General features: G+C 36.0%; 1 long non-coding RNA gene across 3 annotated transcripts, besides 1 other annotated feature; it reads left to right on the plus strand.

The window, feature by feature from the left end:
* Positions 7,003 to 7,585: an enhancer, noted in NCBI's record as "H3K27ac-H3K4me1 hESC enhancer chr3:145645870-145646452 (GRCh37/hg19 assembly coordinates)". NCBI's record gives its function as "activates a minimal SCP1, AML or CMV promoter by ChIP-STARR-seq in primed H9 embryonic stem cells {active_cell/tissue: H9 hESC(primed)}" and the evidence as "EXISTENCE:reporter gene assay evidence [ECO:0000049][PMID:30033119]".
* On the plus strand, positions 18,761 to 43,045 carry LOC107986138 (uncharacterized). Of its 3 annotated transcripts, XR_007096277.1 has the most exons (5): positions 18,761 to 19,074; positions 36,315 to 36,432; positions 40,237 to 40,273; positions 40,968 to 41,102; positions 42,441 to 43,045. It is a non-coding gene; the product is annotated as an uncharacterized LOC107986138 (long non-coding RNA). The 3 variants fall into 3 exon arrangements; XR_007096278.1 differs by lacking the exon at positions 40,968 to 41,102; XR_007096276.1 differs by lacking the exons at positions 40,968 to 41,102; positions 42,441 to 43,045 and having other exon boundaries at positions 40,237 to 40,680.
* The last annotated feature ends 29,044 nt before the right edge of the window (positions 43,046 to 72,089 follow it).

Below are 72,089 nucleotides of genomic sequence, written 5' to 3' on the forward strand. Positions count from 1 at the left end.
AAATTAATGAATCCAGGAGCTGGTTTTTTGAAAGGATCAACAAAATTGATAGACCACTAGCAAGACTAATAAAGAAGAAAAGAGAGAGGAATTAAATAGACGCAATAAAAAATGATAAAGGGGATATCACCACCGATCCCACAGAAATACAAACTACCATCAGAGAATACTACAAACACCTCTACGCAAATAAACTAGAAAATCTAGAAGAAATGGATAAATTCCTGGACACATACACCCTCCCAAGACTAAACCAGGAAGAAGTTGAATCTCTGATTAGACTAATAACAGGATCTGAAATAGTGTCAATAATCAGTAGCTTATCCACCAAAAAGAGTCCAGGACCAGATGGATTCACAGCCGAATTCTACCAGAGGTACAAGGAGGAACTGGTACCATTCCTTCTGAAACTATTCCAATCAATAGAAAAAGAGGGAATCCTCCCTAACTCATTTTATGAGGCCAGCATCATCCTGATACCAAAGCCGGGCAGAGACACAACCAAAAAACAGAATTTTAGACCAATATCCTTGATGAACATTGATGCAAAAATCCTCAATAAAATACTGGCAAACCAAATCCAGCAGCACATCAAAAAGCTTATCCACCATGATCAAGTGGGCTTCATCCCTGGGATGCAAAGCTGGTTCAATATACGCAAATCAATAAATGTAATCCAGCATATAAACAGAACCAAAGACAAAAAACACATGATTATCTCAATAGATTCAGAAAAGGCCTTTGACAAAATTCAACAACCCTTCATGCTAAAAACTCTCAATAAATTAGGTACTGATGGGACATATCTCAAAATAATAAGAGGTATCTATGACAAACCCACAGCCAATATCATACTGAATGGGCAAAAACTGGAAGCATTCCCTTTGAAAACTGGCACAAGACAGGGATGCCCTCTCTCACCACTCCTATTCAACATAGTGTTGGAAGTTCTGGCCAGGGCAATTAGGCAGGAGAAGGAAATAAAGGGTATTCAATTAGGAAAAGAGGAAGTCAAATTGTCCCTGTTTGCAGATGACATGATTGTATATCTAGAAAACCCCATCGTCTCAGCCCAAAATCTCCTTAAGCTGATAAGCAACTTCAGCAAAGTCTCAGGATACAAAATCAATGTACAAAAATCACAAGCATTCTTACACACAAACAACAGACAAACAGAGAGCCAAATCATGAGTGAACTCCCATTCACAATTGCTTCAAAGAGAATAAAATACCTAGGAATCCAACTTACAAGGGATGTGAAGGACCTCTTCAAGGAGAACTACAAACCACTGCTCAAGGAAATAAAAGAGGATACAAACAAATGGAAGAACATTCCATGCCCATGGGTAGGAAGAATCAATATCGTGAAAATGGTCATACTGTCCAAGGTAATTTATAGATTCAATGCCATCCCCATCAAGTTACCAATGACTTTCTTCACAGAATTGGAAAAAACTACTTTAAAGTTCATATGGAACCAAAAAAGAGCCCGCATCGCCAAGTCAATCCTAAGCAAAAAAAACAAAGCTGGAGGCATCATGCTACCTGACTTCAAACTATACTACAAGGCTACAGTAACCAAAACAGCATAGTACTGGTACCAAAACAGAGATATAGATCAATGGAACAGAACAGAGCCCTCAGAAATAACGCCGCATATCTACAATTATCTGATCTTTGACAAACCTGAGAAAAACAAGCAATGGGGAAAGGATTCCTTATTTAATAAATGGTGCTGGGAAAACTGGCTAGCCATATGTAGAAAGCTGAAAATGGATCCCTTCCTTACACCTTATACAAAAATTAATTCAAGATGGATTAAAGACTTAAATGTTAGACCTAAAACCATAAAAACCCTAGAAGAAAACCTAGGCATTACCATTCAGGACATAGGCATGGGCAAGGACTTCATGTCTAAAACACCAAAAGCAATGGCAACAAAAGACAAAATTGACAAATGGGATCTCATTAAACTAAAGAGCTTCTGCACAGCAAAAGAAACTACCATCAGAGTGAACAGGCAACCTACAAAATGGGAGAAAATTTTCACAATCTACTCATCTGACAAAGGGCTAATATCCAGAATCTACAATGAACTCAAACAAATTTACAAGAAAAAAACAAACAACCCCATCAAAAACTGGGTGAAGGACATGCACAGACACTTCTCAAAAGAAGACATTTATGCAGCCAAAACACACATGAAAAAATGCTCAACTTCACTGGCCATCAGAGAAATGCAAATCAAAACCACAATGAGATACCATCTCACACCAGTTAGAATGGCAATCATTAAAAAGTCAGGAAACAACAGGTGTTGGAGAGGATGTGGAGAAATAGGAACATTTTTACACTGTTGGTGGGACTGTAAACTAGTTCAACCATTGTGGAAGTCAGTGTGGCGATTTCTTAGGGATCTAGAACTAGAAATACCATTTGACCCAGCCATCCCATTACTGGGTATATACCCAAAGGACTATAAATCATGCTGCTGTAAAGACACATGCACACATATGTTTATTGCGGCACTATTCACAATAGCAAAGACTTGGAACCAACCCAAATGTCCAACAATGATAGACTGGATTAAGAAAATGTGGCACATATACACCATGGAATACTATGCAGCCATAAAAAAATGATGAGTTCATGTCCTTTGTAGGGACATGGATGAAACTGGAAATCATCATTCTCAGTAAACTATTGCAAGGACAAAAAACCAAACAGCACATGTTCTCACTCATAGGTGGGAATTGAACAATGAGAACACATGGACACAGGAAGGGGAACATCACACTCTGGGGACTGTTGTGGAGTGGGGGGAGGGGGGAGGGATAGCTTTAGGAGATATACCTAATGCTAAATGACGAGTTAATGGGTGCAGCACACCAGCAGGGCACATGTATACATATGTAACTGACCTGCACATTGTGCACATGTACTATAAAACTTAAAGTATAATAATAATAAAATAAAATAAGAAAAAAAAAGAAATGCTCAACATCACTAATTATCAGGGAAATGCAAATTAAAAAGCATATGGAGAGATCATCTCATCCCACTTGGAATGGCAATTATCAGAAAGACAAAAAAATAAATGCTGGTGAGGATGTAGAGAAAAGGGAAGTCATACATGGTTGGTGGGAATGTAAACTAGTGGAGCCATTATAAAAAACAATATAGAAGTTCCTCTATACCGAAAAATAGAAATACCATATGATCCAGCAATCTCACTACTGGATACTTATCCAAAGGAAAATAAATCAGTATATCAAAGAGATTATCTGTACTCCCATGTTTATTGTAGCACTATTCACAATAGCTAAGGTCTGGAATCAACCTAAGTGTCTATCAATATTCAATGAAATACTATTTATCTATTTATAAAGAATGAAAGCCTATCATTAATGGCAACATGGATATGTCTGGAAGACATTATGTTAAGTGAAATAAGTCAGACACAAAATGATGAATACCTCATGTTCTCACTCGTGAGAGCTAAAATAGCTGAGCTCATAGTAGAAGAAGAGAGGAGAATTGTGGTTACTAGCGGCTGGAAAGGATAAAGGGAGGAGATAATAGGGAGAGAATGGTTAATGAAGAGCTGCAGCTAAATAATAGGAATAATTTCTAGCACTCTATAGCACTGTAGAATGACTATTGTTAATAATCATGATGTATATTTTCAAATAGGTAGAAGAGAAGATTTTGAATGTCCCCAATACAAAGGAATGATATATATTTGCAGTGATTAATGTGTTAATTACACTAAGTTGATTATTACACATTGTATACATGTATTAATGTATCACCATGTTCTCCATATATATGTACAATTATTACGTTTCCATAAAAATGTTTAAAGGCAGGAAGACAGGGGAGGGGAGGGTCAAACACACTATGTAAAGGAATTCAAGCAGCATAGCATTCTAGTACATTTAGATTAGGGCAAAAAAACTCTTTACATTTTGAGTTATTTTATTTTTTATTTTTTGAGAAGGAGTCTCACTCTGTCACCCAGGCTGGAGTGCAGTGGTGTGATCTCAGCTCACTGCAACATCCTGCTCCCGGGTTCAAGAGATTTTCCTGCCTCAGCCTTCCAAGTAGCTAGAATTACAGGCTCATGCCACCATGCCTGGCTAATTTTTGTATTTTTAGTAGAGACAGGGTTTGCCATGTTGGCCAGGCTGGTCTTGAACTCCTGACCTCAGGTGATCCACCCACCTCAGCCTCCTAAAGTTCTGGGATTACAGGCATGAGCCACCACACCTGGGCAACCCTTTACATTTTAATAGTTTCTGAATCTGTGTTAAGAGCAGAGTACACTAATCAATTTCACAATCATGAGCCATTTCATAATGATGGTAAAGTGCTCTGTTGTGGAAGTCATAAAAATATGATATATTTGGAAATATTGCCATTCATAATAAAAATTAAAGTTTGGGCACCCTAAATAGAATTTTTTCAGTTATTAAAAAACTTCCATTTTGATGAGTTTCTTTCTAGTAATGGTGACTAAATTAAGTTTATTTCCAAATGAGAAACATTTTAGACATTAATCAATTCAAAGCCATAGAAAGGTCAGTTTATTTCTCTGAATTACAAAAAATTGGTTTCCTTAATCCATTTAAATTTCTGATAAAGTCAAGAGTTAACTTGTTATCTGTTTCTAATCTTTTTAAAGGGTGCACAAAATCGTAATGTAATGGATTTTGATATCATTATGATTTCCTTCAAATTTACATTCAATTATTTATGAAAAATAAGTATTCTGCCTATTTTGATGTCTTACAGAAATAAGGACAGTCTTAAAAGTAATCTGACAGTGGATCTAATGAAGATCTGGTAATGAAACCTAATGAAAATATAATATATTTAATTGGTCCTTTTATTTGCCATTTGTTAGACTTTCTAAAATGAAATATATATTTGTGCATGAGGCTGCTCTGTACAGACAGATGCGTGTATTTTTTTTAACCATGTGATAATAAGAACAATAGGAGGAGACAGAAGAAAACAATAGGGAATAGGGTAGAATTCATGAATGTGAATAGAGGCGAAGCTAATTTTACAGACCAAACACTACTTTTACGGATAGAACGCTTTCAGGTGATTTGCGAAGCTAACTAAAGATTTTCCTACTTTCGCTTTCTCAGTGTAAGGCAGTAAAATGCTCCATTAAAATTCCTGCAGCATTTTTAATGTAATTTTCCTTTCCAGTAGAAACAAAAGCATGGGCATGCATTTTCATTTACTTGAATTTTTTCAGATGATGTAAAAAGAAAAAAAGAGACCTGTTGCTTATTAGCTGTGTGAGCTTCAGTAAGGCATTTAATTATTCTGGGACTCAGGTCCCCCATTTATAAACTAGACATTATAATATCTACCTTATCAGATAATTATGAGAAAGTGTTTATACAAATATTTGCAAGTTCTAAAATATACAAATGTGAATTCATGTTATTATCTTTGGCTTTTCACATAGCCGAAGGGTTTATTTCTGTTCTGATTCAATTATAAAAAGAATAAATCCACATGTAGCAAACGTACACACACAGCTGAGCCAGGGTCTACCCAAAAGATATATGTATATTATTAAATAAGGCTCCTGATAGCAAGTCACTCATATTTTTCAGTCTCTGTAATGAGGGACCAAAATCAAATGCCTTTTGGATCCAGGAGAAGAGCATAAGGGTATGAATGCCCAATGTATAGTGACAGGATACAGTGAAAAAAAATGAAAAGAAAAATGTGTTCTTCATAAAGAAAATCAAGTTTAATTTTACAGTTAATGTGCTGGCAAACACACACATCTGCCCCCTGCCAGTGTGTGGCTCTCATATGGTGAAAGAGTTAAATACATATAAAATAAGAAAACAATCAAGATCACAATGCTGTAGATGAATGACATTCAATGGAAGTTTAGTAAAGGGAGACCTGAGAGTAGATGGAGCATTCAGAAGTCAGATCAAAAAGAGGGCACTAGAAAGTGACTTTGAAGATTGACTAATGTCTACAGAGATGGATGAGGGAGGGGAGAGGCCAGAGGAGAAGAAGCAACTTCTGAGAACTCATGCACCAAGCATAAAATGAATGAGTTTTCTTTGAGAGCTATCCTATCTTACAATACTGAAAAACTATTGAGGATAAGCAAAAGACAATGTTAGAAGATAGAACACAAATAAATGTAAAGAAGATTGATAAACAAGGAACATAAATAGGATGTGGTAGGGTATAGGGTGCCAGTGCACATCTGGGGAAAGAGAGGTTTTGGTAAGAAAATTGTTGCAATAACAATGGACTGAAAATAAAAAGTGAAACGTATTTCAACACAGGAATTTATTTCAAATGAGTAACTTATGGGTAATTTATCATTGATCAATTTTCTGATTTTGATTAAATTATAAAAAGACATTGAAAAGGCAAAAAAGAAAGAGAGAGAGAGAGAAAGAGAGAAGAGTGGAGAGAGATTACTGGGCATCCTATGGTGTCCACCACAGGTTGTCCCAATCTATAGATATCTGCACCTTTTCATTTTTGGATTATTTTTTGACTCTGTATATTGTAGAATCCTAATTGCATCATAAACAGTTCTTGTCCTTGGAGATGTAAATGAATTTTGTCTGGAGGAAATAAAACAATTCTCCTTCAAGAAGGTACATTTACATCACTTTAAAAAATTAATTTTGGGATGTGATAGCAGCCAAGATGGCCGAATAGGAACAGCTCCAGTCTACAGCTCCCAGCGTGAGCGACCCAGAAGACGTGTGATTTCTGCATTTCCATCTGAGGTACCGGGTTCATCTCACTAGGGAGTGCCAGACAGTGGGCGCAGGCCAGTAGGTGCATGCACCGTGCGCCAGCCGAAGCAGGGCGAGGCACTGCCTCACTTGGGAAGCGCAAGGGGTCAGGGAGTTCCCTTTCTGAGTCAAAGAAAGGGGTGACGGACGCACCTGGAAAATCGGGTCACTCCCACCCGAATATTGCGCTTTTCAGACCGGCTTAAAAAACGGCGCACCACGAGATTATATCCCACACCTGGCTCGGAGGGTCCTACGCCCACGGAATCTCGCTGATTGCTAGCACAGCAGTCTGAGATCAAACTGCAAGGCAGCAGTGAGGCTGGGGGAGGGGCGCCCGCCATTGCCCAGGCTTGCTTAGGTAAACAAAGCAGCCTGGAAGCTCGAACTGGGTGGAGCCCACCACAGCTCAAGGAGGCCTGCCAGCCTCTGTAGGCTCCACCTCTGGGGGCAGGGCACAGACAAACAAAAAGACAGCAGTAACCTCTGCAGACTTAAATGTCCCTGTCTGACAGCTTTGAAGAGAGCAGTGGTTCTCCCAGCACGCAGCTGGAGATCTGAGAACCAGCAGACTGCCTCCTCAAGTGGGTTCCTGACCCCTGACCCCCGAGCAGCCTAACTGGGAGGCACCCCCCAGCAGGGGCACACTGACATCTCACACAGCAGGGTATTCCAACAGACCTGCAGCTGAGGGTCCTGTCTGTTAGAAGGAAAACTAACAAACAGAAAGGACATCCACACCGAAAACCCATCTGTACATCACCATCATCAAAGACCAAAAGTAGATAAAACCACAAAGATGGGGAAAAAACAGAACAGAAAAACGGGAAACTCTAAAACGCAGAGCGCCTCTCCTCCTCCAAAGGAACGCAGTTCCTCACCAGCAACAGAACAAAGCTGGATGGAGAATGACTTTGACGAGCTGAGAGAAGAAGGCTTCAGACGATCAAATTACTCTGAGCTACGGGAGGACATTCAAACCAAAGGCAAAGAAGTTGAAAACTTTGAAAAAAATTTAGAAGAATGTATAACTAGAATAACCAATACAGAGAAGTGCTTAAAGGAGCTGATGGAGCTGAAAACTAAGGCTCGAGAACTACGTGAAGAATGCAGAAGCCTCAGGAGCCGATGCGATCAACTGGAAGAAAGGGTATCAGCAATGGAAGATGAATGAAATGAAGCGAGAAGGGAAGTTTAGAGAAAAAAGAATAAAAAGAAATGAGCAAAGCCTCCAAGAAATATGGGACTATGTGAAAAGACCAAATCTACGTCTGATTGGTGTACCTGAAAGTGATGGGGAGAATGGAACCAAGTTGGAAAACACTCTGCAGGATATTATCCAGGAGAATTTCCCCAATCTAGCAAGGCAGGCCAACGTTCAGATTCAGGAAATACAGAGAACGCCACAAAGATACTCCTCGAGAAGAGCAACTCCAAGACACATAATTGTCAGATTCACCAAAGTTGAAATGAAGGAAAAAATGTTAAGGGCAGCCAGAGAGAAAGGTCGGGTTACCCTCAAAGGGAAGCCCATCAGACTAACAGCGGATCTCTCGGCAGAAACCCTACAAGCCAGAAGAGAGTGGGGGCCAATATTCAACATTCTTAAAGAAAAGAATTTTCAACCCAGAATTTCATATCCAGCCAAACTAAGCTTCATAAGTGAAGGAGAAATAAAATGCTTCACAGACAAGCAAATGCTGAGAGATTTTGTCACCACCAGGCCTGCCCTAAAAGAGCTCCTGAAGGAAGCGCTAGACATGGAACGGAACAAACGGTACCAGCTACTGCAAAATCATGCCAAAATGTAAAGACCATCGAGACTAGGAAGAAACTGCATCAACTAACGAGCAAAATAACGAGCTAACATCATAATGACAGGATCAAATTCACACATAACAATATTAACTTTAAATGTAAATGGACTAAATTCTCCAATTAAAAGACACAGACTGGCAAATTGGATAAAGAGTCAAGAACCATCAGTGTGCTGTATTCAGGAAACCCATCTCACGTGCAGAGACACACATAGGCTCAAAATAAAACGATGGAGGAAGATCTGCAAAGCAAATGGAAAACAAAAAAAGGCAGAGGTTGCAATCCTCATCTCTGATAAAATAGACTTTAAACCAACAAAGATCAAAAGAGACAAAGAAGGCCACTACATAATGGTAAAGGGATCAATTCAACAAGAAGAGCTAACTATCCTAAATATATATGCACCCAATACAGGAGCACCCAGATTCATACAGCAAGTCCTGAGTGACCTAAAAAGAGACTTAGACTCCCAAACATTAATAATGGGAGACTTTAACACCCCACTGTCAACATTAGACAGATCAACGAGACAGAAAGTCAACAAGGATACCCAGGAATTGAACTCAGCTCTGCACCAAGTGGACCTAATAGACATCTACACAACTCTCCACCCCAAATCAACAGAATATACATTTTTTTCAGCACCACACCACACCTATTCCAAAATTAACCACATAGTTGGAAGTAAAGCTCTCCTCAGCAAATGTAAAAGAACAGAAATTATAAAAAACTATCTCTCAGACCACAGTGCAATCAAACTAGAACTCAGCATTAAGAATCTCACTCAAAGCCACTCAACTACATGGAAACTGAACAACCTGCTCCTGAATGACTACCGGGTACATAACGAAATGAAGGCAGAAATAAAGATGTTCTTTGAAACCAACAAGAACAAAGACACAACATACCAGAATCTCTGGGACGCATTCAAAGCAGTGTGTAGAGGGAAATTTATAGCACTAAATGCCCACAAGAGAAAGCAGGAAAGATCCAAAATTGACACCCTAACATCACAATTAAAAGAACTAGAAAAGCAAGAGCAAACATTCAAAAGCTAGCAGAAGGCAAGAAATAACTAAAATCAGAGCAGAACTGAAGGAAATAGAGACACAAAAAAACCCTTCAAAAAATTAATGAATCCAGGAGCTGGTTTTTTGAAAGGATCAACAAAATTGATAGACTGCTAGCAAGACTAATAAAGAAAAAAAGAGAGAAGAATCAAATAGACACAATAAAAATGATAAAGGGGATATCACCACCGATCCCACAGAAATACAAACTACCATCAGAGAATACTACAAACACCTCTACGCAAATAAACTAGAAAATCTAGAAGAAATGGATAAATTCCTCGACACATACACTCTCCCAAGACTAAACCAGGAAGAAGTTGAATCTCTGAATAGACCAATAACAGGAGCTGAAATTGTGGCAATAATCAATAGTTTACCAACCAAAAAGAGTCCAGGACCAGATGGATTCACAGCCGAATTCTACCAGAGGTACAAGGAGGAACTGGTACCATTCCTTCTGAAACTATTCCAATCAATAGAAAAAGAGGGAATCCTCCCTAACTCATTTTATGAGGCCAGCATCATTCTGATACCAAAGCCGGGCAGAGATACAACCAAAAAACAGAATTTTAGACCAATAACCTTGATGAACATTGATGCAAAAATCCTCAATAAAATACTGGCAAAACGAATGCAGCAGCACATCAAAAAGCTTATCCACCATGATCAAGTGGGCTTCATCCCTGGGACGCAAGGCTCGTTCAATATATGCAAATTAATAAATGTAATCCAGCGTATAAACAGAGCCAAAGACAAAAACCACATGATTATCTCAATAAATGCAGAAAAAGCCTTTGACAAAATTCAACAACCCTTCATGCTAAAAACTTTCAATAAATTAGGTATTGATGGGACGTATTTCAAAATAATAAGAGGTATCTATGACAAACCCACAGCCAATATCATACTGAATGGGCAAAAACTGGAAGCATTCCCTTTGAAAACTGGCACAAGACAGGGATGCCCTCTCTCACCACTCCTATTCAACATAGTGTTGGAAGTTCTGGCCAGGGCAATTAGGCAGGAGAAGGAAATAAAGGGTATTCAATTAGGAAAAGAGGAAGTCAAATTGTCCCTGTTTGCAGATGACATGATTGTATATCTAGAAAACCCCATCGTCTCAGCCCAAAATCTCCTTAAGCTGATAAGCAACTTCAGCAAAGTCTCAGGATACAAAATCAATGTACAAAAATCACAAGCATTCTTACACACCAACAACAGACAAACAGAGAGCCAAATCATGAGTGAACTCCCATTCACAATTGCTTCAAAGAGAATAAAATACCAAGGAATCCAACTTACAAGGGATGTGAAGGACCTCTTCAAGGAGAACTACAAACCACTGCTCAAGGAAATAAAAGAGGATACAAACAAATGGAAGAACATTCCATGCTCATGGGTAGGAAGAATCAATATCGTGAAAATGGCCATACCGCCCAAGGTAATTTGTAGATTCAATGCCATCCCCATCAAGCTACCAATGACTTTCTTCAGAGAATTGGAAAAAACTACTTTAAAGTTCATATGGAACCAAAAAAGAGCCCGCATCGCCAAGTCAATCCTAAGCAAAAAGAACAAAGCTGGAGGCATCATGCTACCTGACTTCAAACTATACTACAAGGCTATAGTAACCAAAACAGCATAGTACTGGTACCAAAACAGAGATATAGATCAATGGAACAGAACAGAGCCCTCAGAAATAACGCCGCATATCTACAACTATCTGATCTTTGACAAACCTGAGAAAAACAAGCAATGGGGAAAGGATTCCTTATTTAATAAATGGTGCTGGGAAAACTGGCTAGCCATATGTAGAAAGCTGAAACTGGATCCCTTCCTTACACCTTATACAAAAATCAATTCAAGATGGATTAAAGATTTAAACGTTAGACCTAAAACCATAAAAACCCTAGAAGAAAACCTAGGCATTACCATTCAGGACATAGGCATGGGCAAGGACTTCATGTCCAAAACACCAAAAGCAATGGCAACGAAAGACAAAATTGACAAATGGGATCTAATTAAACTAAAGAGCTTCTGCACAGCAAAAGAAACTACCATCAGAGTGAACAGGCAACCTACAACATGGGAGAAAATTTTCGCAACCTACTCATCTGACAAAGGGCTAATATCCAGAATCTACAATGAACTCAAACAAATTTACAAGAAAAAAACAAACAACCCCATCAAAAAGTGGGCAAAGGACATGAACAGACACTTCTCAAAAGAAGACATTTATGCAGCCAAAACACACATGAAAAAATGCTCAACTTCACTGGCCATCAGAGAAATGCAAATCAAAACCACAATGAGATACCATCTCACACCAGTTAGAATGGCAATCATTAAAAAGGCAGGAAACTACAGGTGCTGGAGAGGATGTGGAGAAATAGGAACACTTTTACACTGTTGGTGGGACTGTAAACTAGTTCAACCATTGTGGAAGTCAGTGTGGCGATTCCTCAGGGATCTAGAACTAGAAATACCATTTGACTCAGCCATCCCATTACTGGGTATATACCCAAATGACTATAAATCATGCTGCTATAAAGACACATGCACACGTATGTTTATTGCAGCATTATTCACAATAGCAAAGACTTGGAACCAACCCAAATGTCCAACAATGATAGATTGGATTAAGAAAATGTGGCACATATACACCATGGAATACTATGCAGCCATAAAAAATGATGAGTTTATATCTTTTGTAGGGACATGGATGAAATTGGAAGTCATCATTCTCAGTAAACTATCGCAAGAACAAAAAACCAAACACCGCATATTCTCACTCATAGGTGGGAATTGAACAATGAGATCACATGGACACAGGAAGGGGAATATCACACTCTGGGGACTGTGGTGGGGTGGGGGGAGGGGGGAGGGATAGCATTGGGAGATACACCTAATGCTAAATGACGAGTTAGTGGGTGCAGCACACCAGCATGGCACATGTATACATATGTAACTAACCTGCACAATGTGCACATGTACCCTAAAACTTAAAGTATAATAAAAAACAAAATTAATTTTGGCATTCCTGATTGCCTGAATATGATTATCTGCTCTTTGTGTTTTCCTTAAAACTGGTTTTAGGTGTTTTACGAGTGCCCTCATGTATTAATTTCCCAGGGCTGCTAAAGCAAAGTGTCACAAGCTTCGTGAGTTAAGACAAAATAAATTTATTATCTTAAAATTCTGGAAGCTAGAATTTTGAAATTAGGTGTCAGCAGGGCCACGCTCTCCATGAAAGTTCTAGGTGAGAATTCTTCCTTGCCTTTTCCTAGCTTCTGGTGGTTGCTGGCAATATTTGGCCTTCCAGAGCTTGCAGCTACATCAATCCAAACTAAGCCTCTGTTGTCACATGGCCGTCTCTCCTGTGTCTGTGTCCCTGCCTTCACATGGTCTTCTTATAAGGACACTAGTCATTTGATTTAGGCCCCAGCCTAATCCAGTATGACCTTATCTTAATTTGATAAATCTACAAAGACCCTATTTCCAAATAAAGTTATTTTCACAGGTATACAGATTAGGACTTCAACATATCTTTTTGAGGGCACGATTCAGCCCACAACACCTAATTAATTAACAAATTAAGTGAAACTTGTAACATGTTCATTTTATGTTTTGTTTGAATCATGGTTATACCTTGTGTGTGTGTGTGTGTGTGTGTGTGTGTGTGTGTGTGTATAATATATATATTTCAACAAAATTAACATTCTGTTAAAGAAGCATTAACCCCTCCCCCCCCAAACCCTTATATATTTTCAACAGCTAAAATCTAAACTGTGGACCTTCCAAGGACAGGGTCAATATCTTTCACTGTTTCATCCCCAACATGTAATGTCTAGTAAAATAGTACACACTTGGTAAACATCTGTTGGACTTAAACCAAAATAGGGGTATTTTAGTTTACTTTTATGTGTTTACTTTGTTAACAATCCATTCTACTCTCAGAAGATTTCACTAGTAATAATTCTTTCTTTGTAACAATTCAGCATAAAAAGGATGAATTGTTCAGGCCCTAAGGAGGTTGCCACCAGTGCTCCAGCTGTGAAGTCATCAGGCCTGAGTCAAAACAGCGTGGAGGAGAAAGAGCAAACTTGAGTATAATGTCAGAGGAAAAAAATTCAGAATTTGGTTATACGCATTAGGAAAGGTGAAGGAAGAATCTAGTGTGACACCAAAGTCTGGGATAAATAAAACAAGGATAAGGTGGTATCAATTTACCAGTGATAGAAAAAACCCTGTGATAGAAAAACTCTGTGATAACTCTAATATAATGAGAAAAACACATATCTGGACTCTGCCCCTGGTTCCTGGCACTTAGCTCCTAAACCCTTGGAGTCTCCCAAGTGGTAAGAGTTTTGTATGCTTATGAAATGACTGGCAGCTGGGGGGTCCCTGGACATCTTCAGGCTGAGGCTGGTCACCAGAAAGACCAAAGTCTGAGAAGAGGATTAGCACTTTCAGCCCCACCCTCCAACCTCCGGGAAGAAGAGAGGGGATACAGGTTGAGCTGATCACCAATGGCCAATGATATAATCAATCATGCCTAGGTAACAAAGCTTCCACCAAAAGGACAGAATTCAGACGGCTTCCAGGTTGGATAACACATAGAGAGGGCAGCATGCACGGAAAGGTCATGGAAACTCCATGCCCCTCCCCAGTATCTCCTTTATTGCATCTCTTCCATCTGGCTGTCCATCTGTATCCCTTGTAATATCCTTTCTAATAAAGGGGTAAACATAAATAAGTGCTTCCCTGAATTCTATGAGCTGCTCTAGCAAATTAATCAAGCCTGAGAAAGTGATTATGTGAACCCCCAATTTATCGCTGGTCCGTAAGAACCACAAGTCACAACCTAGAATTTGCGACTGGCATGTGAAGTAAGGGGTAGTCTTATGAGACTGAGCTTTTAGCCTGTGGGATCTGATGGTATCCAGAATGGAAGTGAATTAGAGGGTACTCACCTGGAATCTGCTGGATAATTGCTGGATGTGTGGGGGAAAATCCCTGACATTTGGTGTCTACAGTATCGTTTGAATGGTGTGTGAAAGTCGGAAACCATTTTGCTTTCCTTTCCATTCAGAAATAAACTCATAACATTTTAAAACCAGAGACTTTTTAGAGTCAAGCCTTTTTGTTTTATAGCATGTTAACTGATTTTCAGAGAAGTAGCCAAGTCACACAATCCAGCCAGTGGCACAACAGGACACCTTGACTCCCAAGAAAATGATATTATACCTAAATCTTGATTTCTCCCCATGAACATACCTTCGAGTTTTCTGCTATTAACAGGGTTTCCTACATATCAACCTTTCCCATCTACTCTCAAGTAGTAAAGAGAACACCAGAAGCAAGTAGTGCATACCCAGATTGGCATACTGTGTTAAGATTAAATTTTTCCCACTGGAATGGCTGTATCTGTAGCGTCATCATGCACTCCCCTTCTTTTGCATGAAGTAAGCTTTCACTCATCATTGCTCTACTGGCTTGGATCAGTGGAAAGAGCTATGTGATTCTTAACCTCTGATATTGCAGCGGAAATTCTTTATCTTTTCAGTTTCATCTTCCATCTTTTTTCTGTCTTGCTGGTCCACAGGTGGTGGGCCCTTATAAAATGTATCACCCAGATTTCTTGTTGTTTAGTTTTCAGTGGATTTGGCCAAAGGAAGGCATGGGCAGGAGATTATGGAGGGGAGGAGAAAGGTTGGGGTATTAGGGTAATTTTTTTTTCCCATAAATATATTTTTTGACCTCCCCACCCCCAGCACACAAGGTCAGTGTTTCCTGGCATTGCCTCCGTGCCGCTATGGTTGCAGCCCCTAAGAGGCGGTCCTTTATCCATGGTTCTACTTCTTACCAGGTCTTCAGTGCATTATTTTCTCCTTTTGTCCCTTCAGGCCTAGGAGTAATAACAGTTTTCCATTGATTCACAATGATCTTTGCTTGCCTCCATCTTACTCGTTGACTCCCTTGTCCCTGCCCTTACCTCGGCAAGCAGTCCTTACATTAAAGTCTTCAGTGGAACCATCTGAATGGAATTCTATCTCACACTGGGACACTGATAGAGTGATCTTTCAATAACATTCAACATTAATCAGCACTGAATTTTCAATACTTTAAATGCATGTGCACGTAATCATAAGCTACTTAAAGCTAGCTATTTGTAAAATAAAAGGTTAAATAAAAGAGTAAAAGAAAAAGTCAATGTTTCCAGATGGGTTTAATCATAGAATTCTGAGACATCCTTCTTACTCCATTTTTATGTATTTTTCTATGTTTACCACATTTGTTTTACTTTCTAAAGTCTTCTTTCATCTTTTTAATGACATCTTGATGAAGCGTAGATGTGTCATTATTATAGAGAACCTCAGAGTAATAGGCGGGTCTAAAAATAGCATATGCAGTAGTACGGAATTACACAATACCCTCTGTCTTTCAGTACCATACAATCACATGCATCAGTTCATGTAAGCGGTCAGAGGACCACCCGTGACTTCCAGTTTCCCAAATAGTAACTTTTTTTGAAAACTGCCTACGTATCTACAATATGTGTCTCTGGAAATAATACTAGGTAAAAGCATCTACAAAACAGTTAGACATAGAAAACCATTTTAAAAACCGAACCTTCTAATATGTGAGCCTGTGGAAGCCCTGGTCAGTTACTTGGAAAATCAACAAACTTACTTCTATTATGTTCATTTACTACTTTTTTTTTATGGAACAAGATTTGTTTCTCAATTTTCAATGTGGGTTTAATGACAAAGTGAGAAAACACATGTCTCATAGGGATTTTAACAAGAAGAAAAAAATTTAAATAACATAGAGGATACAGAAATGTTTTTGTTCGGGTTTTTTTTCCATTCCACCTCTTCATCACTTCTCAGACAAGGGGTAGAGTACATTATCCTGCAAATGAAGTAAGAAACTATAATTTTCATCCGTGCTCTCTTTAACTGTAGCAATGTATAAGAAACAACTTTTCTAGGATAGTATTTTCTCTGAGCGAGTTGGAATATAAATTTTTTAAGATCCCTTCCAGATTTTGATTTGCATATATACAAATATTTACCATCTTAGGGGAAGGCCTATGGGATTCTTAGTTTCATGGAAGGGAATTGCCTGGGTACAGAGAAGGGAGAATTTGATTGACATTTAAATACAGTTTTAAATGCTTAGTGGCTCCAAATAAATACATTCACTCCTTTAGTAGTAACATACTTCATTCAAACAGCTGTGGATGGCCACCTGCCATGCAAACATGGTCAGAGAACATGCAGGATCTACAGCTTTAGTTTCATTGTGAAGACCTTCCTCAGACTAGTTCCGTTCCTTCTGTCTATTAATAATGATGAGTCCAATCTCTCTTCACCCATTACCTAATGAAACTCTGAAAAAATGCCTTCCAGCTGTCTCTAGACTGGTACCTGAATTCTCTTGTGATCTCCAAGGGGGTTTATGCTCACCTTTAACCTTATAAAATATATAATTACTTAACCATCCTTTAACCTTTGATCCTTCCAACCACTTGGTAAATTTGTGCTGTACCTGTTAACATGCCTGATTCTCTTTAGCACTGCTGTGCTAAATAACATTTGAGCCACTACCCAAGCTGAAATGCTGCTCCCTCTGCCCCTCTCCTTCTGTCATCAGGAATGAGTAGAGAAAAATCCAACTGGATTCTTTTTGATTCCCAAATGTCACACCGTTTAACCAGCGAATGTGGAAGTTTTCAGTTGATCCTGTGATCTATGATCTTCACACAGTGTCTCTGTTATTCACTGTTCTCCAATGATATGTACAAATGTAGTGAAGATCAATATTCCAGATTTTTCAAAAGCAAGCATAGGCCCTGTTAAGAGAATAAAGTACTCCCTCATGATAATAGAATTTTTACTAAACTTATAAAAATAATGAGTTTAATATGATTATTAAAGGGGTGAATTATCTAAAATCCTATGAAACCTCATAGTTGGTCCTTCACCTTAGAAAGATCAGTAGCAAAGGCAAAAAAGCAGACCCTGTCTCATTCATCAAGAAGGATCAGATCCTCTGAGAGAAATAGAATTTGGGAGATCAAAGTCATATGTAAAAGTGATTTTATGATTACTAAAGTATATAAAATATAAAAGTTATTTTATGTATTTCAAGATATTAAAATTAATTTCTATTCATTATCCCTATATTCACTAGGTGATAGCTGTAGATTTTCTTTCACCAAAGCCTTCAGCAAAATGTGTGTGTGTGTGTGTGTGTGTGTGTGTGTGTGTGTGTGTGTTGGCTGCAGAAAATATGCATGTTTAGAAATGTTTTTATTTTCCAGGATCTGAAGCTTCTATCCAAATGTTAATGGCTATTTGATATACAGTTTAGAGTTATTGATTCCCTCTTTAATTTTCTCATAGTCACAGAAATAAGTAATAATTTGCTTCATATAGAAAATTTGGGAGTAACTTTATCTAATATACTCAGCTATGGTAAATAGAAACTTTTCAACAGCTCTTCCCAAGAGTTGTTGGGGGTTATAGAATCTTAGTTCAGTCAAGGATGACTTTAGACAAAGGGTTTGTTCTGAGTCTGTCTTTCCACAGAATGTACTGAGTGCATCTTTTCTGATAATCTGAGGGGTGCAGATCTAACTCACTGTTTGACTTTCATAGATTCCAAGCTTTATTGCAAAATCCTTTATTCCTACTCTGTCATCCGTTTTATTTCTCTATTATATTTCCAGTTCTCTCTTTTTCCAATTATTCCCCAATAGAAATGAGTCATGATTTGGGGGAATTGACATGCTCTCAGCCATGGAAAAGTAAATAGAAGTAAATCCTGGAATAAATGTTTCTGCTGAGTGGAGTTACATAACTGGCACACATGGGCAGGGACATGGGAAGGATTTAGCGGAAGGTTGAGACAGGAGCTTTCACATTTGTTTATATAAAGGGGAGGGGTAGAAAGAACTAATGGACAGAAACAGGTTATGGCAAGGTATCTGTTTCCTGCCCAGTCATTTGGACTAGGTTTCAGCCCTTTATGCAAAAATAGCTTAAGGCCAGAAGAGCTATTATGATTTCTAAGAGACCCTGGAAAGAAATATTGCTGCTAATGAACTGAGGTGACATAGGACAATGCAGAGTTGAAGAGAGGATAATTTCTCCTTGTCTGCACAGAACGCAGCACACCTTCAGCCCTTCAAAGACGGGCAGCTTTGGCTGCACCCCTGGGCAGTTCCCTGGGTATGCACATTGATGCAATTATAATGTCCTCGCTATGAGATTTCCCACCACCCACGCTGGTGTTCACATCTAGCGGCATCACAGAGAGGTAGAACTAAAGGGAAGAAGTTGATGGATGCCATCTGGTATTGCAGATGATGACAGGTATGTGAATCTCCACAATGCACTGCTGTCAGCCCACAGAAACACCTGAGAAAGCTATGTGGAATTTGCATATGCCGTTGGAAGTAAGGAGAAATTCTGGGTTATTGAGATTAATATGATTTCTTTCATGTTTATATGTAGTTTAAGTGTGATGCCTGAATAGCATAATGCCTTGTTTTTTCCTTCTTTCCTTTTAGGTACTATAAGCATGACTGTAGTACAGATGATGTTTTAGTATTGAAAACAGAGAAATCATTTTACATTCTAAAGTATATTCATTACTTTAAAAATCATAATTGTTAGTTTCTTCATAAGTATATATATTTTAATTTAGTTACTGTATGCAGGCTAATTCCATGCATTTTACATATATTAGTTAATTTAATCATCATAAAATCTTGTGAGATTGATGCTATTGCTATCTCTAGTTTACAGGTAGAGAAACTGAGAGTGCCCAACTAGAAACTGATTATCTACACTTAACAAAGGTTCAGAGATGGGATTAGTTATTCTAATTAGGATGTTTCTATGTGAAATTTAGTAGGAGCATAAACACTTTCCATAAATGTATTTCTCACCAGTTCCAACTTACGTATTTTGTTGCAAAACAAATTAATAAAACTTTAGGACTTCTGTTTTTTAAAAGGGCAATTAGAAAAATTTATCATGTCTGGGTGCGGTGGCTCACACCTGTAATCCCAGCACTTTGGGCGGCCAAGGCGGGCAGATCACCTGAGGTTGGGAGTTCAAGACCAGCCTGACCAACATGGAGAAATCCCGTCTCTACTAAAAATACAAAAAATTAGCCAGGCATGGTGGTGCATGCCTGTAATCCCACCTACTCGGGAGGCTGAGGTAGGAGAATCACATGAATTGGGAGGCGGAAGTTGTGGTGAGCCAAGATCGTACCATTGCACTCCAACCTGGTCAACAAGAGTGAAACTCCATCTCAAAAAAAAAAAAAAAAAGAAAGAAAGAAAGAAAGAAAGAAAGAAAAGAAAAGAAAAATTTTAAATGTTGAGTAGCTGCTTAAGAAGCAGGAAATAAAGATGGAGATTTACTATACAGAAAATCCTCTAAGTGGAAGGGTCTTTTCAAGGAAAAAGTATCTCAGAAGAAAAATTGAGATCCAAAGAAATACACTGTATTAGAGGAACATGACTTCAGATTGACTGTTTTGAAAACTTAAAAAAAAACCTTAATTATTGATAGCATGATAATGATCAGGGTCCTTCTGGTGGGGTACCTCTCAACAAAATTAAATTTTTAAAAAAAGTGAATCCAATAGCAATAGTATTAGTGTTTGACAGTGTTTAAATGCCAGAAAAAAATAAAAGTGAATTTGTTACATGCTGTTAGAAAGGGCATTATTATGTTTGTAAATCATTGCTGCTGTTAGTAAGGTATAATATTAAAGAGCTCATTTTCTGGAGCTAGATAGCCCACATTTAGATCTTGTCTTAATCAGTTTTTAGTTGGGCACTCTCAGTTTCTCTACCTGCAAACTAGAGATAGCAATAGCGTCAATCTCACAAGATTTTATGATGGTTAAATTAACTAATATATGTAAAATGCATGGAATGTAGCCTGCATACAGTAACTAAATTAAAATATATATACTTATGAAGAAATTAACAATTATGATTTTTAAAGTAAATGAATATACTTTAGAATGTAAAATGGTTTCTCTATTTTCAATTCTAAAACATCATCTGTACTACAATCATGTTTATAGTACCTAAAAGGAAAGAAGGAAAAAACGAGGCATTTTTATCAGATATTTTTAAACTCATATACAGTGAAAACACTCATATACAGTGAAAGGGACATTTCTAAATATTTCTGTCCCAGCAAAGAGGTTTTTGTAGCCAAGGTATTTGCTCATAAGCATCTATAGTTGGATGATGTCACATACTTGCTCATCTGCCATTACTTGGGAACAGTAGCTTGTGGCAAGCAAGAACCTGAAGCTTTTACATGGCCATGGTTATGAACCAGGAAATAGGGAATTAAATAAAATCAGAAAAACGGTTGTTGGATCTAAGTTAGGAATCAGTACAAGACCTCATAGAATGATAGGATGACTCATGGTTCTGTGCCTCCTAGAACAATGTTCAATATGACTAACCTGCCACCAAATTAAATGTTTGCTCCAGGATGGTCAGTAAGACAGGCTTGGATTTTCTAATGGACATTTTAGTAAGCAGGTCTGAGGCAAGGTAGAGAGATTCAGGAATACTGGGCCATCAGGGATTATAAAGGTTTGAGGGGATAGGAGGGTAGGAATAGAAGAAAGATTCTGTAAATCTTTCTTCTTCACATTTGCAAGTCTTTTTACTCTCTATTATGCCTAGGAATGTGTGCTAGTGCCAAGCAAATCAGAGTAAATTCCTCTCTAAAAGAGCCATCCAGTTAATTAGATTGCAATACATAGATGATATATATCATTTAGCATTCTTAGAGGTTATAAATTAAGACATTACATTCAGTGAAAAACAGCTATATAGTTTACCGATTTTCTACATGTCTCATAATTTGATGAAAATAAATTAACCCATGATCTGCCTTTATTCTAAAAAAAAAAAAAACTAAAGTTTATTGAGATGGTCACAATACGCCAACCACTATGCTAAGGAACATGTATGCATTGCTAAGAGATTATTGTGCATATCTATAAAACCAGAGGAAGTATTATTAACCTCGGTGTACAGACAAGGAAACTTGAAGCTGAGGAAAGAAACATGAATTTCTAAAAATCACACAGTTCATATGTGTGGGCCTGTGAAATCAAACCCAGGTCAACGTGACTTCATCCTGGGTGTGTAGGCTTCACCATAAAGCTACCCTCAAGTTAAGCCCTGAATTTTTCCAGTGTTGCCAACCCTATGTGCAAATTAAAAGCATCTGGACAACTTTTCTAAATCCTGAGACCAGGCCATACCCAGAACCAATTTAGTAAGATCTTGGGGATAGAATCCAGGCACTCGTAAGTTTAAAAAATTCCCCAGGTGATTCCAATGTGCAGCCAAGATTGAGAACATCTGTCATATATTCCACTCAAAAAAAATTTCACAACTTTGAATTTTGTCCTTTACATAAAATTGCCACAAAGTATCTGTGGTTCTCATGTTCTACTATTTTGATAAATGAAAAAATACTTGTATTAAAAATATATTCCAAATACCCTTCTAACCATTCTCAAAACTGAAATACTCCTAGAAAGACTTAATCTAAATGTTTGTTTGCCACTAGCATTTTTTTCTAAGTTCATTAATTTTTACTTCATGAATTAGAATATTTCAATAGCATGTAAATGTACAATTCTCTGTAGTGTGATGGTTAAGCATTGGGGATTTGATGCTGGCATGTCTAGGTTTGAATCCTGGCTCTATAATTACATTAGAGCAACTTAAATTCTTTGTGCTTCAGTTTTATCATGTGTAGAATAAGGTCAACATTAGTACCTAACTTGTAGACCTTAGAATTATGTCAGAATTAAGTTACATATAAAGAAGACTTAGAATAATGCCTGTTACATAGTAAAAACCCAATGAATTTTAGGTATTTCTATTGTTATTTTGTGTGTAACAGGGGAAAACAAGAGAATGCATTTTCCTCTGTCACACAGACATCCACTGATGAAATAAGAATCTAATTATGTCTCATATACCTGCCCCAGATTTGAAAGGTCATTTTTTCTCATCAGAATGAGTCATTTCATTACCCTCTTTTCATTGCTGGAAAACTTGGTGCAGGCTTTTTACTTTTGCCATTGAATATGCACTTAATACTTGGCCTGAATCAATTCTTCTGACTTGTGATCACTACTATCTATCCATTTTTCTGTCTCAGTGCAGCACTAGAGAAATTCTGCTCTACTCCTCAGTAGACACAGTAGTAATTAAGATAAGTTCAAAGTCTGCTGTAGCATATGGAGCTAAAGTCTGTTTCCACCTATATCACTATGGGCTGCCTCTCACTTGCATCAGAATTCAGAGACTGACATTAGCAAGCCTCCTTCCAGCTTGCATGTAAGAGAGACCTCGCTGGGGATACAGTGGTGAGGCTTCAGCTTTCTGCAGTGCACATTCAACATGGCCACAGCTCTCAGCTGACACATAGCATTTATACCATAATCTAGCACGTTTTTCAATTCAGCATTATATGTTTTTTCAATATATGACACTAACACATATTTGACAACTATACTCCGTTTTTTCTTCTGCCTTTCTTTCTCCCTATAGATCTCAGCTATAGACTTTTTTTGAGTGACAAAGAGTTTTCTATACTTTGTCTTCTTATCTCTGGGCTACAGTATATTTTGCTTACGCCATTTATTTGCTTCCTTTCACTATTCCTTTCAACACATGCTATTCCATTTTTTCTCTGAGGTGCAGAAAAAATTTAAAAGAGAATGTAAATTGAGTCTCACATACAAAAATGATTGGTTGGTTTCATTTTGGAAATTGAGAGAAAACATAAAAATTTCAACAAAGAAATAGATAGGGATATTCAGAAGGCTGGTCAAACTCTAGAGGCTGTCTGCATATTCCTAAACAGAAGTGAATGGATGAACCAGGCAAGTCCAGAGTCAGTGAAGCATGATATCAATAAGGCCATTTAACAACAAAATGTGTTAGTTCAGATGGACCTAATTGATGAGGGATATCTGATGGGGCAATCTTTGTACAGAAGGTCAAAACCAAGGTAGCCTGCTCAGACCTATGGCAGAGGCAGACTGATATCTTCTCAGTGTGGGCCCAGCCAGAAGTTTTTCAAAGTAAGGTGGTAATAAAGCTCCCTGGGAAATCAACCAATTGGCATTGAAAAAATTTGTCACACATTATAAATAGAGTACCCAGGAGTAAATTGTGCATACTTGTGAAATACATCAAGCATTAAATGGGGCCTCAGTGCAGTAACATGTCCTGGTAACCTTAAACACGTCATATAATTATTTCCGAATTCCCCCACACACTGAGTAGCTTGACTATCTTACACATTTAGATAAGATACTACCATTTCATTTATTATATATATGAAATGTACCTCCACTGTTATATATGCAAGATCAATGCTTCGAATTTTATAAAACCTACATTTGTGCCCATTCTTTGGAAGTACACATTTGGTATTATGATAAAAGTATTAAAATATTATTACTCCAATACTCGCAGCCAAAATTTCTGTTGTTAGATATCAGACACTGGCCACCTTGTACTAAAACATATCCTATCTATGATTTGTACTGCTTAAATAAGACTCAATACTTTTACATTTCATGATAATGATGGATATAATGAAGTATTACACCAGGACAGAGCTGAGCTATTACTACCAAGCCTATTATTATTTAGGTCCATGTGAGAACTTGGAAGAAAATTTCAGTAACTCAGTGGTCTTCAAACATTTCAAGTAGTGTGATCTATTTAAAGGAACCACTTAGAACCTCAGTTTCTCAAAATCTCAATAGAATAATAGCAAGCCTCTATTCTTCAAATAATTATAGTGAGGTTAAAATGATATGGTACAAGTTGTATAAAGATGTACAACTGTGATATTATTATTTCTGGTATTGGTCATACAAACAGCTATTTTATAGTATGATAAATGAGGTTTTCACAGCTTCATCAGAAACTCTTTTAAGTCATAATTATATAAATATAACTATTGTATGATTTTGTGAAACTATTCTTTTTAATGTAGTTCTTTACCTGGTAGATATCAATTTGTCAATTGCTTTCTCACACGATATATTCAGAAATTAAAGATGTATGGTTTCTCCAATCCCAGTATGAGCTGAGATTCTAACAGTTTCCTACTAAGAGGACATGTTTCTCCATGGAAGCTTGATCTTAGCAAATAGGACTTTGTTATTTCAAACTCTTTATTTGAAGGTATTATTACATTCAACGTACCAATGAAGGAACTGAAAGACAAAAGCATCAAATTCCCTGTTTCTGGTTCAGCTGCTCTCCACAGCTCCACAGGATTTCTCACATCCATGGCTCATTTCTCCTTTGGTTTTTAGAACTTGCAATTACATTATTTAAGGTTATCAGTTCTGCCAACCAAAATCCTTTGTTTGTTGTAGGATAAATAGATAAGTAGTCTTTAATTAACAGAGGCTAATAAAACAATGTCACCTTATTGTCAGCGGTCTAAAATCTTCAGAAGGCTCTCTCCAGAGACGCATAATCCGTGTTTTCTTACTTCTTGACATTGTGTTTCTCTCCATATGCAAACCAGGAAGTGTGGAGTGAAGGATGCCGTGACACGCTTTGGTCCCTAACAGTGTAAGCGGCATGAGGCAAGTTATCTTCTGTGTCACTGACTTCACCACATGAAAACCAGGTCACTGTCTCATTGCCCTCCCATGGATAACTTAAGGAAGAAGCCCTCAAAAGGATTCTAAAGTTATTGCAAATACAAGGTGTTTTCTTAATTCTCCCTGATAGTCATACCAGGTAAATATGAAAGTTTGCCAATGAAAAGTGGTTTCACTTCAATAAATTCTCTGATTAGTTAAACTATAGAAGGAAAAACACAGGGATTTCAGACTTTCACTAACTGATTTTAATTTTGTTCATTCCTTCCTTCCTTCATTTACATGGACAGCAGCTGCAACACAGTGATTTTATTTTTACTTCTCGTACCATGGCATTTTATTATTACCTGTCTCTGCATAGCTTTTTATGTTTCACCATTTTCCCTTCATCCCCCATCTCAAGTACTATTCCTCTTCCCTCATGAAACCCACCTTGATGTATTTAATATATGTCCTCAAAGCTATCTGGCATAAATTAGTTTACCCGTATGTATGTCTCTGATACTTATGTAGCTTTCAGTTTATAATTTATATAAAATAATTATTCTGCTTGTTTTCCTCAATCTATGCTTTGGAAATCTATTTATTCTGTAACATGTAGATCTATTTCATGTCCTATAACCACTGCACAGAATTACAATTATATCATAGGCACATTCCACATTTTGTTGCCTATCATCTTGATGAACGTGGTGATTTCGGGAGAGCTCACCTATGATTAAAACACGACAGTTACACTGTATCTGTTCTCCTTCCCATTGGAAACTAGGAATTGAGCAGCAGTTGACGAGTGCTAAGATAGAGAAACTATTTCTTTTTACCAGAGGAAGAAAAAGGAAGGGAAGTATCATTTATTAGGGCCAATTCTACTGAAATGGAGATAGGGAAAAATATCATCTCCCAGGATTAATTACAGTGAAGCTACTCCTCTCTACCTATGCAACTATGTGAGTCTTGCCTGGCCTTGCTCTCTTAGCCTACCCGAGCAAGTCAGGCCAAGAAGCTAACTTTTTGTTTTCATTAACTTTTATTTTAAGTTCCTGGGTACATGTGCATGATGTGCAGGTTTGTTACATAGGTAAACATGTGCCATGGTGGTTTGCTGCAGAGATCAACTTACCACTCGGGTATTAAGCCCAGGACCCATTAGCTGTTGTTCCTGATGCTCTCACTTCCCTGCCTGACAGGCCCCAGTGTGTGTTGTTCCCCCATGTGACCATATAGTCTCATCGTTCAGTTCCCACTTATAGGTGAGAACATGTGATATTTGGTTTTCTGTTCCCGCGTTACTTCGCTGAGGATAACAGCTTCCAGTTCCATCCATGTCCCTGCAAAAGGACAAGATCTTGTTCCTTTTATGGCTGCATAGTATTCCATGTGTGTGTGCATACCACATTTTCTTTATCCAGTCTACTGTTGATAGGCACTTGGGTTGATTCCATGTCTTTGCTGTTGTGAACAGTGCTGCAACAAAAATGTGCATGCATATATTTTTATAATAGAATAATTTATATTCCTTTGGGCATATACCCAGTGATGGGATTGCTGGATCAAATGGTATTTCTGCTTCTAGATCTTTGAGGAATCGCCACACTGTCTTCCACAATAGTTGAACTAATTTACACTCCCACCAACAGTGTAGAAGTGTTCCTTTATCTCCTCAACCTCACCAGCATCTATTGCTTATTGACTTTATAATCATCATCATTCTGACTGGTTTGAGATGGTATCTCAATGTGGTTGTGATTTGCACTTCTCTAATGAAAGAAATAAAGATATTCAAATAGGAAGAGAGGAAATCAAATTATGTTTGTTTGCAGATGATATAATCCTATATCTAGAAAACCCCATCGTCTCAGCCCAAAAGTTTCTTAAGCTAAGAAGCAACTTCAGCAAAGTCTCAGGATACAAAATCAAAGTGCAAAAAATGCTGACATTCTTATATGCCAACAACAGGCAGGCAGAGAGCTAAATCATGAATGAACTCCCATTCACAATTGCTACAAAGAGAATAAAATACCTAGGAATACAGCTAACAAGAGAAGTGAAGGACCTCTTCAAGGAGAACTGCAAACCTCTGCTCAGGGAAATCAGAAAGAACACAAACAAATGGAAAATCATTCCATGCTCATGGGTAGGAAGAATCAATGTCATGAAAATGTCCATATTGCCTAAAGTAATTTAAAGATTAAAGGCTATTTCCATTAAACTACTATTGACATTCATCACAGCATTAGAAAAATATATTTTTAAATTCATGGGGAACCAAAAAAGAGCCTGTATAGTCAAGATAATCCCAAGCCAAAATAAAATAGCTGGAGGCATCACACTACCTATTTCAAACTATATTCCAAGCCTAGCATAACCAAAACAGCATGGCACTGGCACAAAAACAGACACATGGACCAATGGATCAGAATAGAGAACTCATAAATAAGACCACACAACTACAACCATTTGATCTTCGATAAATTTGACAAAAACAAGCAATGGGGAAAGGATTTCCTATTTAATAAATGATGCTGGGAGAACAGGGTAGCCATATGCAGAAAACTGAAACTGGACCGCTTCCTTACACCTTATAAAAAAATGAACTCAGGATGGATTAAAGCCTTAAATGTAAAACCCAAAACTATAAAAACCCTCGAAGAAAATCTATGAAATATCATTCAGGATATAGGCATGAGCAAAGATTTCATGATGAAAACACCAAAAGTAATTGCAGCTAAGCAAAAATTAGCAAATGGTACGTAATTAAACTAAGAGCTCCTGCATGGCAAAAAAAAAAAAAAAAAAAAACTATCATCAATGTGAACAGACAACCTACAAAATGGGAGGAAATTTTTCAATCTATCCATATGACAAAGGTCTAATATCCACAGTCAACAAGGAACTTAAACAAATTTACAAGAATAAAACCAACAACCCCATTAAAAAGTGAGCAAAGGACATGAACAGACACTTCTCAAAAGATTATATTCATGCAGCCAACAAACATATGAATCTAACATTTAAAAGGACTGAAACTTTATTGACTTTATTCACTGAATAATTCTTAACCCTCTTTATTTTCCATTTTCAAATTTGTTTGATATTCCATACTCCATATTGCTGACCTTGGCTTCAGCAATATGGAGTATGAAATATAAAACAGTTTGAAAAATATATATATTTTTCAGCTATATACAGCTTCACACATGCACTTGGAGTTTGACTTTTGAGAACACTCGGTCAGGGCTCATATAATCTTTTATCTATGATTTGCATTTACCTGTTAGATCATTGGCTTTAAGCTGTTCTGGGGAGCAACAAAGATGTCTCCAATTAAGGCTTAAGGGTTGCCCCAAGTAATCAATATTTAGCTTTAATTTGCATCCTTAAAAGGAACAAAAAATATATATAAATTGAACAAAATTGATAGCAATTCACTTTCAAGGTTTGGGGAATATGAATGGTAAAATGCCATTCCCCTAGCAAAGAAAATCAATGGATAGTACATTACTTTCCAAATATCTGATTAGCTTACTTTAATATGACTAGCATAAATCCACAAGAGAGTTACTGTAATATCGTATATTTCATCTTCAGTGCCCATATTAGGCTATTTGATTAATTGTCCTACATTTTCAGTAATCCTTAAAAATTTTCCCAAAATGAACTCCTTTCATTCTGGTATTTTCAACATAGATTTTTCTTCCCTGGGTTTTTCAATAATGAGACTCTGTGTGAAAGTAGATATAGCTTTCAGGAGCACAAAGAATATTACATAAAAGGACATTTTAATACTTGTAAATGAGTTGTAGATGCAAACTTCTCTCATGATCCACAGGAAACATTCTAGTTACTATATCACATATGCAGATCCTGTTTTGAATATGAAGAACATGGAGATAACCTAGCACAGCATGATTGGATTGTCAACTTAATGTTTTTATTCATTATTCCCAGCAATTTCAAATCAGATTATAACATGTGTAAACTACAATTATTATAATGCAGTTTTTATGAATAGATGCTATGCAATTTAATATGGTCATTAATTATCAAAACAATCATTTTTATAAAATACAATTATGCAATAGGAAAGATGCGTATTTTAAAGTACACACATGCAATATGCAGAAGGAAGAAATGAAATAAAGAAAATATAAAAAAAACAAAAGGACATAGGAAAACAACTTTAAATGGCTATTGATATTCACCCATCAGTAGTTACTGACAAAAAAAATCTTATATTAAAATAACTAATAAGCTTAATTTATATGCTGGCTTAATATACAGACAACATATATATATATGTAAATCCACATTGTTTACATGTATATGATATATGTATATGTTTGTATGGTGTGCGTGTGTGTATACCCATAGATATTCACATATGCAATCCAAATATATCTCCAGATGTATATATATCCATGCATATCTCTCCATATATATCCATCTCTCTATATTATATATAATATATATATAATAATATATATATATCTGCCTGCTTTGAGCTGCTTTGAAGGCTCGCACTCTCTTTCTCTCTCTCCATAGATAGATGGATATTTCAACGCAGATCACAATGGTGTAGGCACTCGATCTTCCAGATGTTTTAGAGGTGAGCCCACTGGAATTATATTAGTTTCGAGTTTTCTTTGATTATTTTAGTAGCATTTTGAGAGGGCCTAAGATAGAGTCCTTACTTTCCAATTCTTCTTGGTTGTAAAACTGAAAAATTGACTCAAAAAGTCAAATGGAGCAAATTATAATATTGGATTTATCGCTGGTAACATTGGATTGTAGAGATTGGGTGGACCTGAAGTCAAAACAGGGCCTTCTCTTTTAGGACCACAAGCCCATAGAGTAGGGTGGACACACCCCTTCACTGAGTATCAGAAGGGAAGACAAGACAGAGAAGAGGCCTTGATGGGCTGCAGAAGGGAGGTGCATTTTGTCTGTTCCTGGCATGGTGACTACAAGAGCAAGTTCCACTATGCTTGAGTTCTGGGAAGCCATAAGTAAGATAAAAGGCTATGTACTATCAGCATTGTTTCTGTAGAACTCACTGGTAACATAAGCCAATCATTATTCACTCCCTTGGGGAGGAACAAGTATTAGGATGAAGATAAAACTGGTCACTCCTTCCTCAGAATGTAGAATTATTGGCAAAAGTTTCCTTTTCGGGACCTCAGTAGCAATGCAACAGCATCATCATGCCAACAGTAGTTTGTGGAATCCATTCATCTTCCTACCAGACTCTAGGGGTGATATCATCAAGATTCCCAGAATATAGAGGCAGAAATATAAAAAGTGATATGGAATCGAAACATAGGTCATTTTCTCAGCTTAGGATCAGAAACTGTATTATTTAATGGTTGTCTTCTATTTTCTTAGTGGATTTTATCTTGGGCTACTTCATGGTAGCTGATGCCTGTATCCCACCCCTGACATGGACACATACATTTTTACAGTTCTTATGTGATTCGATATAGATTGGTTTCTCACCTAAATAGAAAAAAGAATTATAAAACTTCCTAATGGTGGTGAAGGAAGCAACTTCCTTGGTAAGTACAAATGTATCAGAAGTGCTTGATTCAAAATGTAAACCTTTCCTGTTCAGGGAGTAACAGGCTATAAAAGGATTGGCAGGACTCAGGACTTACTGGTTGGCAAACCTATTACAATTAACTGTTTCCTGAAAGTGTCATTCAGCCTTGTAGAATAGATGCCTCTGTTGGGGCTGTGTTCTCTTGTCTGTCATGAACAGACATAGAGAAAAATAGCCTCAGTATCTCAGTCTTATATTGTTGAGAATAATCTTATTGTATAAGAATATTGAAGCAGGAGTGCTGTAAAGGATTTTAATATTTTGACTATAATACAAAACTGTCTTTTACATTTATACACATGTATTTAATAAAGGCAATGGTTTCAAACTGATTTTTATGTTGCTACTATTGTATTGTCTGTGATATTTATGCTGTTGTGGGTCATCTATACAGTCTCTAGTGAGCTGCTTTGGAGAGTGTGGCTGAGCATAATTTGATGAGAAAAATAGAAGAACAGAGGATTTTTTATTCAGATTCTATGTGAAAATAGGTTAAAAGAACATAGCACATAACATTAGAGATAGAGGAGGACTCGGATCATCTTACTACATTCCCATTGTGGTCTCCAAAAAGGAAACTGCTGCCAATAATTCCAGATGCTGAGGAAGTGTCCACATTTTTCTTTATCCTATTAATTGCTCCTTCCCAAGAAAGTGAGTAATAATTGGCTCATGTTACCAATGAGTTCTGTGGAAGCAATGCTAATTGCACATAGCCTCTCTCTTACTTGTGGCTTCCCAGAACCCAAGCATAGTGGAATTTGCTCTTGTAGTCACCGCACCAGAGGCAGAAAAAATGCACCTCCCTTCTGCGGCCCATCAAGGCCTCTTCTCTGTCTCACCTTCCCGTCTGATACTCAGTGAAGAGGTGGGTCCACCCCACACTATGGGCCTGTGGTCCTAAAAGAGAAGGCCCTGTTTTGACTTCAGGTCCATCCCACTCTCTACAATCTAATGTTACCAGTGATAAACCTATATTATAGTTTTCCCCATTTGACTTTTTGGGTCACTTTTTCAATTTGTTAGAGCCAAGAAGGATGGGAAAGGGAAGAATCCATCTTAGATCCTCTTCCACAAAATACTACTGAAATTAACTAAATGAAACTAAAAAATAATTTACTTCCAATGGGCTCACCAGTAAAATATTTGGAAGCTCAAATGCCTGTACAAATATGATCTCATTGAAAGATCCATACATATAAATATATAGATATATATTTGTATAGATATAGATATGGATGATGTAGAAGATATATATATGGATTATATAGATGATATATACATATAGTCACATAGATATAGATAGATATAGATGTGGATATAGGTAGTCCTTCAGGAAAAAGATGGCATTTTTTACCCAGCCTTGGATAAATACCCCAACCCTCTCTGCAGATGACGTCTAATTGCCAGAAAAGTATTTCCTTTGTTCCACCGACCACGCTATGAACATTGACTGTGGCTAAAGTTATTTTGTGGTTTTATATGAAGGTACTGAGTCAAAAGTCCTCTAGCACTCTTGTTGGTTTGAAGATGAACAGACTTTTTAGTTCATCTAGAACTAAACTAGATTAACATCTAGACTTTTTAGTTCATTTAAAAACCTGTATCCTTTGTCTCATCTGCAAAAAAAAAAGTATTAACAAATGCCTTACCAAAGAAGAATTATAGCAAAGCTTTAGTAAATTGAAAAGAATTAAATCCTTACGTAAAATTCAAAAGGTTATGCAATTGGTATTTTATTTATTTTCATTAACAACAAATGAGGGCTTAAAATAAATACCCGATTCTTTACCCCAGCTGTCCATGATTTTATCAATCATTGAGAAATGACAGTGCAACTTAATAAACTTATCTAGAAAAGTAAATATTATTAAAATGTTATATTTTTATAAAAATTGTAGTGCCATCTGCAAATGTTTTAACCCTATTACTGAATAAATTACCTAATATGTGTTCACCTCAGCACACAGAAAGTTTGTGTAGTTTTCACAGATAAAAGAGTTTACATCCTACAACTGGATAGTCTTGGTTCAAATCCCTTGTTAATTGTGTGTCCTCCATTGAGTAACCATATGTAACTTAGTTTACTCATCTATAAAATAATGCCTACCTCATAGGGTTGTTTGAAGGATTAAATGTGACAAGCATATATTGATCATTGATATGGTTTGGCTCTGTGCCCCTACCCAAATCTCATGTTGAATTTTAATCCCCAATCATGGGGGAAGAACTTGGTGGGAGGAGATTTGATCATGGGGGCAGACTTTCCCCTTGCTGTTCTCTTGACAGTAAGTGACTCCTCACAAGATCTGGTTGTTTAAAAGTGTGTGGCACTTCCCCATTAGCTGTCTCTCTTTTGTCACCATGTGAAGATATGCTTGCTTCCCCTTCACTGTCCATCATGATTTTATGTTTCCTGAGGCCTCCCCAGCCATGCCTCCTGTACAGCCTGCAGAACTGTCAGTCAATTAAACCTCTTTTCTTTATAAATTCCCTAGTCTCCAAAAGTTATTTATAGCAATGTGTGAATGGACTAACACAATAATTTAATGCAGTACATGGCACAGAAGACACAGCTCTTATTTTTATAAAAAAGTGTTTGTTTTGTTATTAATATTGCTTTTTTATTCATTCCAAACTGTTACGAATATGCTTAAAAATTTTAATGTGTTCGTAATTTTGCAGTCCTCCTTGAACATTTCTTTCAAATCTAAGCTCAAATCATAATCACTCAATTAAAAATGTAATAGTTCAAAAATTGCAGACAAAATGGAAAAAGGAAACAAAATCAGCTAACCAATTATTCTCTTGCTCTTTATGTCACCATGTAACCTAAGTGACACTTTTTTTTCATCAACTTGTCATTTTTAAGTTTACATGACTAAATTGTATAGTTCTTTTGGCAGCTTATGGGCCAAACTTAGATACTGCTGTGAGTGTCCAAATCACAAATCTATATAAAGGTCCACTTGTGTCTTTAACCACATGCAGTAGATTTATAATCCCTTCAATGCAAAATAAGCGCTTCTGAAAGTCCTAGAAGATCCAAGCATCTGTCTGTTCTAAAAATGATCACATTAGTGTGCTGATGAATAGTAAGGGACTTAAGCCAACTTAGAAATATTGTATGGCAGAGACAGAAAAAAACAGAGAGAAAGAAAGAGACCAACCTTATTGAGCCCCAAAACTCTTTCTTCCTCCCCCTCTTCTTAAGAAGAATGTTTACTGTTTTATCACAATTCACTGAGGATATACCTATTTCAATGTGTAGATTTTCCTAACGTAATTCTACCCAATGAGATAATATATATTGTCACCAAGATCTACAACACTATTTCAGTTTCCAAATTTATTCTTAGAAAGCTAAAACTAGCTTTAAAAGGTACCTCATTACCATTTGCAAGGTTCAAATCCTGGAAATATAAAATGACGAGTGAGTTTATGAAACTTTTATTTTGGAATTCAGATGAAGTGATAAATGACTACAGTAAGGCCATACTTAAAATACACTACACCTTCAGGTTCAACTAAAGAAAAACTTACTGAAATATAAAAATAGGACTAAACTAATAGAATTTTTTAACCAAATCTGATACATACTATACAATAATGTTGTTTTTACCTGCTAATCTGCTAAGGCTGCCATGAAATATTACCACAGACTAGGTGGCTTAAACAATAGAAATGTATTTTCTTACATTCTGGGAGATGGAAGTCCAAGATCAAGTTGTTAGAGGGTTTGGTTTCTCCTGTGTCCTCTCTCTTTGGTTTGCAGATGACAACTTTCTTGCTATGATTTCACATGGCATAACTCTGCCCTTGCACACTCGTGATGTCTCGTCCTCTTCTTTTAAGGACAAAAGTCTTATTGGAATAATGCTCCACCATTAGGAAATACCACATTTAACTTTAATTACCACTTGAAAAGCCCTAGCTCCAATTATAGTCGCATTGGGGTCCAGGGCTTCTATCTTGGGGAGGACACAATTCAGTCCAAAACAACACCTTTTATCAGAGTAAAATGCCTAAGCAGATATATTATCAATAACCTCATTTTATTTTATCCCAATTTTCAACCTTTAGAATATCAGTGTTGATTTATACAAGTAATAATTCAGTAAAAATCATAAATTCAAGATGTGTTAATTACAAATATAGTTAAGAATGAAGATGTCAAAGCAGAAAATGAAAGTTCTAATTAATCAAGTATTCTTTATCAGGTTATACGACTCAAGGAGTTAATAAAATCTTAAAAACTTATGTATTAAAAGTTACAAGATATAAACATAAAATATATGATTAGTATTCTGGTAGTAGATATATCAAGGAAGATGAAAATAATTGACATAAACTAATGTATAGAAATGGCATAATCTATATTCATAACCTCTCAAAAATAAGTATTGCATGTGTATGTAAAAATGCTTTTCAAAGCATTGATGAAAGGGTATGAAATGGCTTCATAAGAACTGATTAAATCTGTATAACTTAACTCTTAAAGTTAATAATATTCAATCTAATTTAAACTCTTTACTAAATGTGTAGTAGATTTTTTGCCCTTATGAGTTATTTTCCAATGAATGATATCCAAAATACAACCAACAAGTTGCAGTTTGTGACTCCTACAGATAAGCACACAAAAAAATAAACAAATAAAATATAAACAATATTTGACAACACTATAAACAATAAAATCATTTGGAGTTCAAAGACAAAATAAAACACCATGGACTAGAATTGTCAATAACAGTGTTTTAAAATGGTTAGATTTTCGAAGGTTACTGAGGGATGGATTGGAGTATTTATAACACTTTTACAAAAGAGATGAACATAGTAGAAATGAGACTGGTGGCATAATAAAAACAGTTATCTAGTTTTTATTTTATTTTATTTTATTATCCCCCTTATAAGGAGACTAATTATTAGACTAGTGTAATTGGATCAATGTTTCAGAAAGTAAAATAATCAGGACCTTGAATACCTCATTTCAGAAGTCAAATTTTATCCTGAAGAAATGAATACATTGAAAATTTTAGTAGAAAAATATCCACAATGAACACTTCCTTGAGGATTATATATTCATTCCCTCTTTTTCTAATATCAATAGCCAAATTTTCCTAGGAAAACTACTATTCCTGCACTCTTAGACCACTGGTCCAAAGTAAATGTGGGGTTCATTTAATCTTCCAGGCTCCTGGTATAGGCATCAGTACCAATTAACGCATTGCAACTCCTTGGCCTACAATGAACTCTGGAGGCAGACAAGGCCGGTATGAAAGAGTGCAGTGAAATTAATAGAGAATCTCATTCTGCTAGGTTTTCTCAGCTATGAAGAGGAAAACTAACAGATTCCTGAGTCAGCAACACAACCTGCTTGAGAATGAGGACAACACAGAACAGAGCATAACTGAGACATGGGAAAAATAGCTTTCAGGTAACAGATTTTTGAGCACCTTGATACATCTGAGCCTGAATACAATTTTGCCACGGAGATGTTGAGTTATATCAACCAATAAATTCTCTTTTGGGTTTTATGGCAGTTTTCAGAATGTTTTCTGATTCTTGCAACCAAAAGAGTTCTTATTAACTCACTAATAAAATGAACACGTAGGATTGTGTCAAAAAACAAAATCTGTAACTATGGAAAGAGAACACCCTAAGTTACAAAGTGAGTATTACTCCAGTGATTTACCACTGAAAAAGGAAAGCACTTCCTCAGTGTGGCACTTTCCTGAGAGGGAATGAGGGGTGGAGTAGGAAAACTATGGAATAGAGAATTAGTTTAACAGACAGCATTGGAAAGCAAAATAAATGACTTCAGAAAATTACCGCTAAACATGAGGCCTGAGCCATGAGTCCAGGGAAAGTGGTCAGCCATAAATTTGTGGTAGAAACATGTAGTTTACTGTTAAAAAATATAGTTTTTAAATGTAGCAAACATGATTAGAATATAAAAGAAACCAAACAGACAAACATCTTGAATAAATATGTGTTCGGGAAATAATGTCGTTTTTTGCACACAAAACTGAAGTGTGAAATCCGTGGTTCAGAGCGTGAAAGCGGATGCAATGGCTTTACAATAATTGATTAAAATTCTTGTAAATATTGGAAAACTAGTATTTTACATCAAATATTTCTCCTATCCATTCTATAAACCAAGTACATAGAATTCACTCTAAGCTCAGCCTTTAAAAGGAGACTTTAAATGATAAATATAAATTGAAAAATTATTGTCAAAGGAATTTTGAAAAAAAAAATGACCACCTAAGCAGATTTCATGTGAGCATTTAACATGAAAAATTTTAACAAATTATCTTCCACTATGCTGCTGAAAAATTGCTATTTTGTCCAACACTAACCTAAGAAAGTAGGCAAGAACAACCCAATTTGGCCCCCAAAAAAAGCATAAATTGTTAAAAGCAACGAGATTACAAAGGAGAAGCAAACAAACAGTAAGACAAGAATATAAATGTCACTGAAGCTCTAGATAATTTGGTCCAATATTAAGACTGAGCCAAACATATTTATATCACTTAACTCTCTGGCTTAATTTAATTAGGACCAAAAAGAAAGAAGGAGAAGAATGGAAAAAATGGCGAAAGGAAGGAAAAAAGGGAAAGAAGGAGGGAAGAAAAGAAAAGAGAGGGAGTGGAGAATAAAGGAAGGAAGGAAGAAAGGAAGGAAGGAAAAAAGGAAGGAAGGAAGGAAGGGAGGGAGGGAGGGAGGAAGGGAGGGAAGGGAAGGAGGAAATTTCAATCCTTGCTTTGGAAAACCAAATAGATTTATTTACTTGCAAAACCTCTGAGTGAGAAAGGTGAGCTAAATTAAAAGGTAATTGTGTCTTTAAGGACACTATCCCTTCATCAGGCATAGTTGAAAGGTATTTACTAAATTAAGTTTTTCTCATTGCCTTCCACAGTACCCAATGCCAGAAGCTTCATAAAAGTATACAAAGGTATGAATTGAAGTGGGCTCTGGAAACTTTTTAAAGTAAATTTAGCTCCCCTTAGGGGTCAAAAAAATCTAAATTTTAACATATATAATATATATATCTACATGTATGTATAGATTCAGATACATACATGTAAAGATACATATTATGTATGTAAAAATATCTGTATATATATACATGTGTGACTATACAGATACATATTATGTATACATACATATACATCATATGCATACATAGATATGTATATGTAAGTACATACACATATTATGTATACATACACATATTTTTGTATATGTAAATATATACATTTTTGAATCATATACATATATGCATATGCACACATGTACCACACATGCATGTATGCATATACATATGTGTATGTATACATTCATACATACACATAATATGTATGTATATATGGATCAAAAAAAGAATAGCGATTTGTTCTAGAACAAGAAATAGAAAATGAAAAACCTCAAATAAGGAAGTTCATCCAAAAATGGATATTCTTTGTACCACGAGAATTTTGAATGACTGAGTAAAGGTGCCATGAAATCTTATGTCATTGCTGAGGAATAAAGTTAGTATTTTGTTCATTCATTTTGTTTCATTTTTAACATTTGCTTTGGTTTCTGTTTTGCCCATGCCAACTAAGGCAATAAGTTGGGGATGCCAGGGACAAGATAGTGAAAAGAGAGTGCTCCCTAGTCCAATCCCATGCATTTAGTTTTGAGCAGTTGAGAGATACCAGTCTTTTAAAAGAAGCTGAAAAAGTGGTATCATTTGGGATTTTAAAAGACAAAGATTAAGGAGCAAACAGAGCTGCTCTTGACCAAGTCAGCCACATAATTAAGAAGAGTGTTTTCCTTTCAGTTTCTGTGAGGAACATAACTTGGTTTGAACAAAGTGATTATATAAGAAAATGCACTTCTATATGTGAGTTCAAAGCTTTTGTGCTTTAGGAGTTTCCAAAAAGCTGAAACCCACAAAAAAAAAATGGGGGGAGAATTCTTACAAGGAAAAGATGCTCCCATGGCAGGGATGAGTCATATCTCCCACCAAAAATAGTTTCTGGGAAGCAGAAAAGGAGGTCAGAGTGAAAGAATAAGGAGGACCCTACTTGATCACACTTTAGACATGGTAGAGACTCCCAGGAATAATTAATCAGTCCTCGAGTGAAGACCCTACAAGGATGCAGTTGGGGACTACATAGCAGTAAAATGTGGATATTAGTGGCATGGCCCAAAGCCAGTGAATCTCAGAAAAATGTCTATTTTTTAATAGCCATTAGTTAACAAATCACAGTAAAATGTATAGTTACGCTTTGCATAGGAAAAGAAGTATTAATGGAATCAGATATCTTACACAAAGATTTGAACAAATGATAAACAACTAGAATGTACTGGAAAGATTTATTTTGGTAACTATATATATGAACAAACATAAGCATATTATTTATCTATCGTAGGTAACTGAAAAGTACAATCCATCCGTGCTTGTTTAAATTTAGTCTTCAGTAGATAGAAAGTTTACTTTCCTGACAACTCTGCATTTAGAAAAAGTTTGGCTTCATTGAAAACTGCTGACACTCTCTCAACCACCAACAATATATCTTCTGTAGAGAGTTATACCACAGACATACATATAAATGTAAGCAAAAATAAAATGCCAACTCAGACATGCCTTGAGTTTTTTAGTATTTTTCTGATGTATTTCAATGTATTCATCTTCAGAGTAAATTTTCTTTCCATATTTTAACCTTCACAGTTAAAGTCGAACTTCCAAAAATATTGGACTTATGAAACAATTCGCTCTAAGTGTGAATCATTTCTTGAAAAATTTTGATTAAACAGGAAATAAATTTTTAGGATTAAAACAGAACTCCTCTGCACATTTGACTCCCACTTTCTCCCCAAGGCAACAGTCAACTTAAGACCTTTTCTCTGTGTCAAGTCCAGCTAGAAATACAGATAGAGAAATCAGTAAGTAGCCAGGAGCTGTTTGAGCTTCAAAACTATTCTACATGCACTGTGAAACTGCCCATTCAACAAGCTAAATAGAGTCATTAAGGGAAAGGACTGTGGCATATTCTTATGCCCCCTTCAGTGTTAGAACACTAGCCTCTAATTTCCTTCCCTAGTTATGTGCAAATTTCAGATATTCAGGATATCTTGTTTCTAGTTAATAGAAAAATTTTGTTAATTAGACATAATCTAAGTTAAAAGCATTTAAATAACTCTTAAGTAATAAAAATATAGCTGACATTTTATCTTTACTTTTTACCAGATCTATAAAAAAGAAGAGGAAACATACATGGTTTAAGGTAGGAGAAACAAGCTAAAGAGGAAAAACAAAAATGACCATAGGAAGCCAGGCCAGAGTAAGAAGAGTCTGTTGTTTTTAACAGAGTTTCTCTATATTCCAGAAATGTGTATAGTACCCATATATCCCTTGCAAGATTGTTTTGGAGAAATTGTTCCAACTAAATAAATAAAAAATCAGTCAGAAATGGTTCTGCTTGCAGAATATGGGGTGAAAATTAGAGATAACATGCCTGAGAATAACCAGAACATATGTTTAAAAATATATTTAAAAATACATTTGAGTTCGTCAAAGAGATAATATGAGAAATAATTAAAGAGTTAAGATCAAGAAAGAAAGGTAACCTAGATCAATGAACTCAGATTTCAGGGCCAATTCTCCCATCACAGCACCTGGCATTTCTAGCAGAGGTGTGTGAAAAGCAGAGCAACGCAGCACCCAAAATGATCTTGAAACTACTCAGATAGAGTAATTCCTCGACTCAAAAATATACAGCATATTTCCGTGTCATTTAGAACAAAAGCCACAATTCTTAGAATAGTCTACAAGGTTTAACATAAGGGTGATGTCTTAGACTTTTCAACAGGTCACAAGGCTGGGAACATGGGAACTGGATTTGAGGGCAGGCTAAAGTGGGAGAAAGCTATAGTAACACGCATAGTCTTTGGGTTGAGACACAAAAGGTCTACCCCTAGGAATAAGCAGTAAAAAGTAAGAAATCGGCTGATCCTGGGAAGAACTGAAGACCACTTAAAATTAAATCTACATGACTCTACATCTGGGATGCTGGATTTCCTCACAGCCTTAGAGAGAAGTTGAGAACCAAACAAGTGAGCTTCATTCTCTACTTCTGGGAGTTGGATAATACGTATGTTAGTTCTGTTTACTTCATTCCTTATGTTTCTTTAGTCTTCTTCCGTATTTGCCTTTCTTTGATGTCTCAGTATTTCACATGATAGTTTCTAAGCTGATATTTACCCATCCTTAATCTCAGTTACTGTATTTTTCAGTTTTGAAATTCTAAATTTTTTATACAGTTTTTAGTCCCCTCTCCAACTTCTCAAGATTGTCATGTATTTTAGACACGTATGAATATTTTTATTTTAAAATTGTTGAGAACACCATTATCTGGATATACTATATGTTTATCTCTACATTTTTTCTCTCAATTTTAAAATATCATAAACAAAAACTATGGAGATAAACTAAGGTATAGACCTAACATGACCATTATCAAGCCAAAAATTTAATAAGCATTACAAACCACAAATATGAGAAATACAACATTATATTAAGACTAATAAAAACTAATAACAAAGAAAAATCTTAAAGTCAGACTGACAAAAAAGAAAACAAAACATATAACATTTTAACTTGTGTAAACCTAATAAGATAATCCTTCATGAAACAAAAATTTGCAGATCTAAAAGAGTAGGAGATTTTAATAGATCGCTCTCATTTGCTCATAAAGCCAGCAGGCATAAAAATCAGTGAGAATACAGACGACTTGAATAATATGATGAAACGATTAGATCTAATAACCATTGTCTATCACAATAATCCACTGAAGTAGGTGAGATTGCTTTTTTTCCTAAGTACAGCATTGACTTTGAACTCCCTCATAGCATGAAAGCAAGGTGCCTGCTTTGTCTACTCCCACTTATCCTTGAGATAACCACATACAAGGTCCTTCACAGAACAGAAGAAAGGTTTTACTTGGGGAAGTAAAAGAATATTTCACTAATACGGTGAAGGTGGTGTCTTAGCCTGATTTCTGCTGCTGTAACAGAACACCACAGACTAGGTAATTTATAAAGAAAAGTTCATTTGGCTCACAGTTCTGAAGTCTGAAAAGTCCAAAGGTATGACAAAGGCTTCTTGAAAGGGTTTTCATCCTGTATCATAACATGCAGAAAAGCAAAGGAATTAAAGAGACCACAAAAGCAAGCTAAGCTCACTGTTATAACATCCCTCTCTTGCAAAAAAAACGAACTCCCATAATAAAGGCGTTAATCCATTTATGAGGGCTCCACCCTCATGAACCTGTCACCTCTTAAAGACCCAACCTCTTAATCATGTTACATTGGCAATTAAGTTTCCAACAGTTGAGCTTATGGGGGACACATTCAAATCATAGTAGATGTATTAAATGTCTGTTTTAATTAAAGGTACTGCAGGAACATAGAATTAACAAGCAAAAATCCAGAAGGCAGCAAAAACCAAGCAGTGTGGCCGAATCATTAGACCGGCGAGAGGTGAGAAGAAACATACGAAAAAGGAAAAAAGAGGGGAAAAGACTGGAAACATTAATTGGGGTCATATTGATATCATATTGAGAAGTTTGAACATTTTCCTATAAACATTGGTTCCCAAATTATTCATAAATTAGGAGCCCTTTTTTCCCATCAGAAATAATTGTGAGCTTAGTGTGCTTATATTGCTCGGGCAGCATCCTCCCCTTTGGGTAGCTAACCTTTCCACTTTCTATTGGAAAAACCAAGCGACTTCATTCCTCCCATCCCTAATTACCAACCCCAGTATATATTCCATGATTAAAAAAGTAAACCAGACCCTTCTCTAGGCCTTTCCTTTTTTCTTTTCTTTTTTTTTTTTTTTCAAGCTGGAGCAGTAGTGAGGAAAAGTGCTCTCTTAAACTTGAATTAGAAGCTATAAGGACAATGTAAGCTGGAACTCTTTGCAACCATATTTCCAACCATATAAAGAAAGCCTTCTACACTAGGCCAGTGAAGACTGAGAAGCAGAGCTCAAATAAGGCAAGAGAGAGGCCTAAAGGCCAAACCTGAGGGTTTAAGCCTCTAAATTCAGCCATTATATAGAAGTCCTTTCTTATCTCTATTTGTGACAAAGTTTGGAAAATATATATAAGACATGTTGTTTTTCTGGTATAAATACAATGCTTGATATGCTTTCAAACTTTCATAATAAAATTATTATTCTTCATGGCATCAGTAGTCCATGTTTGGAATAGAAAAAAAAAATGGGAATCTAACAAAATTATAGAATAAAGTCAAATAAAATAGCTAGCTTTATTTCTAAGGCCAATATGTATTTTAACAAAGTAATTATGGTCCTTTTAATCCAAATTCAGTATTATCTGACTTCACTCCTTTTCTCTCAATTTTTGTCAGAAATATATTTATATATTTAACTTATTTATTGGCACAGAGCTGTAAGTGATGTTTAACTTAGTTCTCAATTATCCTGTCAAAAAAGAACTGATTTAGTTGAACTGCATAGACACACATCTTAATACAATTATTTTCAGTATGTTAAAAATGGAGAAGTTTTTTCAATAAAGCTAAAATCTATAGGGATGTGGTTGTAATTCACCCAGACCATTGCAAAATCATTGGTTTCATGTCAGTTTTTAACTACCTGATATTCTAAGCAATTTTTTAAATTCAAAGTCAACATTCTGTGAAATTATTCATTTTGAGAATCAAAAGTCATCCCTTGTCAGACGCTTGGTTTCTCGGGAAACGGAATGTTCAAGTTCTTTGATTTTGCCATCTTTAATTTCCTAAAGTGGAGCAGATGTTCTCTGGATATAATAGATATGTGTCTAAGTGAATCTTTCCTTTCTAAATATAAACTTCCAGAAGTATTTGTCTTTATGAACAAAAATAATTTTGCCATAATTGTTTTTCATAAGTATGAGGATGAAGCTTTGTCAACAAAGAGAAATTTGATTAAAGATTTAAAGTGTTACTGTTGTTACTGTTGACGTTGTATTTGTGATTACTTTGAGCCTATACCTTTAAATAATCATTATTATATCAAGGAGACGATGCTTAATTTTCTACGTTATTAATAAGAAGCCCTTGAAGACAATAAGCAAGGCGACAAAAGATATAAGATCAAGTCTCTGAGAAAACTGTTGCTTCAAAGATATCTATTTTGTCACCAAGTGCTATCAATTCTCTTTACATCATTCACAATTCACCTTTCATATTTTGCTCCCTATTCTTATTAAACTACCACTCCTATAGGTTGTCAGACATTTTCTATTTCATTGTCATCACTGCCACAGCATCCTCATTACTCATCCTGCCTATTCTCAACTTACTAAATACCGCAGCTCGATTCATCTTTCCCAAATACTGTTTTAATTGAATAAACTTTGCCACCACACAACATATTTCTAAAAGTACAAATTATTGGCTAGACACAGTGGCTCACGCCTGTAATCCTAGCAATTTGGGAGGCCGAAGCGGGTGGATCACCTGATGTCAGGAGTTTGAGACCAGCCTGGCCAACATGGTGAAACTCCATCTCTACTAAAAATACAAAAATAAATAAATAAATAAATTAGCCAGGTGTGGTGGCATAAGCCTGTAATCCCAGCTACTCGGGAGGCTGAGGCAGGAGAATCGCTTGAACCTCAGAGGCAGAGGTTGCAGTGAGCCAAGATCGCACCACAGCACTCCGGCCTGGGCAACAGAGCAAGACTCTGCCTCAGAAAAAAAAAAAAAAAGTAAATTTCCTCCTACTCTCTTATTTGAAGACTTCCTCTAAATCATGTCAGTTTGTCACTTCTAAAAGATACATGTCCTTTTCCAGTGCTTTCTTCTTTCTTATTCCCTTCTTTTGCCACCCAACTGCTATCATCTCCACATATTGCATATCCAGTTATACTTTAGGGTTTAGGAAATATTAACCTTCTGCAGGACATTTAATCTCACTCTCTCCAGCTTTTATTGGCCATAGTTTTCTCATTACAGACTTTAAAAAAATATTTTGTAAATATTTGTGTAAATATCTCTTATTATGTGATAAGCTTTCAAATAATTCATTATAATTCTCATGGTATTAACACTTGTGTTCTATAAATATATCGAATTATTGAAACAAAGAACAGATGATCTTTCAATCTATGCATTAAGCTACTAGGAGAAAATAAGGTTTCCAAGCCAAATGTCACAACTTAAACCTTAATTAATTAGCTTCAAAATTTTGCTTTCAGTAATTTCCAGAAGGTACATATGTAATTTATCTTCTAAAAATATTATCAGAATGAATAGGTTTGGACAGATGTGCCAGACAAAATTATTTTCATGGTCATAGACATATCATGAATATTTCATTCCATTTATATGTCCCCATTTCAACTGTATGACTCAGAGAATTTGTTAAATCTATTTGCTATTTCTCTTACTTGTTTTAGTTCAGATGTAAATTACCAGATACCTTACAAAGCCATGAATAGCAGTATCCAAATAACGTAAAATGGGCAATTTGAGTTTCATATTCAAAACACTGTCATTTAGACCCCAACTCAATTATACTTCCTCTCACCTTGGTAGCTTAGAATTCCAGGTTTCCATTATCAAAAACTCCTTTAGTTTACCTATCACTGCAGATTCTGTCAACTGGCTTCAACTAAGGAACATTGATAATACTGACAAAAATCGTTTCCAACAGTTAATACTAAAGGCAAGGTTTTTAAAAATCCTTTTAAAGTCATTACAAAGCTGCCTTAATCCTTCTGGTGCAAGGTAGGATATAAATGAATTCATCTTGTTTGTTTCCTTAGGGAAGGAATGCATACAGATCATTTTCCCATAATTTGGAAAGTATATTACTTATTTATTTTCTCTTGAAGGGCTTTATCTTTCTCTGCTGGCAAAAATAGTTGAAGATACAACTTTCTTTGTAGCATACAAATTATGAAATCTGTATTCCTTCCTACAAACAGTAAAATATGGTTTGATATCACGATAGCACAAAAATAAAAATACATATCAGTGAGATGGCAAAGAGTGTGAAATTCCTAGAGAGGTACTAAGGGCCCTTAGGAGGCCCAAATTCAATTGATTGAACCGTTTTCCAACCCCTCACCAATGTTTTCTCCCATTAATTAATTTTGATGACTAGGCAACTGCAGCCCCATAGAGTAGTCACGTCCAACAAAATGGATCCAGGCTACAAAGCAGACAAGATCTCCTTAACTTTCCTCCATACAGGAAAGTCTGCCTTCCCAGTCATTTTCTCCAATTAGAAGAAGTAGAAAAGCCTTTGGCTTGGGAGAGATTTATTCTAGAGTTCCTGAAGAGGATCATATATGTGAAATGAATATTTTTTAAAAAGACAAAAAAATTAATTTTGAAGAGTCTTAATAAATTTGATATCTGAGACCTAACATCTTACAATCCAGCTGTCTGACAGGAACCAATGACTATCCATGTATCTATTCAATAAATATTTATTAAATGCCTAAAATGTTTCAGGCAATGTTCAGTGAATAAAGCAGAGGATGGTTCCTGATGACACAGAACTCAGTATTTAGCGGGAAAGATATTTCCCCGTATTAACACATCATCCCCTCCATTATCTGGGGCTCTTTCTCACATCTCAGATATTGAATTCTTTTACTGCCAGACACCTGTGTTCATTATATATCTCCCTCTTTCTCCTACTCTTACATCTTCTTAGCAATCAGCTTTTGTTGATCCTAACTCCTAAAGCTTCCTCTGTCTGTGCAAATAAATGACAATTGGGAGACTCCATATTCCCACCCCACATGAAATTGCTGGTACCTGGAACTAGATTTTAAAACAATACATATGCCTGTAGTCCCAGCTACTTGGGAGGCTGAGGCAGGAAAATCATTGAACCCGGGGTGCAGAGGTTGCAGTGAGCCGAGATTGCGCCACTGCATTCCAGCCTGGTGACAGAGACTCCAACAAAAAAAATAAAAATAAAAAATAAAGACAATACATAATCTGTTTTCTGACTACATACACACGTTTTAACTTGCACTCTTGTCAAGGCAGGGCAACATAAGATGAGTTTAACTTTCAGGAGATCTTGTGCCAATAGTTCTGCATTTTTCTTATCTCCTCCTTTTCTCTTTTTGCTAGGGTCTCATTTATTTTCTATAAATGCCTCCAGATTCTTTCCATTTTCCCTTGATTACAGAAGTCTTCTTTTCTCTGCCCTATTAGCCACACTACTTTAAACAAAGAGAAGAAATAATTTCCAGATGGAAACTGTGGCAGATTATGTTTTGTGTTCCTATGCCAATCACCACTTTGTATGCTTGTATACCCAAAGCCTATTTCAGCGTTCCTGAAATTTTAAAGCTAAAGAAAATAGACTCAACTCTAAAGTGAGTTTTGAGATAATGTACCAATGTATTGAAGAATTTTCACCAAGAACTCCCAAAAATATGGAGGGAAACAGAGCTCACTAGAGGGAAACCTAAGAATGGCGTAACTATACTGGGAAGTAGGCACTGTTTTTTCTTGCACAAATGCTTTATTGATTTGGTGTACCTGTGCATGCCAGGCACTGACAAAATAGAGGTAAAAAGCTCTTGTACTTTCATGTTCTAGTCTTGGAAACAACTGATAAATGTGTAAACATATACAAATGCCTATATTCTGTTTCCAAATTTAAAGTGCACTGAGTTTTTAATGTTTAAATAACCTACAAATTGTGTTTCTAGATAAAGACTTAAAGAAAATATTACCAATAAAAGGAGAAAAAGTTAACACTACGTATCTACTCTGTATCTACATTAAGTGTTTCATTTAATCTTCCCACCAATAACAAAAATAGTAATACCTGCTGATAAAAAAAATCGTATATTGGTTCTTTGAACTTTGTTGAAACTTATGTTAAGACCTAGGACCTGAACAATTTTGATAAATGTTTGTTTTCTAGGTTGACTTTACCTTAATGTTTTGCTCAATGATTTGTACTTTTGATAATATTTATATTTATTATATTATAAACTTAACCTATATTATATAGAAAAATATATTTTTAATGGTTGGTTATTTATAGGATGATCTAACAATGGGAATAATACATAAGAGTTATTAAACATAAAGTGAATTGGTCAGCTTCTCTTATACTTGTAACAAGTATTGTTAATACTTGCTTTGTGTACTTGGTGGTTATCTTATTAGGTTCACATAAGTTTAGCCTTTTCACCTGTGATCTTGGTTAAGTGACTTTAATTCCTTTGTCTCAGTTTCCTCCCCTATAACTTTGAGGTATTTGATTCTGCCAGGTGCCCAGGGCTACTATCATCCTAGATTCACTTTAAATTTTCTATTGGAGGTAGCTGAGGTCACAAAAATTAAGAGCCAAAATCCAAATAAATGCTGTCTTATTATGGCTAAGAAATCTCCAAGTACACATCTCCTCTGCCTTCAACCCTGTTCCACCAAGGACTCATGATCAGAGGTTTGTATCTTCATAGTCTCTTGCTCTGCTTTTTTATCAGATTCACCCACTGAAGGTATGATATTTGAGAACTGTGGAAGTGTTTCCAATCTGAGTTTCCACTCTGCTCAGTTCCTAGGACTTTTTACACTCTCCTCTTCCTGGGAGACTATCAATAGCCCATCTCTATGCCCTCTGATATTTGAAACTCACCAGCTCAGCTATTGATTAAGACTATTTTTTTTAATTGTGACATATTTGTGTATACATAGACACACACACACACACACACACATACGTGAAGTTATTTTTTGTATTGCCCCAAAACTTCTTGGTGTGTGCTATACAAGGAGAGTTTTTATTCTGAACAGCTAAGCTTCTATTGTCAAAAATGGAAGCTTTTTGCCTCTGTGCCCTGCTATCTTCTTACTCTTATCTGCTGCGCTGTAGGAAATGATTGATTGAAATTAATATAACTGTATCTAAGTATTAATTTATAGATTAGAATCTTATACTTTCTTCATTATAATTTTCACATTGTCTTTTGTTTTCTAACAAGTTATAACTTTTTTGTAATATTTTCTTTAAAAATAAAACATGACTACATGATCTCATTGGTATAGTATTTCCTTGACTTATGCAAGTTCCAATATAAAGTGAGCCTCTAACCCGATATTGTCTTTGACAAATATTTTGCTTATGCCATAAGTTTCCTAGTCACTAAAGTGTGTGTATGTGTGTGTGCATGTGTGTGTATAAGGAACATATGTGGTACAATGGGGTAAAGAAGTTTGGAGATTTGTAATCTACGGAATCTCTACTTCATTTACATTTATACACACACACAAACACACTTGCATACATATATACATAGATGGTGATGATAATGATGAAAACAATCATGGCAGCAACATTGGATGGGAATAATGCAAATGAAGAAAAAAATTGTTTTGCCCATAACACTTTGATAAATCATTAAAAAAAATTTCAAATGTCAACAGAATTTCCCAATGGAATAAATAATAAATGTCCATTACAGCTATTAGAGTCTTTCAGTAGGCCCATATAACTAAATACCAAAATGACATCTAATAATTTTTATTAAAATAATTTATAATGAATTATACATCATACAGTGAAGTCCTCCAGGTCTTTAAAATTTGCATATCTAATTTTCTGGATATTTAGTATCACCAAATTTGTGTACATGTATAGATAGATAGATGGATAGAGTATACTGTATTTAAGTGCATATGTATACACATAAATACACATGCGTATGTTTTAAATTATATATTACTCTTTACATATATGTATCTTAATTGTTTTTGTTTTATCATTTCTCTTGTTGCCAGGTCATTGACAATTATTTTATTAATGGTATGCCAGATCATAATCCTACGGATTTAATTAAGAACAACCAGATAACCATGATTTTTAGAATTATAAATAAGCCAGAGTAAATAAGGTATTTAGTGAGAAAATGTGAACTCTCCTTCGAGGGCAGTATCTAAGTTTTATTGCGTGGAATAGGTGAACATCTCTTTGGTTGTATGGAAGCCTCTATTACTTAAATTTTAGTTTTTGGAAAAACCTAAAAGTTTATTTGAATTCAATAGTAGTTTTTAAATCACTGTGTTTCTGTAAGTAGCAAATGACACACAGGAAAAGAAACAGAACAGCAAAAACCTTTTAATCAGCAAAATTTTCTGTTTACTGATAATTCATTGCCAGAAAATAAAATGTCCCTTGAAGATTAAGATAATAGCTTTACATTGATAGATGTCAGTAGATAATGGAATTGTGTACTCTCATTACCATTGCTCAAGCTGCTAAACCTTTAGCCAAAAATAAACAAAATGGCCTTTTGGTCATTTGTTAAATTGTAATGAAGGAAAAATTCTGTGAAAATTGTGTAAGACATTCCTTGGAATGGGGACATTTTCCCATTTTTCATTCCAAGATGTCAAAGCAATTAATATTATTTTCCACAGCTGAGACATGTTTTAATACATTAAAGGTTTCCAGTAGCAACAATTGATTGAAAAGTACTGAGGATATAAATAAAATGTAATTAATTTGGCAAAAAAAAAAAGCCTGAAAATGTTTGGAGATGTTGGAGATATGACTTTTACCAGTTTAGAAGAACAGTGTAAGTCTGGAGAGCAGAATGTTTGCTTATGAATTCCAGGCTCTAACTTCTTACACATTTATATCCAAGAAAATGTCAAGAAAACAAAACCCAAGATTTATGTACATTTCATTTTTGATATCACAAATTTTATCATTTTTATGAGGTATACCTCATAAAGTTTATCTTTTCATAACATTTAAAGCTCTCAATATAACTTTTCCTTAACTCATACAGATAAAATAAAATTATACTTAGAAATATTTCCTCCTTGCCTCACTCCAGAAAACCATGCTGGTGAGAGAGGAAAACATTTTACAGGTTTTCCAGGGATTGTGTTTAAAGTCACAGTTGAAAGGAAACAAACCTATTTTCCCAGCAACAATCTTCCAAGACATCCTAATTATTAAAGTATCTTATGCATTGTCACTGATAAATGAGGCTAACTGCTCAAAAGGCTAATTTTTAGACCTTCTCTCGTATTAAGATTTAAGGCAATAAATTATACATGTTATTTTCGCTATAAACAAATGTTAAATGGTACTAACTACATATAGTTCAAAATTGCTATTAATACAAATTTAAATTTTTTTTCTAAAACCATTAGATACATTTGATTATTCTGCACCATGTCTTATGAGAAAGAAAATAGCAAACACATAAAGGCATTCACCTTAAAATCCTACATTTTATCCCATGAAGTGTTCAACTAACATTGGAGTCTTGAAAATACTTGACTAGCTGTGATGGTTAATATTGTGTCAACTTGATTGGATTGAAGGATGCAAAGTATTGTTTCTGGGTGTGTCTGTGAGGGTGTTGCCAGAGGAGATTAACGTTTGAGTCAGAGGACTGGAGGAGGCAGACCCACCCTCAATTTGGGTGGGCACTATTCAATCGGCTGCAGGCAGAAGAAGATGGAATGAGCTGATTTGCTGAGTCTTCTGGCTTTCATCTTTTCCCTGTGCTGGATGCTTCCTGCCCTTGGACATCAGACTCCAGGTTCTTTGGCTTTTGGACTCCTAGATTTATGCCAGTGGTTTTCCAGGGGCTCTCAGGCCTTGGGCCACAGACTGAAGGCTGCACTCTGGGCTTCCCTACTTCTGATGTTTTGGGACTCAGACTGAGCCACTCCTGGCTTCCTTGCTCCTCAGCTTGCAGACAGCCTGTCATGGGACTTTACCTTGTGATCCTGTAGTCAATTCTCCTTAATAAACTCCCTTTCATATATACATATACCCCATTAGTTCTGTCCCTCTAGAGAACCCTGACTAACACACTGGCAAACTGCAAATTAATAGTAGGACAGTTGAGGCAAATATTTAAAGTAGACTTACTTAAGAAATTCCTCATCAAGTAATTGCATCGCTTGCAATTTAATCTAGAAGCACTGACTCAAAAACCCACAATTTGCTAGTCTACCACAATTCCACTTTAATTAGGTTAAAGAATGAAGAATCTCATTTTGCACACAACATTTTTCAAATTTTTATGTTTTACTATATTCTGTCTATATTTTTATCAATATTAAATTTTTAGAATAGGCTATTAATCTGAGATAATTTTGTTTAAGAGTTTTAGTTTATACAACAAGCCAATCTAGGAAAGAACTACCAGGCCAACATTTTAATTTTTAGATAACTGGGGACTGAGATGAGCAAGAATCAGAACATGATTAAACAGTGTGAAAGCTAATGCTTTCCTAAGTCACTTACAGTACCTCTCTTCTAGCTTTTCCAAGTGTGTTCTAAAGTAAAGAATCCATAAATACAGAACTTGTTCTGAATGTCAAGTAACTAAAACAAGGAGTCCTTTATCACTTCAGGGTTGGTAGAAGTTAGAGGAGAGAAATAAGTAGGCGGGATAAGTCAGGAACATTCATGAAGATAATGAAGCTCTAAGAAAAAAAGAGTGAAATTAAATTTGGTGAACAAAGAGAATTCAGGACCATAATTCTGCATAGAACCCAACAGACTAAGAATATGGTGAGTAGAGCCCTGTGGGTCGACTGGGTTAATCAAATGATATCCCAGATCCCAGAATGACACTTTTCCATCTAATATATTCCCTGAGTATATGTCAGTGGCCTTACATTCACTGGTCTTGGTAATTAATTAAATAATATCAAATATATTCTTATAAATTATACCCTTAACTGAGGTGGAACCAGATAGAGCAGGATTTCTACTTACTGTTTTTGAAAATTGCTTTTTAGTCAGAAATTTCATGTGCTCAAATCCTCTTATCTATTGCCCTACCCAAATAATTATCATTGTCATCAACTAGAAATATTAATAATTTGTTAGGTTTTTTCAAAAAATAAGTATGAAGAATTTAAGGAAGAAAAGATAATAGATTGACTTTGAAGAGGTTACTTTGTTTTGTTTATTTCTGAAACAATGCTTAAAATGTTTTCTTAAGTAGGAAGGGAAATAACAGGGGGACTTGGGCATATAAATTGTTCACATATGCACTAATATTAACAAATTTATATGAATTACATTTAAAAATATGAAGCAATCACTCATTTGTGAATCTTTCATGCAACAAATGTTTAATGAGCATCAACCATGTGTCAGGCACCATACTGAGCATCAATGATAGAACAAGAGTAGTTTCAGTCCTCCTCTGAGACTAGAAGCTCAGAGTCTAGTTCTGTGAGACAGAACAAATTTTCATACAAGTAATTAAAATTTCACTAACTGGCTGAAGCAATATAATCATTAATCATGTCATACATCAAAAGCTTCAAGATATACAGTTAATCCTTTGGTCCTGTGCTCCATCAATTCAATGTTTTCACCAGGTTTTCCATTCTGCTCCACTATCCTTATAGCATTGGCTTTTGGACCTAATGGGACTTCTTTTTTTTTTTTTTTTTTTTTTTTTTGAGACAGAGTCTCACACTGTCACCAGAGCTGGAGTGCAGTGGTGCGATCTTGGCTTACTGCAACCTCCGCCTCCCAGGCTCAAGCAATTCTCCTGCCTCAGCCTCCTGAGCAGCTGAGATTACAGGTGTCCACCACCCGCCCAGCTAATTTTTTGAACTTTTAGTAGAGATGAGGTTTCACCATGTTGGCCAGGCTGGTCTCAAACTCTTGACCTCATGATCTGCCCGCCTCAGCCTCCCAAAGTGCTGGGATTACAGGTGTGAGCCACCACGCCTAGCCATGGGACTTCTTACCATATTGTTGTACGGTTGTTGCAGAGGAGTAGCATAAGCTAGTACTTATACAGTACTTGAAAGAAAGCACACATTGAATAAATGTGGTCTCTGAGGTTCTATTAATGTTGTTCAATCCTGAGAACAATCTCCTGAGGTAGATACTATAATTCTGCACACTGAGGTCCAGCAAATTTAGATGTTTTAAAAGATGATTCAGTTACTAAGTTAATAAATGCACTAGAATTCATACCCAGGCTTTTCTGAATCCAGAATCTTTGCTTTTATTATTGTGCTATGATGTACGTCAAGTACTGTATAAGAACAATGCTATAAGTATCAATGTCCTATGATTGTTAGCTACTATTTTCAATAAGATTATTTTTTATGATTTCCATTTTCTCAGCAGGCCTGCTGCTACTATGATCCAAAATTGTTTTCTTTCCTCATTGTCAGAATTCCGGAAATTGAAGATATGAAAAAAATAACCTCAATAGATTCTGTCCTCATTAGTTTTGTCATTTATAAACTAAAATATTGTTTCAAGTTTAAAATAAAGGGTATGAAACTTTTGTAAGACATCTAAAGTTAACCAGGTGATAAATATGTGCAAATGTATGGTGGGATTTCATCTATACAATAGTAACAATTGTTCTTTAGATGCTCATTCATAAGCTACCTTGTGGTTTTCAAATATGCTCGTTTGTGAATATCATAGTTAAAATTTAGATAAAGTTACTAAAAGATGGGAATCCTTTTTGTTTATTATATATCTTTCAGCACCATATAATAGGTGCACAAATATTTGACTAAGGATTTATTCTATGTTCTTGTCAATAGCAGGCTTTCAGGGCTACTCTGTCAGTATGACCCCCCCCTACCATCAGGCTGTGCTGGCTCTGTAGGGCTAGCCAATATCCTTAAAAATCCATATTTGGTGAAATCTAGTAAAATAATTGATCTAGATACGAATAATATTCCCCACAGTATTTCACTGGCTGATTCCGGCCAATTCCAGTTATCAATAGAAGCTCCAAAGGCTGGAGAGAGTTCTGTGGCCCCCAAAAATGGGAAGAAGGGGTATAATCTTCACCTTCCCAAGCTCAAAGAAACCCCTGAACTAAATGGGAACTGAAAAACTTTACAATATCAAAAAAGGATATCATGATAAGCTTTAGAATATCAAAAAAGGATATCAAACTACTTCAGGTTCTTTGTTTCTTGGATCTTGATTCAAATCTTAGAACAGAATAAAAAAATGATATAGCCAGTGCCATTTGTACATGCTGTGGCCAGGGAAAATGAAATCCTAGTTTCGTCCCAATAATCAGTGATGATGAAGTGGTCAACTCATGGGGGAAAGTGAGAGTGCTGTTTAAAAGACCAAATGAATGTGAGGCAGCCAAAAACCAGGTAATGTCTACCTCTGTCTGATTTGATTTTAGATTTCTTCTTGTATAGCTATCAAACTAAAATTACGTAAAAGAATTACCATTCTAACATAGTTGTTACTACTTCTTTTCAAATAATTTTGCTACCTTTGCCTTGGACTCTCCAGAACTGTCATTATGGGTAAAATAAATACATTTCTTAATACCTCAATACCTCTAGCCTACCTATACTATGTGTTGAGGTAAGCTGTTTCCTCATGATACAGTTCAGACACTAAAATGCACACTGACTTATAATCCCATGCCATTCACCAGGATTTGAAACGAACACAATACCTTTTCAGTCAACCTTTCGCTAAGAGCAAGATCTAACTTCCTACTTCCAGAAGCATTTAAAAATTACACTGAAGAGGATAGAAATGTAAGTATGTGGAGAATGTGCAGATCCATTCAAATACAACAGGAATGTTTTCAAGCATATTTTAAATGTAATAGAGTTCCTATTCAAACTCAATAAAATCATTTATGACTATTAAGCTGAATGCTAACATTATTGCTTCCACAAACAAATCCAGTCAAATTTAGTAAAGAAACCTTACAGCAGGAGGGAAAAGGACTTACTGGGAAAATTTTAAATAGGTCAGTTTTACTGGAATAATACTGAATAGAATAATCTGCTTTTTCCCACTAAGAAATAGGTCTTATAAATAGCCTAAATGGCTTTATGAAAGATAGAATATTCAGACTAATGTGTCTCCTTATACTTGCCCAAGAAACTAGCAAATCAGTATAAACAGACCCAACAGAAAACATCCAATAGATGCATGATATGATTTTAACTGTCTCTGCAAACCACAGACATGTAAGTATTCACACTCAGCATAACAGAGCATTATTTCATATTTGTTTTACATTGAAAATGAACTGTTTTAGTGGGCTCGTTCATAAACACTGTTCCTATTAAACACACATATATACACTTAATATTTGGCAAAGTTTGCTTGTCTAATATATAAATGGAAACTTAAGACCAAAGTAACTGTTTTGTTTAATTTGTACTTTGTTATGTATTTACTTATCTTTGCAAATTAAATATATCAAAAGTTATTTTATGTTACCTTGAAGAAACAGGATATGGAACATTAACAATTGTTGTACTGAACTGTCACCCCAAATCATATTGTTTAGTTAAATGCACTACTTTTCATTCATTTCTCTCAAAATGCCTGTGTAAAATTTATATAGCTATCTAAAAATTCACATAAATAACATACCAGCCTTCATACAAAATTACTTATTGAATCAGTGGATGTTTTGACTTTCACACCACTTTCTGTTTCCTGAGATTATTACTCCTTTCTTTGGTTTTTTGAGTTCTTCCCCTAGTTATCTCATCACTGGAACCCTCTTTGCTCCATTCTCTGTTCTCTTCTCAGTCTGTGTAGATTCTGTGACAGCTCTCATGTTGCCGCTGTAGAACGATGACCTTTACACCAGTCTTCTGATCTCCACATCTCAAGAGCCAGCTGCCTTGTAGATGTTACCATTTAGGTGCCCCCAAACACGTCTGATCTCCACACATCCACAAAGAAGTCCTCATCTGCTTTCCTCACCCCACTCCCATTTGCCACCAGCATCATCACCCAATCAGGAACTCAGCTCATATTTTATCCCTTTCCTTATTTTATCCTCACATTCAATTCATAACAAAGTCCATCTAACTCTATCCTCCTAAGATCTTTCGATCTCCTCTCCTACCCCATTTTCATCCTCAAGACCTCCTTCATTTAGGCATCATTATTGTCACCTTGAATACTGTCTTTCCATGATTAAAATCAATAAACAGCTCCCCAAAGCCTTTTAAAACCATTTATGTTACTACAACTGGCTCACAAGTTTTCCTCAAGATGCACCCTACATGTACTTCTATCCTACTTTCCTGAAGCAGCTCACTTCACCTAATGCACATCAAGTCACTTGCTGATCCTCTACAAGGCGATTCTCTCTTGCCTGTCTTCCTTTGCTCATGCTACCTTCTCTTCATGAAAGACCCTTCCCGCATCTTCTTCTTGGCTAGACTAATTCTGACTCCTTCATTAAAAAGCAGGCTTGTAATAAATATCCTCTAATTATGCATTTGTCTATCTTGTCTTACTATAATTTTATGTCTTTGCTCTCATATCTTTGTTTTTGGCCCTTACCCACAGCAATTATTATGTAGTAAATATGTTATTTTAATGCTAAAAAATTCTACCCAAGTAGTCTGACTTGAGCAAATTGTTTCACCTCCCTTTGAATCAGTTTCCTTACTGGTAAAATAAGGATATTTAATAATATCTGTCTTATAGTGTCTTTGGGAAAAATAAACTCAGTTAACAGACATAAAGCATTTATAAACATACTTGGTACATAATAAGTTATAAAGTTATTAAATATTATCATTATTGTGAGAATTATTATTATTTCCTTGCTATTCCTTTTCAGCCCCTTCTTCTGGAGTCGTTCACTGAACACTTAGTGCATTGTTTCCCTTGCAGAACCTCCAACGCTCTCCTGTGTGGCTTTCCTCTTTAGAGCAGCACTAAACACCCTTAGCTTTCAGCAGTATTCAACGCTCTTTTCTAGCATCCCTAACCATGTTCAACTTCCTTTCTACTCTCAACATACCACTCATTTGAATAAACACTTCAACACTATAGCATAGATGATAAGAAAGCAGCTTCTACAGCCAGACAGGTTGGGTCTGAGTTCTGGCTTCTCCATTTTTAACTTTTTAATGAAAAAAGGTTGTTTAATTTCTCTATGCCATAGCTTTATTTATCAAATAGGGCTGAGAATAGTATTTACCTCATAAGATCACTGTAGGGTTAAATGAATTAGTAGTTTTTACTACTACCAAGTTTACTTAGAATATTACATGAGAATAGTATGCTCTTAATAAATCATAGTAGTAATACATCTATTCAAGTGGCACAGCTTACTCTATTAGGAAACATCATTGCCTTATATACCTTTAGAATATGGCCACTTATGCCAAGTTGCTCTTTCAAAACTACAGCATCAATAGAGTATATACTTTTTGTCAGAACACAAGACCTGCAAGGGACATGAGAAATAGAACTTCCAAGGCCTTGTTTGACAAAGAAATAAGGGCACATATTTATTAGTTAGCTCGCCTTGTTTAACTGAGCTAGTTCATAAGCTTCTATACCAGTCCTCAATGTCTGATCTTTGAATAGTGCTGGCAAATTTTATTGCACACAGAGAGAACACTGGCCTTCTGATACATACCAGACCATCACTGCACATAGGAAAGTGCTGGCTTTCTGGTGTCCATCAAACAATCATAGGTAATGCTGGCCTTCCACTGGGCACCAGACCAATACAGCACAAAGGAAGAAAGGCCAATAGAGGGAAGCAGTTAAAAGCACAGAGCCTGAAGCTGACTACCTGGGTGCAAGTCTAGGTTCTATCACTTCAGAGCCATCTGACCAGGGGCAACTTACCAAGTTCTCTGTGCCCCCATTTCTTCTTCATACAGAGGATATTAGAAGTGTGGAACCAATAGCTTGTGGAAGTTAAAATAAATTGATATGAATAATGAATTAATACATATAAAGACTTTGAACCACACTCTGCATGTAGTAGCAATATATGTTTTCCTTGCTATCACTGCAAACACATACAGCTACATGAACATTACTAAAATTTGTTATTACTTCAATGTCACCACTGTATATCTTGTACTAAAATTCAAAATACCTCCTCCCTTTCTTGAAGAACCATAGGAAACTAGCAACCAATGCCCTTTCTATTCTAAATAATTTAAAAATAAGTCTTATCATATTCATTCCTTATAAAAATGAAGATTAGTTTTACCTAGGTAGTTCATCTGCCTTAAGATTCTGGAAAGCAGTAAGTCACTTATCAAGGTAGTAGTACCAGAAAATATAATCACCACGAAGCTGATGAAGCTTAAATTTCTGAACCCTTCAATTTTACAGGCTCCTCTGAAATGCGGGAGAGTTTAAAAATATGTTCACTGAGTACCTTTTTTCAATTTTCAAGAGTTGTATATTTTATGTTCTCTTTTTAAAAAAAAATAAAACATACAAAATTATGTAAGGTGCATGTCCCAGAAAACATGGTTTTATTCTTAGATAATATTGACATCACTGGCATATCTCTACACAAGTGGGATAGGAGAAACTTCCATGGCAGTGATCCCTTCCACATAGAGAATATGGGAAGATTTTCATTTTTTGGTTTGAAGCCACAGCTATCATTTCAAGAAAATTCTTATCCTGGTACCTCAGATGGAGCCTCGTCGTCCTTGAGATAATCACAAGCCTTGTGCTTTGTGCATTGTTTTCCTGCAGCCTATAGATTTGGCAGACCGATTGAAGAGGTACTTTAGGTCAACTGCATTGTAGTTCTTTCGTGCATCCTGCCACCAATAGCCTACTATAGCTGCTGTTTGATTACCCTGTTTTCATGATGATTTTAGAGTCCTCAGATAAGTACCTGTCCCTGCAGGCATTTTCACAAGACAGTTGATCCTGAAGCCAAGAATTACATTTTACACAAACATGTGCAGACATACACATACATAGATAATTCACTGTGTTTTCCATTGCCTTTCTTTGAATTCTTTGTACTATGTAGAAAATATCCATCTACCCAACATATTTCTATTACCACTTCTGACACTGACACTACAATCTTTGAGCTGTTAAATTAAAGACAACCATCATGAAACATTCTATGCATTTGCAATGAAAAGTATGAGAAGTCTTAGTCCACAAGCTGTTATGTATTAAATTGAAGCTACACCTGTTTTCCTCTTGCCTGTACCAGGCATTAGAAAACTCAGAACCAGATGAAGGCCACTATTGCATTGTGAACTATTATTCTGTTCTGGCTATTAGTACTCAGATACTGTCAATCACACCATTGTAACAATCTTGCATCTGCAAAATTTGCTCCAGGGAAACATCAGCAATTCCATTACTGTGAAAGGTATTAGAAGATTGTTTGTGGTTAGCTGCCGGCTCCTGTTCAGCTGGTTATGTTCTCAGATTCTACAGGCCTCACAGAGAAAGTTTTTATTGCTGAATAAGAAACAAGGAATTTGTCATAACATAGGAAACAGAGGAGAAGGAGAATCATCTTGACTGAAAATTCTATTTCTTTAACGCTAGCCTATAGGCAATGTTATCATATGGAATCAATCCCTGAAACTTTGTCTTGCCCTTATGGAGCATTACATTATTGTTGAACTGAATGCCGTTACATGGTTTCTCCAAACTCAGGTAGCCACAAGTTAGAAAACACATTACTATCGATGTACCAAGAATGGTCTATAAACCAATTATTACCATGGTTCTGCTTAATTTAAAGAATTAGAGAATCAAGAAATATTTTTAGAAGTAAATTTTCCCGGCTGGGCGCAGTGGCTCACGCCTGTAATCCCAGCACTTTGGGAGGCCGAGGCAGGCAGATCACAAGGTCAGGAGTTCAAGATCAGCCTGAACAACATGTGAAACCCCGTCTCTACTAAAAATACAAAAATTAGTCAGGCATGGTGGCGCATGCCTGTAATCCCAGCTACTCAGGAGGCTGAGGCAGGAGAATCACTTGAACCTGGGAGGCAGAATTTAAAGTGAGCCCAGATCATGCCACTGAACTCCAGCCTGGGCAACAGAGCAAGACTCCATCAACAAAAAAAAAACAAAACAGAAATTTTCCCATATATTAATATTCATTGTAACTGTTAATTTTAAGTGTCAACTTGACTGAGCCACAGCGAACCCAGATATTTGGTCAAGCATTATTATCAGCATGTCTGATGATGGTGTTTCTGGATGAGATTAACATTTGAATCAGTAGACTGAGTAAAGCCTTCCTTAATGTAAGAGGTCCGCATTCAGTCAGCTGAGGGCCTAAAGAGAAAAAAAGGCTGATTTTCCCTCTGGTAAGAAGAAATTCCTCCTGCCTGATTGCCTTGAACTGGAACATCAGTTCTTGCCTGCTTTTGGACTCAAACTGAAACATCAGCTTTTTCTGAGTCTCAAGCCTGTTGGCATTTGAAATGTAACTACATCATCAGCTCTCCTGAATCTCCAGCTAACTGAATAAAGATCTTGGGTCTTTTCAGCTTCCATAACTACATCAGCTAATTCCATAAAATAAATCTCCTTACACACACATACACACACATATTCATAAATTCTGTTTCTCTGGTGAACTCTAATACACTCATATTTTCATAATTATCAGACTTTACTAATTCTTTGCAACAAAAGAAACCTTCTAGACATACAAAGAGAGAGACTAATGTGATAGATCAGCATGATCAAGCTTGTCTAATTTCCTTTGTATGTTCCCTTGTACACCTTTTTTAGGTCTAAATATCTAGAAACCTCATTGCTGCTACATGCATGCTCTACCATGGTGGCCCCTTGGGATTGCTAGGGATACATCTTTGTAACTTCAAAGAGCTATGAGAACACACTTAAGTTTGAGTTATTTCTGAATCTGGGGGGTCAAAGGTGTCCTGTACATATTAAAACACCATAAAATAGTGACTTGCCTTTTAAACTTTTAATGAAGTTTTCTCCTCTCACTTGAAGAACACTTTTACAATTAAAAAATTGTACCTCTACATAAGTCATATGCCTGGAAGTATATGATGTACATATATGTAATGCACAAATATTTTACATCTAAAATATTTATTTATTTATATTACACTTATATATTTAAATGCATTTATGAGAGATAAAATAACTATATATTCATATCAAATTTTATTGTTTATATTACTCTGTATTTATTATAATTTATATTATTAATATATGATGTATGTTATTAACATATAATATGTAGTATATTATATGTTACTAATATACTATGTCAGTATATGAATATGACCACTTTTCCCAGGGCCTGAGACTTGGCCAACCCAACTGATGCCATCACAACCGATACCCACCCACACGGGCTTATGTAAGCCTTCTGCTTACATAAAGCAGCAGTGTTACGACATCCAAGAAGAAGAGAGATACAAAGCTATCCATAGTGGGCTGAGTGATGAGGTTCTGCCCTGAAAGCATTCCCACAGAAAGCCGCAAAACCATTTCCAATGGCTCTCAATCACATTGTGGTCTGGAGAGAGACTACAGTGTGTGCCTGAACTAGCAATCATGTGCCCCTGGAACAGGGATGAGATAGAGAAACATATCACATTCCTGCCTGTCTAAAATGAAGGGCCAGTGCAGTTTACCTCCACTTCTGCCCATCCCTGCCCACCCCACGACATACACACACACACACACACACACACAGACCTTTTTCAGGGCTGGTGCCTGCACTTACCATTGGGGTATTCATGAGCAAGCTAGGGGCTCCAGCTCTCCCTAGCTGTGTCTCCTCACTTCTGTAGAACAGGAAGATCAGGCACCAATTAGCCCACTGTGCCACCAATCACTAGAAACCAAAAAGAGCACTTCATAGTAAACAAAGATCAGGTACCTATATATCTGCTGGTCTCACAGATGGCTTTTACCCATAATCACCATATACTGGCCTATAGATTGAATTGCAATATAGAACTGGATGAAAGTGTATAGGGCTATAGAAGCAAAGCCAAAAATCCCTACCCAATGTACACTATAGTCACATCCCCTCAGGAGGGAGGGAAGGGAAAGAAAAAGTAACTCCTATCACATTAAAATAATTACAAAACTTAAAAGTGCCAGCATCTTAAGATGAGAAGGAACCAGCATAAGAACTCTGGCACCACCAAAAAATCTGTATGTTATGATGCCACCAGAGAATCATACTAGCTCTTTAGCCATGGACCCTAAACAAAATGGAAACTCAGAAATGACAGATAAAGAATTCAAAGTATGGATAGCAAGGAAGTTCAAAGAGCTCCAAGGCAAAGTTGAAAATCAATATAAAGAAACTACTAAAGCAATACAGGAAATAAACAAAGAGATAAACATTTTTTAAAGTCAATCAAAACTACTGGAATTAAAAAACTCATTTAAGGAATTTCAAAATATAGTTGAAAGCTTTATAAATAGACTAGCCCAAGCAGAAGAAAGAATTCCAGAGTGTGAAGACTGCTTATTTGATCTAACCCAATTAAACATAGAAAATAATTTTTAAAAATAATAATCTTCAAGAAAATGAGATTATGTAAATCAACCAAACCTACAAATTATTGGATTTTCTGAAGGAGAAAGAGAACGGAAAAACAACATGGAAAACATATTTGAGGAAATAATTCAAAAAAAATCCCTAATCTCGTAGAGATATAGATATGTAGGTACAAGAAATCCAAAGTACACATGTGAGATAATTTGCAAGATGAACATCAGTAAGGCATATAGTCACCAGACTGTCCAAGATCAAAAAAACAAAACAATGACAACAACAAAAAAAACTTTAGGGCTGCTAGAGAAAAGGGTCAGATTACTTAAAAAGGGAACAACTTCAGGCTGAGAGTGGAATTCTCAGGAGAAACCTTCCAAGCCAGAAGAGACTGGGAGACTATTTTCAGCATTCCTAAAAAGAAAAATTTTCAACCAAGAATTGAGTGTCTCATCAAACCAAGCTTCATAAGCAAAGCAGGAATAAAATCTTTTCCAGATAAACAATTGCTAAGGAAATCTATTACCATTAGGCCAGTCCTACAAGAGATCCTTAAGGGAGTTATAAACATGGAAGTGAAAGAATAACAACTATTTCTACAAAAACACTCTTAAGTACGTAACCCACGTACCCTAAAAAGCAACTACACAATCTAGACTATAAAACAACCAGCTAACAACATCAGGATATGATCAGAATCCCACATATCAATATTAACATTTAATATAATGGTCTATACAACCCACTTCATAGGCACAGAGTGGAAAGTTAAATAAAACAACAATAACCATCTGTTGTATTCACGGGACCCCTCTCACAAGAAATGACACCCATAGGCTCAAATCAAGCATTGGAGAAATATCTATCACACACACAGAGAACAAAAAAGAGCAGCAGTCACTATCTGTATATCAGATAAGATGAACTTTAAATCAACAACAGTAAAAAAGGACAAACAAGAACATTATGTAATGATAAAGGATTCAATTCAACAAGAAGACTTAACTATGCTAACATACATACCCAACATGAGAGCACCCAGAATCATAAAACCAAAAGACTTACACAGTCACACAATAAAAGTAGGGAACCTTAGCACACCACTAACAGTTTTAGCTAGACCATCAGGGCAGAAAACCAACAAAGAAATTCTGGACTTAAAATTAACATTTGACCAATCAGACCTAATAGACATCTACAGAACACCCCAACAAATAACCACAGAATATACATTCTTCTCACCTGCCCAGGGAACATACTCTACAATCAACCACATGCTCAGACACAAAGCAAGTCTCAGCAAATTTTAAAACACTGAAATTATACCAAGCATACTCTCAGACAACAGTGGAATAAAAATGTAAATTAATACCAAGAAGATCTCTCAAATCCACACAATTACATGAAAATTAAGCAACTTGCTTTTGAAGGACTTTTGCATAAACAATGAAATTAAGGCAACAATCAAAAATTATTTGAAACCAATTATACAAAGACGCAACACACCAAAATCTCTGGGATGCAGCAAAAGCAGTGTTAAGAGGAAAGTATATAGCACTAAACGCCTAAAGAAGTTAAAAAGATCTCAGAGTAGCTACAAGGAATCATACCTAGAGGAACTAGAGACACAAGAAAAAGTGAACTCCAAAGCTAGGAGAAGAAAATAAATAATTAAAATTGGAGCAAAACTTAATATAATTGGCTGGGCATGGGGGCTCATACCTATAATCCCAGCACTTCGGGAGGCCAAGGCTGGTGGATCACCTGAGGTCAGGAGTTTGAGACGAGCCTGGCTAACATGGTGAAACCCTGCCTCTACTAAAAATAATAAAAAAAAATTTTTTATTATACTTTAAGTTTTAGGGTACACATGCACAACGTGCAGGTTTGTTACATATGTATACATGTGCCATGTTGGTGTGCTGCACCCATTAACTCGTCATTTACATTAGGTATATCTCCTAATGCTATCCCTCCCCCCACCCCTCAACAGGCCCGGTGTGTGATGTTCCCCTTCCTGTGTCCAAGTGTTCTCATTGTTCAATTCCCACCTATGAGTAAGAACATGCGGTGTTTGGTTTTTTGTCCTTGCAACAGTTTGCTGAGAATAATGGTTTCCAGCTTCATCCATGTCCCTACAAAGGACATGAGCTCATCATTTTTAATGGCTGCATAGTATTCCATGGTATATATGTACCACATTTTCTTAATCCAGTCTATCATTGTTGGACATTTGGGTTGGTTCCAAGTCTTTGCTATTGTGGATAGTGCTGCAATAAACATACGTGTGCATGTGTCTTCATAGCAGCATGATTTATAATAACAAAATTACAAATAATTAAAAAATAAAATCAACCAGGTGTGGTGGTGCATGCTTGTAATCCCAGCTACTCAGGAGGTTGAGGCAGGAGAATTGCTTGAACCTGGGAGGAGGAGGTTGCAGTGAGCTGAGATTGTGCCACTGCACTCCAGCCTGGGTGACAGAGGAGTGAAACTCCATCTCAAAAAAAAAAAAAAAAAATCTGAATATAATGGAGACCCAAAAATCCATACAAAGATCAATAAAGACAAAAGTTGGTGTTTTGAAAGGATAAATAAGATAAATAGACCACTGGCAAGATTAGCAAAGAAAAAAAGAGAAAATTCAAATAAGCTCAATCAGAAAAGGAAAAGGTGACATTACAACTGATATGACAAAAATATTAAAGATCTTCAGAGACTGTGATGAACTCATCTATGCACACAAAATAGAAAATCTAAAGAAAAAGTACAAATTCCTGAAAACACAGAACCATCTGAGATTGAATTAAGAAGAAATTGAAATCCTGAATAGACCAATAAGTTCCAAAATGGAATCAGTAATTAAAAACCTACCAACCAGAAAAAAGCCTTAGACCAAGTGGATTAACAGCTGAATTCTGTCAGATGTATAAAGAAGAGCTAATACTAATGCTAGTAAAACTATTGCAATAAATCGAAGAGGAGGGACTCCTCCCTAAGTCATTTTATGAAGCCAGCATCATTCTGACATCAAAACCTGGCAGACACTATACAGAAAACTTCAGGCCAATACCTCTGATGAGCATAGATGCCAAAATCCTCAACAACATATTAGCAAACCAAATTTAGTAGCATATTGAAATGTCAATTAATCATGATCAAGTAGACTTCATTCCTGAAATGAAGGTTGGTTCAACAAATGCAAATCAGTAAGTATGATTCGCCTCATAAACAGCATTAAAGGCAAAAACTGATGATAATCCTAATAGATGCAGAAAAAGCTTTCAATAAAATTCAACATATCTTCATGATAAAAACCCTCAACAAACCAGTCATCAAAGGAACAAATCCACAAATCTACAGCCAACATCATACTGAATGGGTAAAAGCTAGAAATATTCCCCTTAAAATATGGAACAAGACAAAGATGCCCACTCTCACCACTCCCAATCAACATAGTAATAAAAGCTCTATCCAGAGCAATCAGGCAAGGGAAAGAAATAAAAGGCAACTAAAGAGGAAGATAAGAAAACAACTTATCTCTCTTTACTGATGACATAATTCTTTATCTAGAAAACCCTAAAGACTCCATCAAAGGCCTCCCAGAGCTGATAAATGACTTCAGTAAAGTTTTAGGGTACAAAATCAATGTACAAAATTCAGTAGCTTTTTTTTTTTTTTTTTTGTCTTGCTCTGTCACCCAGGCTGGAGTGCAGTGGCATGATCTCAGCTCACTGCAGGCTCTGCCTTTCAGGGTTCCAGTGATTCTCCTGGCTCAGCCTCCCAGGTGGCTAGGATTACAGGCACGCACCACCACACCTGGCTAATTTTTGTATTTTCAGTAGCAACATGGTTTCACCCTGTTGGCCAGGCTGGTCTCGAACTCCTGACCTCAAGTGATCTGCCCGCCTTGGCCTCCCAAAGTGCTGGGACTACAGGCATGAGCCACTGAGCCTAGTCATAATTCAGTAGCATTTCTATATACCAATAATGTCCAAGCTGACAGCCAAATCAAGAACACGATATCATTTACAGTAGCCACACATGAAAATAAAATACCTAGACACATATAACTAAGATAGATCTAACCAAGGAGGTAAAACATCTCTACAAGGAAAGTTACAAAACCCTGCTGCAAGAAATCATATGTGGCCCAAACAAATGGAAAAACATTACATGCTCATGGATTGAAAGAATCAATATTATTAAAATGGTTTTATGGCCCAGTCTATAGATGTGATGCTATTCCTGTCAAACTACAAATGTCATTTTTTCACAGTTAGAAAAAAACTCTTCTAAAGTTCATATGGAACCAAAGAAGAGCCTGAGTAACAAAACAATCCTAAGCAAATAAAAGGGAAAAAAAAGCTGGAGGTATCACATTACCCAAATTCAAACTATATTACAAGGCTACAGTAACCAAAACAGCATTGCAGTGGTATGAAAACAGACACATAGACCAATGGAACAGAATACAGAACTCAAAGTAACTCCATACCTCTACAACCTTCTGATCTTCAACAAAGTCAACAAAAATAAGCAATGGGGAACGTATTTGGTTTTGATGTGTGTCTCCTCCAAATCACATGTTCAAATGTGATCCTCTATGTTGAAGGTAGGGCCTAGTGGGAGGTGTTGGATCATTCCCTTGGTGATTCCCTTGGTGATACATGAGTTGCTGCTCTATTAGTTCATGCAAGATCTGGTTGTATAAAAGAAGCCTGGAACCTCTTTCTCTCTTGTTTCCTCTCCCACTATGTGACATGCTGGCTTCCCTTCACCTTCTTCCATGAATGTAAGCTTCCTGAGGCCCTGACCGGAATCAGGCACTATGCTTCATGTACAGACTAAAGAACTATGAGCCAAATAAGCCTCATTTTTTCATAAATTACCCAGCTTCAGGTACTCCTTTCTAGCAATGCAAATGGATTAATACAGGAAATAACTCCCTATTCAATGAATGATACTGGGATAACTGATTATACAAATGCAGAAAAACAGAACCTCTACCTTTCATCACATGCAAAAACTAGCTCAAGATGGATTAAAGACTTAGATGTTAGATGTCAAACTATAAAATTCCTAGAATAAAAGTTAGGAAATACCTTTCCTGACTTCCTCCTTAGCAAAGAATTTATAATTAAGTTCTCAAAAGCAGTGCAACAAGAAATTTGGCAGTTGGGACCTAATTAAACTAAAGATAATCTACACAGCAAAAGAAACTATCAATAGAGTAAATAGACAACCTACAGAATGAGAGAAAATATTTGCAAACTATGCATCCAATAGAGGTCTAATTTCCAGAATCTAAGGAACATAAACAAATCAACAAGCAAAAACCAAATCACCCCATTAAAAAGTGAGCAAAGAACAGGAAGAGATATTTCTCAAAAGAAGACATATAAGCAGCTAACAAACATAAGAAAAAATGCTCATCACTAATCATCACAGAAATGCAAATCAAAACCACAATGAGATATCATCTCACACCAATCAGAATGGCTGTTATTAAAAAGTCAAAATATAACAAATGCTGGTAAGGTTGTGGAGAAAAGGAAATGCTATACACTGTTGGTGAGAATGTAAGTTAAGCCACTGTGGCTTAACTTTGGAGCCACAGTTTGGAGATTTCTTTAAAAACTAAAAATAGAACAACTACTTGACCCAGCAATCCCATTACTGAATATATATCCAAAGAACAATAAAGCATTCTGCCAAAAAGACACATGAATTCTTATGTTCATCCCAGCACTATTTACAATAGCAAAGACATGGAATCAACTTAGGTGCCCAACGAAAGTGGATTGGAGAAAGAAAAATTGCTATGTATACACCATGGAATACTATTCAGCTATAAAAAAGAATGAAATCATGTTCCTGGCAGCAACATAGATGGAGCTGGAGGCCATTATCCTAGGCAAATTAATGCAGAAACAGAAAACCCAAATAGTACATGTTCTCACTTAAGTGTGGGAGCTAAACATTGGGCACTTGTGGACATAAAACAATAGTATTTATGAAAACAATAGACACTGGGGACTGCAAGAATAGGGAGAGAGAAAAGGGTCCAGAAACTAACTGCTGAGTCCTATGCTTACTACCTGGGTAGCAAGATACCTTTGTAAGAAACATACTCATATATCCCTGAATTCAAAATAAAAGTTGAAGAAAAAAAGAAAACCCTTTTTAAAATCACAATATATTAATAATATATAAAATATCATTATATATGGCATCTTATTTACATTGAATAGTTTATATTTTATATATTTATTATATATATTTATTATATCAAATACAGTTTATATATTATTTATTACATATAATACATATTTATCATTATATACTAATATTATATATTATATTAATATTATGTAATATATAAAATAATATATATGCCATATTATAATGTTTATGAGAAAACACTGAAACCTTGAAAATAAGCAATTATCTCTGTTGTGTGCCATCTTAGTGAGCAGGAGATCTTGTACGAAAAGAAGGAAGTTAAAGGTCTAGTTGGGGTATTATCATGAGGACCTGTAAGATGAAAAAAGAAGGAAGCTGTGTTTAGAGGCTTAATTCCTGGTTATAAAGTTGGAAAAAGACAGAAGTGCTATTTCTTCTTATTTCCTATCTTTCTTTCCCTTTACTCTATCTGAAATAGTTCCCCCAAGACATTTGTTTCTTTCTATCTTCATACTTTGTTTTCTTTTTCTTTCTGATACCACTATCTAATCTACTTCATATTTTTTATTCATTCTTTGTTTGTTTGCCTGTCTGTCTTTGTTCCCTGGAGAACAAGCACTCTAAGAACAATGATTTCATTTTTATTTACTGCCGAATCTGTAGTGCCTTGCAGGGTGTTGGACACAGGTGCTGAATGAATGAATGAATGAATGAATGAATGAATGAATGAAATCCCTTACTCAGGTTGACTCAGCTGTAGCTTTCCTCCTACTTGGTTTTAGGTCCTGTGTTTGAAGAAATTGTGGTACACTTCCCAAAAGACAAACGTGAAATCTTCTAAACTCTCTCATTCCACTGATAGGTCAACAGGGTAAAATTCCCTCAGGTTTACCTTTTATGTCACCTTTGGAACATATGATTATTGGTGCTGGATCTGTCATATAAAATGATGTTATTGCCTTAGGGAGCTTTTCAAGGAAGTACTGAGTCACTAGATATTCATTTGATTTTAGGCCAATCACTTAGCTTAGCTATTTGCTTCAGATATTTTGTTAAGGTAGCACAAAATGGACTAAGACACCTGCTACTGTCCTTAAAATTCTTAACACAATTATTTTAGAGAACTTGGCCCTGTGGCTTAGACATTTCCCTCAAACCATGTCACTATGACTACAAAACAGTGAAAACCACACTAATTTCTCTGTCAAAAGAAAGAAAAGGAAAGCTCTATTTACTTTATAAATGCTTAATTATAGAAGCCTTGAGCCAGTCAAAGAATGTTGGTTTCTATATTAAACATAGCCCTCTTTGCCTTTTTCATTTATAAAGTAAAGATGCATTAGAATTTGCAAATATAGAAAGATTTGCAGGTCATTTTTTCTTACCTTACCAATGTCATGATAAATTAAAAATTAATTTTTAAATGCTAAGAATAAGCACTCTTTCATTTACTTTTAGCTTTATTCTGCTAGAAGCTTGACTTTATCACAAACTACTTAATAATAATATTATTTTCATTTGGGTTTTTTTTTTTTTAACTAAAGACAAGTCAATGTATTTAGCTACCCAGACCTAAACCAGCCTTTTAAGAAAACCCCAATATGCTCTATAACAGGTGATGTCACCTTTGCAACAAATAATTGGCTATGACTGTTAATGGCCTATAACAGGGTATACCCAAGAGGGACACAACATACTAGAAAGAAAGCTACCACCCTATTGGAACTACCTCTTGAGAGGCTTGAAGCGTGTGTGTGTGTGTGTGTGTGTGTGTGTGTGTGTGTGTAGAAAGAGAGAGAGGGGTCAATCTTTATCAACAGAGAGAGAAGTTTAGCTTTATTACCACAAGAAAGGCATGATAAAGCAAGAAGTGATGAGAATTTGTATTAGTCTGTTTTCTCCAGACAAACAGAACTAATAGGAGATCTATACATGTGTGTATGTGTGTGTATTATAAGGTATGGATTCTCCAGAGAAACAGAATAAGACACGTGTGTGTGTATACCAATCACTATACATATAAAGAGATTTATTATAAAGAATTTGCTCATATATGTAAAAAGATTTATTATAAGAAATTTTCTCATATGGTTATGCAGGCTGAGAATTCTCAAGATTTGTAGTTGGTGAGCTAAAATCCCCAGAAAGTCAATGGTTTAGTTTCTGAGTCCAAGTGCCTGAGAACTAAGAGACCAGGTGGTGCTAGGTCCAGTTTGTGTTCAAGTCCAAAGGCAGGAGGAGACCAATGTCCCAGACAGAAGGAGAGAATTATCTCTTAGTTAGTCTTTGTTTTATTCAGGCCTTGATGGATTAAATGAGACCCATCCATGTTGGGGAGGGCAATCTATTTTACTCAGTCTACTCATTCAAATGTTAATCTCATATAGAAATACCCTCAAAGACACAGCCAGAATAATGTTTAGCCAAATATCTAGGCATCCCATGGCACAGTGAAGTTGATATATAAAATTAACCATCACGACATCTAATGTTTTGAACAAAGATTATGACTAGGTGACAGAGCAGAAGCACCATTATATTGGACAGATACTGCTATTAAAGCTTCTTTTTAGCCCTATGCATTTTAAGAAAT

The sequence above is a fragment of the Homo sapiens genome, chromosome 3 (assembly GCF_000001405.40).
Source record: "Homo sapiens chromosome 3, GRCh38.p14 Primary Assembly".
Classification (NCBI taxonomy): Eukaryota; Metazoa; Chordata; class Mammalia; order Primates; family Hominidae; genus Homo; species Homo sapiens.